The following is a 72,089-nucleotide window of genomic DNA, read 5'->3' as shown; positions in this document are numbered from 1 at the left end:
TATCCACGCAGCAACATTTTCTCGAAACTGCATCGCCAAAAGGATAAAGTTATTATATAAGTCACTAGTCATGGACTTCACCTTCTAGTTCATCATTTGTTTACTTAGCACAGGGATTCAAACCCTAAAATTATATAGAAAAGAGTATACAGGGGTACTGAACTACTGATACCTTCTCGTTAATCATGAGAATCATTGACATGACATGCTCAAATGATGAAGTCTCGGGATCGAAATTTGGCCATAGGTAATTCTCCAAGTACTGACTAACTTCAAGAATCATAACCCTCTGCAACGGCACCGTTCTCCTCATCCTCCCACTTTTGTCCTCCTTAACCAGCAACTCCGTCTCATAAATCTCCTTTACAAGCTCCGCACTAAACGGAGGTTTCTCGTTGTTTGATGCCGTTTTAGACCAGTTCGCATCGGCAATCTTAGTGAGCCGGTCCCGCTGGATTTCAACAAGGGTTATCGAGCTTGGCAGATTGGTACCTGGTTTTGATTCCGGCGGCCTTTCCGGAACTGCTTGGTCGGAACCACCGACGGTAACGGGGTACTCAGCAACGCGGTGGCGCCTGAAGTCGAACACTCCAGTTCCGTAGACTTTCGTCATTGTTCGGAATTTCTGGATCGACGAAGTGAGTGTCTGCTGTCAGTACCACGTAGAAATGTTCAAAAATCAATGTTAGTGTATGGAAGAACTTCAAACTGGACGATTCTGAATACGGGTTTGAATGGAGTTCTTTCTGAAATTACGTGAAACCCTACTCGCCAGTCGCCTCTGATAGAAGTAGTACAGTGGGTCGTTGAGAAGGCGGTCGTGAAGGCTCGAATCCAAGGGTGTTCGGATTTGAGTAATTTGGGTAAATAGCGGAAAAGTCATAGCAAGGGGCCAAGGACGTAACATTTCCTAAATGGTTAGAATTTAATCAAAGTACTTTTTGCCTAAATTTATTTTACTAAAATTGTTTTTGAGCTTTATACTAATAAAAATAAGTTTAGATAATATTTAAAAAGAAATAGCGTAATCTAACCATTTTTTAACGCTTTTTGAAAAAAAAAATATCAATAGAATTAATTTTGAAAATGATCATTTGTAATACTCATTTCGGATCTGTATTTTGAAACGGATAAACGGGTATAATGAGCTGATCTAATAACGTGGTCCCCTATAAATAACATTTCGAACCCACTTTCCTGAGATACTTCATTTCGGACAACATCAACTCAAACAATGTCTTCTTCTAGCAATGAAGAGATTCAGTTTTTTTGGCATGTTTCGATTATTTTTATAATTATGTGTTAAAAAGTAGATATTTTCGTTTATTTTGTATAACAGGGGTTTTAAACCCCGTGAGTTTAAGATATAATTAAATTGTAAATAAAAGTAACCTCATATGCATGAGTTTAATACATAATCAAATTGTAAATAAGAGTAACCTCATATTTGATCTTATCTGAATGGTTTGTAATACTTATTTACCATAAAAACAATTGGGAAATCTTCAAGTATACAATAATTACTTACCAATTAACTTGCGATTCATCCCTTTGTTATTTATGTACCTGGCAAGCTCTAGCATATACAAAATTATGGGTCGGGCACATTTTGTTCTTTCTAAATAACAAGTGTTTTTGGCAAGAACAAAACAAAATATGATCATTAAGAAAGTTCAGATTTAATAAAAATATAATAAAATAAAACAATGATAGAAAAAAATATAGTGAAACAAAATGCTACAAATTTTAAATGACCATTGTTCCTCATAAGAAGCAAAAGAAATATACGAAGTCCAGATATGGCAAAGCAGGTGCAAAATTTAATTGACGATTAATAATCATAAATGTCTATAAAAACATAACAATTATAAATGTCAAATAGAGCATATGTCTAATATGTGTAATATATTTTAGAATGCAATATGTCTAATATGTGTAATATATTTTAGAATGCAATACATAATATAAGTCCCAACAAATATGTTCTATTACAACATTATATCTAAATCATTAAATCCAAATTGAATGCTTTTATCCTCTCTCTCTCTCTCTCTCTATATATATATATATATATATATATATATATATATATATATATATATATATATATATATATATATGTGTGTGTGTGTGTGTATATATATATATATGTGTGTGTGTGTGTATGTATAGTGTGAATCCTAGTGAGTCCAAATTCCCTACATTCACAAACTTATTTAATAGCCTTAGCCTCGTACGATGGGATCATAACAATCTCGTAAAGTTTCACCTGACCAACTGATCCAAAGCTTAAAAACCAAATAGATGAACTGATCCAAATCTAAAGCGAAAAGCATACCAAGTAAATACTTGAAATATATAATTCATTTTTTATCATAAATCTCATTTGACTTTTGAGGGTTTTAACATGATGCGGGAAAAAACCAACATAAAAATAGTAGTCTACTTTGCTTTGTTGTCACTATTGAAAATTGTGATCATTTTATCACTTTGTATATGACATACTCTGATTGGATAAATTTGTTAAATCATTAACTTAGTGCAATGATAAAAAAGCCTTGGATTATTGGTCAAACTAACTTTCAATATACAATGTGTGGTGTAATTAGATATATTTTGTTAAATCATATTGATTTAGTAACAAAAAAATGTAATATTAATATAAAGAAATGAAAAATACAATGACTATAAGGCATACACGATGCATTGAACTTAATAAAGTTTAATGAATTGTCACATCATCTTTCTACAATCCATACAACCTTATCATTTTTTTTTACGTACAATGCATTGAACTCTACAAAGTTTAGTAGAATGTTATAAAATGTAATTTATAGTAAATATTTAAGAATTAAAAACTTTATTTTTTCCATTGAAGAGTTCAATGGTCATTGAACTCCAAGTCCATGGAATGCTAATGTGGCATTTCATAATGGTAGAGTTCCATACATCGAATGACCCATAGATTTGTCACCTTATTCGACTCTCCCATTAAACTCATCATTGAATGCATCGTGGATGCCCTAATACATAAATAAATAAAAGTGTATTGCTATATGTGAATTTTGTATAGTCCCAAATGCAAGAAATGTTAAATTACTCTTATATATTCTACTTTTAAATTTTTTTATATTACAACATTGTACTTTTGTATAATCTACCAAATTATAGCAATTTTTGTCTGATTTTACATGATGCAACTTATCTGGTATCCCATTATCTATTTGACTGGTCAACTTAAAGATTGATTATTTATATCTCTTGCTAAATGAAAAAAAAAGAACTTGGATGAAATCAAATTGATACCTTCAAATAGCAAGTAAATCATGTGTGGTTAAATTCTCACCAGTGAAGCTGCGAAAGGCATTCGTAGTAACCTGTTGTGCATCTTTTCCAGTCCTACCCATCCCAACACCCACTTGCCCACATGTCAACACCACATGCATCATTCACACGTGTTAATAAAAAATAACAAAAAGAATAATAAGAAACAAGTAAAACCTAGAAAAACACCTAATTTATAAACATAAAAGATATCAAAAGACAATATTAAAAAAAAAAAAAAAAAAAAAAACATGATGTCTTTCAACACACGACGCCTTAATAATAAACAGTGGGATTTTCAAAACAATGGTAAAAGTACTATTGTTTTTTCATAAAGCTAGACATTTTGTAAACCAACACGATACCTTTTACTCATCATCCAAAAGCATATATTTTATTTGTCGCATGGTTATCTGTTGCAACAAATAAAAATATTAAAGAATATATATTGCATTTGAGGATTACACCATAAAAAAAAATTAGAACTCTAAGCATTTCAAAAGGAACTCAATGATGATTGTAATAGGCCATGCGAATAAGTTTTGAATATCTATATGGAACATGAGAGATCGTCCCCTTACTAATCTTCCTAATTACCTGAAAATCTAGTTGAAATAAAATTCCCAAAGAAAAATAAATATCATTAGTGTCAACATAGATGTAGCATCCTAAAAATACCGAGTAAAAAATCATTTTAAATAACTCAAAATGATTCACTTATTGTTCATAAGACGATCAAAGTCGGAGTATTCTAAAAACATCAGAGTAATTCGTAAACATTTAGTGCGAAATAAATCTACAGGGGATGTAGTGCGATCAAACCGGGCCCTTCATTTTGAAACAGAAGTACCTAAAACATTTTAAACATAAACCGTAAGCACAAAGCTTAGTGAGCTTTCTAAAATACCATATATCATGCAAATCAGTGGGTCTAGCCCTATGGTATGTTTCAACATAATACATATCAATGGGCCCAACCCTGGGGTATATTTATGATGGGTTTTACATGCAATAATGCGGATAAATCCTTATACACTTAAGGATACACACAACCTATTAGATTTAGTCATAACACTATTGAAGTAACATTCTATTAAACACAATAAGAAACCTACAACCCTAGGTAATTTCGAAATTCACAGAAGATTACATACCTTTTGATTGTTGTAGTAAACAATCAAACAATCCTTCTTGAAAAGCTCTTGGAAGGTAGCACCAAAAATCTTGTGCCTCGGATAGTTCACACCCAAACCCTAACGACTAGGAAATTTGAAAAGAGAAGCAGGAAGAGACAAAATTTCGACTGGCTTCTTAGCTTGTAGGTTGGCCGAAATTTAGAGGGTGGAAGGCCCTTTTTATAGCTGACCAAGAAACCTTAGATAACCCTTACTTGATTAAAATAGCAATATCTTAAATCATCTAATTATTTGTTTTCTTAATTATCTCCAAGGCATGCTCTATAAGCCTTATATGACTCCTTAAAACCGTCCATCACTAGGAAGGTTTTGAAAGGCTTTCTGCTCAACTATTGAATAATTACAACTTAGGTCATTGCACTATTAATTAATCAAATTAATTCCAAATTTAATTTTAAATAATTTTTGATTAATTCTTAATTAAATAATACTAGTTCTAATTAATATATTATTCTTATAATATATTAACAAAACATTTATTGTTGTTTATTAATCATATAATAAATCAAAAAATCAATCTCTCTGTAAAAGTAATTGTAACACCATAAAATTCGAGCCAAATTAAAACATTTTAATTCATTCAAAAACCATTAAGTACATACATTTGTTTTTAAAATAGTTTAAACATCAGAGTATTCCCCATAACCATATCACATAAATCATAAAACATGAGGAGTGGTACGATCACGCCATCGCCTTGGCACGATCTCCCGAAGTACCTGAAACAAAACACCGAACTGTAAGCCCGAAAGCTTAGTGAGTTGCCCCCAAAATACCAACCACATACAACGGTAATCATATCATATCATATCACAAATACAGAACAACCATGTCTCTCAAGTCTGCAGCGTGACTGGTCCACCCTCAACAGGCCTTCAGTCTACCTAGTCCACGCTCTAAGTCTACAGTATAACTGGACCGCCCGCACCGGGCCCTCAATCTATCTGGATCTATCCCGCGCCTTCGGTATGACTGGACCACCATACGGGCCTACATTCTATCCGGACCGCTCGTAGGGTATGTTGGCCTTCAGCACAAAGTAGGACCGCATCAACCCAAACATCAAGCAAATAACCATGTGCACATATAACAAGTAATCACATAATAGTCTGTAGACAAAAAAATCGATCTGGCATATCATAAAGCATAGCAACATCCTAACCAGGATACCAACCTAATCGGTCACTAACATAGCATCATCCTATATACCAGGATACCGACCTAAACCAGGTCACTAACATAATACTATCCTAATTACCAGGACGTCGATCTAACAAATCAATAAGCACATCAACCAGTACACGTACAGATATTAGATATAACTATCTCACATATCATCGATCATAGTAATCTCTCATAACCAAAACACCAACCTAACCAGGTCACTAACATACCAATCCTAACGGATCATAAGAGCATGACAACATACTGTCTATCCGGATACCGATCTAATATATCATAACCACATGTAACATACTGTAACCATGATAACAACTAAAAGGGTCGACCTTGGTGCCTTAGACCCTATTGATATAGTGAGGATAACTCACATGCAATTGCCGACTGAAAATATAAGACCAAGTTGCTCCGCCCACCGACACGATCTTCACCACAGAACACTACCATAGAACCAATTCCATAAATACCAATATTACCAAAGTACCCTTGGAAGTCAAACTAGTCAAGTATTGGTCAAAGTCAAAGTCCTCAGTCAAAGTCAACCTTCCTGGTTGACTCTAATCGCCGAGTCAACCCGTCAACGCGCCGATTTCCCATACCCAGAAAACTCTCATAGCACATCTTAACTCGCCGAGTCGCCCCAAGACTCGCCAAGTCCAACGATCTGAGTCCCATCCTGTCCAACTCACTGAGTCGCCAACCGACTCACTTAATCCAAGGCTTTAACCAAAAGAGGTTGGGGTTATGCGACCTGACTCGTCAAGTCCAAGATCAAACTCGCCGAGTCCAAGGCAATCTTTAGCAGACTCACCGAGATGTTCTTCCAACTCGTCGAGTCCATGCACATGTTCATTCAACTCGTCGAGTACACTTATTTGACTCACCGAGTCTCTCCAGTTCTCAATCCATTCAGAGGCTTTTCGAGCCATGCAGGGGCTCTAATCCATAGATCCACTCTTCTACAATCTAACACTCACATAAAGTTGCAAACTTTACGTGAAACCAAGGAGATATAGGCCCAAAACATACTAGGGCTAGGGTTAAAGACTAAGGGGATTCACCAACAACTTTTAAACAAAAGCTTTATGACATTTTGGACCATCACAAGCCTAGATCTGGAGTAGCAACCTCATATCCAAACTCCAAACCTGAAATAGAAGGAACTCCAAATCAACCACCAAGGATGAACCAAAACGGAAATAGCTCAAGATTATGGCTTCTTACCTCTGAAATGTGCCCAAACTGATGTAGATCCCAAATCTACACAAGCCCCTTGATGCTAGCCTCTAATTCCTCAAGCTCCTTATGTAACGACGTAAATTTTCAAAACAATTTTTTCATTTTTAGAACGTAATTTCATTCAATACAGAACCATAAAATCCAATGTAACATGGTCATTTTACAAAAAATATCAAATCCCAAGATCAAAACATATCCAAATCCATCCGTGTGTGTACGGGTCACACAGACGCCTTCCCACGGTCTTCATTAGTACCTGAAACACATTACACATAAACACTGTAAGCAATAAGCTTAGTGAGTTCCCCATATACCACTTACACATATACGCCTTTCCAGGCCATACTCTACATGACCTTCCAGTCCATGTGTCTCAGGGGACTTCCGTCGCAGTCTCGGTAGACCTTTCGGTCCTACCCATACCGACCTTCCGGTCCATGACTCCCTGACCTTCCGGTCCATATTATAATGCCTTTCGGTCCATATCATACATAACATACATATCACATACATAACATGCAACACATAGCATACAATACATGCATCTCATAGCATACAAGACCTTCCGGTCACACATAGGTACCTTTCCGGGTACAGTATAGTGAGAAGACTCACCTCGGGTAAATCTCGGACTCTGTAAGATAAGATCTAGCCTCCGCCTAATCATAACAAACACTTCTCATTAATACATTTCCCTAAGGCTAGACTCTTTCCTTTCCTATCATTCTCATAAGGGTAAAAGACCATTTTACCCCTCTCATGGCTCAAATACCCAAAAGTTGACCAAACCTAAAAGTCAACAAAAGTCAACCTTCTGAGGTATGTGACGTGTGCCAGATCTGTACGTTGAGCGTACCCGGAGGCTTCACAGAATCGGGGTACGCGGCCCCTTACGTCGCGCGTACTGGGATTACGCACACCGTAACTCCCAGCTTTCTCCTCCTTTTCATTCAGGTCTCTAATATGACTTAATCCATAAAGTTCGTGACTTTAAGCCTTTGCATGGTTTTGGAAGTCTCCAACACTCAAAACACTTAATTTCCAACCTTAAAAGGTCCATATCTCATGCATGAACAACCTTTAACAACCAAGATTGGATTTTTATCACATTACAACACTAAATGAGCTACTATGGGACAGATCTCGGCTTCTATGAGCTCAACTACTCAAAAATCTATGAACTTGGGGACCAAAACCCCTAAAAATTCTCTCTACAAAGCATGAACAGAAAAGATGCAAAGCTTGAAGCTTTTTACCTCGAAATGAAGCTTCTTTCACTGCTAAACTCGGATCCAAAAGCTTGAGCTCCAACCCTTCCTCTTCCAAGGCTATCACTTTGCTCCAAATGGCCAAGAACACAATACAAAGCCCTCCTAAACACTCCCTTGCTATATGAACGAGATTTAGGGTTTTGAAATGGCAAAGCTCTGGAAAAGGTGGCCAACAAAAGGAACTTAAGGTTGCTTAAATAGGGAGGCTCAACATATTAGGGTTTCTCTTCTGGGTCGGGTACGCCCCGCGTACCTGGCGACCCTTCCCGCTCAAGACGCGGACGAGTAAGCTGAGCGTACACCCCAGTACGCCCCGCATACTCGCCAAACATGCATTTCCTTATCAAGGGCCAAATGTGCTAACTGCTCAAAGATGAAGGTTCATAAGGTATACTTGATTTTTGGGATGTTACACCTTACACCGAATTCCTCTTCCAAGCTCCAATTTCCTCAACAAATGAAGTCTCACACGAAATTAGGGTTGTCTGGAACTCTATGGGGGAATAGGAGGCTGGGAGAAGGACATAAAGTCCTTTAAATAGGGTGAAAACCCTAAGATTAGGGGTTTTCTCCTTCCAGCACCAACTCGTTGAGCCCAGCTTCGGACTCGGCGAGTTGGTCACTTAATTCGCGACCCAAACCCGCTCCGACTCAGCGACTAAGCATACTTACTCGTCGAGTCCCTTCTTCGAAATTACACTTTAAACCCTTAAGTCATACTTCTGAAATTCGGGATGTTACAGTAATCATATTCAATTACCATGCTTGAGGGCAACCCAAAAGGACTTTGTTAATAATTCAAGTATATACCAATTTAGTTATTGGCTTATACACCTAATCCAACAATTTCAACCCAATAAACATCAATAGGACCAACCATGGGGTATATTTCAACCCAATATATATCAATGGGCCTAGCACTGGGTATATTTCAACCCACACATACATACAAAGGTCACAATGACAATTAGCATTATACACAACATAATCTAGTGGGATGACATTGGTGCCTTCGAACCACGAGTACAACGAGAATACTCACCTCGATCGGTAAATGAAGATATCTGGCACACAAGTTGTCGGTGCTAAAGTCTCTCTCACTAAACCTATCCAAAACCAAACTCTAATTAGTAATTAAAGTAAATACTCCAACTTAGAAATTCCAAATACCAATATAAATCCTCATTTGGGCAAAAGAACATCCTGTCGTTCTATGTCCTTAACCCCTCACCGTTGACCAAAAGTCAACAGTCAACCTTTCGTTGACTTACGTGTGGCGTACATTTTACTCAACACAAGGCGTAGAGTCTTATCCAAAAAAACGGGCAAGAATCAGGTTACGCTGAGTGTAGCCCAAATTACGCCCCACGTACGATGTCCCCTGCCAAACTTTATTTTAAGCACTTAATACGTTAAGACATTTCACTCAAAGCTCATATATGGTTCTAATAGCTCCGTAATGGATAAAGTTTAAAACTTTATCCATTATGATAGACCAAACAACCAAGATCTAGTCTTTAAGTCTCAAAAGGACCAAAAATGCATCTTTCTCATCTTAATCCATTAAGTCTAAGTCTCCAACCTTCAAGTTGAATCAATATGATGTTTAGATGGATAAAGTTTCCAACTTTATCCATAACATGGTCACAAACTTTCAATATATAAACTTTATGCACTAAAATGACCAAAAATGCTAACAAAACTTGCATGACTTAATGAACAAGCACCAAAGCATAACTTTCCAGCTCCAATAAGTCCCAAGAGTGTTCCATATAGCTCAAAGGTACTAGAGTTCTTACAACTCTCAACACACAAGCTCAAGGGACCAAAAGTGGCAAACATGACAAATAACTAGATCTATGAAACCAATGAGCAAGTTTGAAGCTTTTTACTCATAATTGTCCAGGAATGAAGTAACCTTGTTGTATCCATACTTGAACCCTTCTTCTATACAATTTGCCACCACCTTGTTCAAGATTTCACCTTCCAATGGAGATATAAGCTCATAAAATGATGTCAAGGCTCAAAAAAAGTGAGAGTAGGCTAGGGTTTCTCAAGGAATGATCTTAAGTGATGGAGGATGGTCATGAGATGATTTCCCAAAAGTTAGAGCCCTTAAACAGGGCTAAAAACCAAATATTAGGGTTTTGATATGTCGTGATTATGCTCTGCGTAATCTAAGTTACGCCATGCATAGCCCATCATGTCACACCCCCAAACCAAGGATGGCGGAAACGTCCGGGGGTGGAGGACTTCATGTATAGTATCATAACCACAATTTCAATAGTAATTTAAGCAAACACAACCAACATATATATATATATATATATATATATATATATATATAATTGAAAAAGTTACATCACTTGTATGAATCACATGATTCGAAATCAATTACAATATGTTGACAAAATATGAAAAGTTTGACGCCTTAACGTCCCATCCTCAAAAGCACTTGATTACCTGGTTAGTGTTCTCCTGAGAATACAAGTTGTTTGAAAAGTGTCAACACAAAGGTTGGTGAGTTCATAAGCTTTTATTATAAAACTTAGTAGAAGTCTTTCACATATAAATGTCGCGTTTGTTTCAGAAAAATCCGATATTTTCCTTAAAATCCTTATAATGTAGCCTTATAACCAAAGACCAAAATGTATAAGAAATCATCCTTACTTAGTAGAAATGTCGTGAGTTTGAAATGATATGGAAAGTAAATTTTTAAATCAACCTAAAACCTACTTCGGTTTTATGAAATCCCGTAAACTTTATGAATTGTTATCTCCCTAGGTGAGTTGCTATAATCATACTGTGACTATGTGAACCTGCCACAACGTTTCTCAGGCGTCGTGAAAATGAAATGACATTTGTCACCCGTAGACCTGCAGGTCCCACTGTAGCTAGCAGCAAGGTGTGGGGTGTCAAAACCAATATAGATCTATATACAAGTATCACGTTCTCCCTCAAGGAGATTCTGATTATAACTACCAGGAATTATATCCCGCACTCGGACGTACGGGGAGAGAGAGAGTCTCACAACATAGGTTAACAAGTTTACGTGAAATGTGTGTGAATATAAATCTTTCTTGTATAAATGTACCCTTTTTGTACGAGTGTGTTGAGTGATGTATCATAGACTATACCTATTATAGTTTATCTAAAATGTATGTAATATGTATGAACTCTTTTATAGATATGTATTAGTGTTATGAATTTATCAAACTATACTTTTTATAGTTTAATATACGCGTTCTAAATGAATGAATAATATTTATTATGAATTACTTAGTTTCAGTTCATGACGACAAACTAACAAGGAAACACATTCAATAATTAGAACTCATGATTATACACTTTGCTCAACATAATACAAAGTGTTATGATATTTACATGTTGTTGGCTAACTTTAGCCATTCTGCCCTGTTTTGGAAAAATCATAGAAAAATCATACGAAGTCGAAAACTAGATCCGTAAATTCTGAGAGTTCACAAAATGTGTCTAGTTTACTCATATTTTTTATCACGAATTTTAATGACCTCCAACCTGGGTGAATAAGTCCAAAATCACAGACTGGTCCGGATTGTTGTTTGAAATGATAGGCAGTTTTGTAAAAATCACCATAAATTGTAGAAAAATCGTATGGAGATGTGCAAGTAGCCATTTTAAAGCTAAGAACTTGAACTATTTGCAACTTGTACAGTTTTGAAAACAAAAATGTTTAAGATGCCCAAAACAGTCCGTGAATGGAGTTGAACTTTTCTGATGAAGGCTGTTAGAAAATTTTAGTTATGTTCTTAGTGTTTTAGCTTGTATCCCCCCCCCCCCCCCATGAAAACTTGAGAAAACATGAAAATGTAGGGGTATGAACTCACCTTAAGTGATTTCAGTAGATGATTGTTGAAGAATGGAAGTGTTTAATCCAAGAACACTTGGAGATGCCTTGAAGATTTTCGAGAATCTAACATTATAGTTATGGAGTTTGTGTAAGAAATCAAAGATTTGAGTAGAATGAAGTGAAATAATAATAGGGAGGATGAATTTTTTACTTACTAAGAGTGGAAGAACACTTGAAACCAGCCTTGAATCTCGAAATTTGTGTAGAAAGAGTTTGAGAGAAAAATGGTGTTTGTTACTTAGTGGAATGAGAGCAATGAGAGAAAATGAGGAGAGTGGGTGTTTGTTCCAGCTCAAAAAAATGTGGGAGTGAGTGTAATTTGAGTGTAAGGGACATTGAAGTGACATAGGTAAGGTGGAGAGGTATGGCTGGTCATAGAGTGGGTATGGGGTGGTTGCTTGTGTCATAAGTTAAGGCAAAGTCAACACTCCACCTTAAATAAATCCCCCATTAGATCTTTATTATTTAGATAATGATTTTCATAAAAATATGTTTAAATTATGAATATTTAGAGTTTATTATGTTAAAATATAATTTCTGGAGAAAATCCCGCTTTAAAATCACGAAAAACGGGCTCAAAATGTTAAAAATATCAAAAATGGGCTAAAAGTGACAAATTTCCGAAATCTGGCCGAGGTTCGGCCTTCTGATGCTGAAACCGAGAGGAGGAAGGGTAGAAACCAAGAGGGGAGAAGAGAGAGGGTAGGAACCGAGAGGGGGAGGAGAAAACAGAGGGGCGCAAAGAGACAGAGAGGAGAGAAGGAGCAGAGACCGAGAGGAGGGAAGAGACAGAGAGGCGGAGCAGAGACCGAGCAACCAGAAGAGACCGAGAGAGGCAGAGACCGAGCGACCAGAAGAGACCGAGAGAGGTAGAGACCGAGCGACCAGATGAGACCGAGAGAGGCAGAGACCAAGCGACCAGAAGAGACCGAGAGAGGCAGAGCGTGAGAAGGCAGAGACCGAGCGACCAGAAGAGAGACCGAGAGAGGCAGAGACCGAGGCTCGGTCTCGCATGCCTCAGCCACCAGAGGCTCGGTTCTGGTCCTAAGAGGCCTCTCTTCCCGGTTTCGGTTCCTAAAGCCTATTTTTCTCGTTTTCGCCCCGTTTTAAGCCGTTTTTGACCCGGTTAAGGGTCGGTATGACCCGAATGATTCCAAAAAGTTACGGGAAACTTTTGAGAGAGATTTCACCTACTTGGAGAGATTTGGGAGAGATTTGACATTCTTGGAGAGATTTCTCATACAAAGAGATATTTGAGAGAGATTTCACATACTTAAAGAGATTTAGGAGAGATTTGACATTCTTGGAGAGATTTCTCATACAAAGAGATATTTGAGAGAGATTTCACATACTTGGAGGGATTTGGGAGAGATTTGACATTCTTGGAGAGATTTCTCATACAAAGGGATATTTGAGAGAGATTTCACATACTTGGAGGGACTTGGGAGAGATTTGACATTATTGGAGAGATTTCTCATACAAAGAGATATTTGAGAGAGATTTCACATACTTTGAGAGATTTGGGAGAGATTTGACATTCTTGGAGAGATTTCTCATACAAAGAGATATTTGAGAGGGATTTCACATACTTGGAGAGATTTGACATTTTTGGAGAGATTTCTCATACAAAAATATATTTTAGAGAGATTTCAAGTGTGGTATTTGTGAGTGTTTGGCTCCGCTATGCAAGTTTCTTGAGCCCCGTTAAGTCATGATTAAGGATCCCACACACTCCCCATGAGTATGCAACATGGTTTTTATCAGTTTAGTTCATTGATTAGCACTAGGGCTTAGGAAATTTTAACACAAGACTTTTCTCAAGTGATGTTTTCCCATTAATATAGCAAGTTATACAGTATGAACATAACACAAACCCTAATACACAAGGTTTAATCGAGTTGACCGGCTAGACTTGATGACTTGACTTGACTCAAGATTGACGATTGTCACACATCAAGAACACGATCCACACTTAGCAAGTTGCGCCCTGTATAACCTTGTTATGCCCTGCGTAGCAGTGACGCTTTGCATAACTCTCATACGACCTACGTATGACAACCCCATTGTTTCCACTTCAACTTCAAACAACCATAACTTATCTGTTTCAACTCCGTTTTCAACGTTCTTTATATGCACATAAAGGTATTAAAGAGCCTCACAGTTCTATCTAATTAGTTTTGAATTAAAACATACCAAACTAAAATCCTTAATTTACGAAAGAAGTCTGAAACAACACTTTTCCCATTTTACCCTTTGACTCCAAAGCACAAACCAAGGGCTTGGATCACATAACCAATATTATCAACATCCAGTAGGGTATAACCCATATTCCCTTAAATCCCAAGGCGTTTACTTGATCCATTTATTGTCCAAAATCCTGAAATAAGAACTTCTCAAAACATGATGTTACAATAAACATGAATAAGAGTATTGGATATATATATATATATATATATATATATATATATATATATATAATAATAATAATAATAATAATAATAATAATAATAAAGTAATAATATAATACCACATATATCAATCAATACCCATTTGTGCCTCCACTCACATCCTTACTTATCTTGATTACATTTGGTTTTATCAAATTATAGAAAGGCATCAAAAACCAAAAGCATGATTATAATAAATAACTTAAACTTAAAGAAGAATGGATCATACATGCATTTGCTACAAATATGCTCAATGTTTTTTTTGCAAAATAGAATCTATTATTCCGATATAGACATAAAGGATCTATCTCTTCATATATAACATATATTTGTTTCAGATCTGAAATATTTGAAAATCTTGTTATTATCACCAGGAACAACATTTTTTATCACATGTAACATGTAATTTAATAAAATGTAGGGAAAATATAGAAAAACATACATGAGCATACATGTATTGACCGTTGCACGCCTATTTGACCAAATGTTGACTATCGATATTTTGACCTTTAACCGTTGATTGTTGAGCTTCTGTCGTTTAGCTCAGGTGGGTTTTCTCACTATATGTCACACCCCCATACCGGATGGCGGAATCGTCAACGAGAGCATAGTATCACGATAATTAAATACGTTGAAAACAAGTACATAAACAACCATCATACATTATAATTAGATAAGTTACATGTTCCAAATGTTAATTGTTTCAAATCTAATTACTGTATGAAAACAAAATAAACAAGTGTGGCGTCTTCGCGTCACTTACCAAAAGCTTAGTGTCTTCTAACTAATGATTACCTGAGAATACAAGTGGTTTTGAAAGTGTCAACGTTATGTTGGTGAGTTCATAAGATTTTGTAGTGAGAAAATTGTGTATTTCCTTTGTAAATTCAGTAGTGTTCGTATCAAGAAAAACAATATTTTCTTAAATATAGATGTGGTTTTAAAACCATAAAACCATAATGCAATAGTAAATACTTACTTATACTGAGTATAAAAATGAAGTTTTATAATTGTGTAAGACTAAAGAGGGTATTATGAAAACAATAAATATTTGTTGTAGTTATTTGTGAGTGATTATAACCCTGCTATCGACTATGGCGTGCGCCTGCCCGACATTCTTCAAACGTCGTGATATGTTAAGACATTTGTCACCCAGACCCGTCGATCGTAGCTGTAGCGAACAATTATAGGTGGGGATTGTCAATCTCGTATAGATCTATACACAACTATCCCGCTCATTTAAGATTTGGTTACAATCGAGGACTCACTACGATACTTGTTTAATACTATGAAGAAAATGTCTCATATAACTATTCAACATGATCTTTTTCGTTGTTTGTAAATATTATGAAATCTCCTTTGCATTCATAATTATCAAAATGTCCATGATAATTATCGTATGTAATAATTATATTTTTATATAATTATTTTTCGTGTATTTGTCGTATCGTTGTTGTTCGTTTCATACATTATCGTATTTATGCTTAAAAGATGTTATGTGTATTTGAAGCATGTAGTTTTCTTACATCTAAGGCACTAGATATAACCAATTAAGCAAACAAAACAATTTTTGTAATAAATGATGACAACTAACTAGTTCTAGTCATTTTATGAAAGTGATGGCAACATTTAAAATCTTTTCTTTTTGCCAAAAATCATATGGTGCACTTTTTATAACTATTTTTACCAAGAAAGTAATATTATGCATTTTTTTTGTTGGTGATTCTAAAGTGTAAGAGTTTTATATGTTATTTACTCAAAATAAACATGAATCGTAGCTTATCATAACACATTTTTTCGTATAAAACACTTTTATAGCAAAATAACCAAACATATTCAACATACTATATTCATGGGTTAACCACACATGCTCCATTGATCTATGATTAACACCAAGATACCCTTTTCCGTGCACTGTCAGTCCCAGATTAGTGTGTCGGTTAACCACACACGCTCCATTATCGACTTAACAAGGTGCAAAGTGCAATTTCATGGGTTAGCACCATATTCACATTTTTCCTAAAGTAACTAAGATTGAGAATTTAATAAAAGTTTAGTTACTTTATATTTATCATTATACTTTTAATGAAGGTAGAATTAGTGTCATATCCTACTCGTTCGGCTAACGACCCTCCACCAGTCAAGGAAGCGGTGGGTGAGAGTGGTCACCCATTAAACTGTCATTTTATAGGCAGTAACCTTATACCCCCTTACAGACCGACTTTGTGAATGAGGCCTACTAACAGTAAGAATGACTTTGTTCTTATACACATATATAAATATTAAACCTATAATATTATAATAGTATAAGGGTAGAATTGTAAACTTTAAAATTTTAGGGTTTGGAATTAAATGTTTCAAAATATAGACTTTTACATTTACAAATTCCAAAACTTGAGGGCAAGTTTTGATCTTTTCAAAAACTTTTGGATTCCATAACTTATGAGATTAATAAGGTTTTTATTGAAAACTTTTAAAGTTCCATAACTTGAGGACAAGTTATGGAATACAGTAACACCATTAAAAATGAGACTCTTCCATTTTTCATAACCTATGAGTTTTAATAACTCTTTTAAAAGAATTTTTTTTTTCATTTTCCATAACTTGAGGACAAGTTATGGAGTTCATAAAAAAAACATTAAGATCAAATATTCTAATTAACACAATAATCAAGTAATTGTCTATGATCCAAGATTAAACTCATAAGTAAAGATAATTCACATCAATAATTTTCAAGAAATTAGCTAATCATATAAACTAATACAAATCTTGAAACTTTGACAATTATCTTGTTTTTGGACGAGGATAATCATTACAATAGCATCAAAATCAAATTTTATGAACCAAAACATTTTGTGGTAATGAACCTAATCCAAAACAGGCCAAAAAAATCGGAAATATGTTGTCATGTCAGGGGCACCAACTCGTCGAGTGCATGAACTGACCCGACGAGTTGGTTGAATTGTAAGGTGAACTCGACAAGTTCCCCAGTGGACTCGGCGAGTCTACTGTCCAGACAGCACAAAAAAAAAAGTTTTTTCACTTGAAAACCAATAATAACATCAAGTATAATATAAAACAACTCATGGCTCTGATACCACCATTGGGTTTTCGTATACTACAATATCCTATGGTGCACATACAAACCTAAATGCTTTGGATATATGTTTTCTCTAATTATACATGTAATATTAGTTCCAAATCATTAAGCTTGCAACTAGCATGCAATTGGCATAAACAATATAAAATACCAGTTATGAGTTTACCTCTTTATGTAGCTTGTAGAACTTGCTGTATTTGGCCTTTAAGAACTTAGCACCACTAGTATGAATGCATCAAATGAAATCACAACACATCTAGGACAAAGGATGACATTTGAGAGAGAATCCTAGCCACCAAAATCGTCCGTACTCTCCAAGAATACATATGTCATGATTTTGGCTATGGAGTAACATATTTATATGTGGGATTCCAAAGGTTACGTGTTAACCCTAACCCGTACCCATGGATTTATGATCCATGGTTTATGTGGCCCGACTATTTATGTATCCATACATAAACTTAGTCCAACATGGATCATAAGCCCAACATATAAATATAACTAATTTACACAATTAGTCCCCATTGATTTAATTAGTCTCTTTTGATCACTAAATTAATTTCAAACTAATTCTTGATCAATACTAATTAAATCATATGATTTCATATTAATATATTAGAACTTATAATATATTAATAAACCATAAATATCTTATTCTCAAAAGTCCATCCTAACAAATTGTCCTGATGATATGCAACCCAAATGGACCATCCTACCCTTGGGTCAATACCAATTATAGTTATGGGCTTAGACACCTAATTCAACAGGTTTCGTTTTCCTTAGGAAGGCAGTGGTATACTCGGGATTGTGGTCGTGTGGCTCAGGTTGTTTGGCGTGTTGGGAATGGCAAGGACTGATTTCGAGGACAAAATCTAATTTGAGTAGGGAAGAGTTGTAACGCCCTGTTTCGAATCGTTTCCCATTTTGGGTTGGTGATCAGGGATTGGGTATTAGCAAGCTTAGGACCCTAGAATAATCGAGATTTAGGCTCTTTTGGAGGTGGGTGATGTAATTTGGATGATCAAGGTCTTCGGCTTGTGTTTTGGAACCAAAGGGGCATTTTAGTAAAATGTTAGGTCGGGCCTTCATGGAAATTGGATTTTTGTTAAGGAAATATTAAAGCAAGTACGAGTTGATAGAAGTGTATAGCATCTCGTAACCTCTTCGTCGATATAAGGATCGTCGGAATCGGGTTTATAAAGATGGATTTATGGCCTTCGGAAGATTGAAAGGTTTAAGGCAAAAACCTGAATACACGGGGCATACATAGGGAGTATGCGGGGCATACTGATGTGAAGTTATATACGTTGGGCGTTCCTCGGTGTATGTTAGGCGTACGAAGGCGAAGGATCAGAACTTGAGAGGAATATGCTCTCGCGTACACCATATTCATACAAACCTTATTTTAGAGTTTTAGACCATATTTAAGCTCCTTATCTCATAACCTAACCCTAATAACTTCAGTCTCCATCCCTCTAAACCCTATAAATCGACCCTTAGTCCTATTTGAGTGATTCTTGACCTTGGTATGTGCTTGATGGGTGTCTTGAGAAGGAGAAGAATAAGAGAATCATATGACGCTGTGGTTTGAGCTTCTAGATGCAGGAGTATCTTTCCATTTGCAAGCTTCCAAAGGTAAAAAGCTTTTGACCTTGATGATCTTCGTGTTTAAATTCTTTGATGAAAATGTGAGCTTTTGATCTACTCTAGAGTAGTGGATGTTTGATCTAAATTCCACGAAGGTCCCATGTTCATAAAAATGGAAACTTTATGAAAGGTTTGGTCCATGCATGAATTAATCTCTTATTTAGTCTCTTCTTTAAGTGTTGAGTCCCATTAAGTTGTGTTTATGAGTAAAGTTGGAAACTTTACTGGTTAAGACCTTGGTTAGGGACCGGATCTAGGTGTTGGACATCTTGACTTAACCCATTAAGAGCAAAGTAAAGGTTTTTGGACTCCTGACTAGTACGATGAACGTACGGGAAGTACGCTTAGCATAATACGAGGTCTGTGAATAAGGTTGTTGTACATTGTGCTTTATGGTCTAGTACGCGGGGCGTACGTCTTTAGTACACTGGGCATACTCCCCAGAAGGGTGTTTTGGGCTTTTGAGGTTTGTGCCATTGTTGGGTTTTCATAGTTTGGGCCCTGTTGGGCCATTAGATTCTTTTTGGGCTTATGGCTAGAATATTTTGGCCTTCTTTGGATGTTAGGCCCATAAAGGGGTTTTGGGGGCCCAATTTGGAAAATTGGGCCATAATTGGGCCTTGGGTGTGTATATGGAAGTTGGGCCTTTTAGATTATTGGTTTAGGCTTGGGTCTTGGGCAAAGCATAGGGAAGGGTAAAAAGGTCTTTTACTCTAGTTTGGAATGTTAGGGTGATTCATGACCCAGTTATTAACTTCAAAGAGCACACAAAGCTCTCTAAAATCTTTAGAACTCACGAATGGTGGCTAGGGTTTCAAAGGAACGATATAAGGTGATGCAGGTTCGTCATGGGAATGATCCCAAGAAGTTAGAGCCCTTAAATACAGCTTAAAACCTTAGGATTATGGTTTTAGTCTGCAACGGCTATGCCTAATGCAACATTACCTGCGCCCAACCTAGGTCATTAAACTTGCGTCGAGAATTCAACACATACGCCCAACATAGGGGCTTTCCTGTGCTCTGCGTAGGGAAAATTCCCAATTTCCAATTCAACTTTAAACAACCATATTTTTTTTTTCGTTTTAACTCCGTTTTCGGTGTTCTTTATATGTACAAAAGGTATTGACGAGTTGCACAATTCTATTTAGGTTTTTTGACTAAATAATATCGAACTAAAATCCTTAATTTATGCAAGAAGCCCGATGTACCACCTTTCCAATTTTACCCTTTTGCTTCAAGGCACAAATTGAGGGCTTTAATCACTTAATCCAAGATTATCAACATCTGAAAAGGTTTAAACTCTATTCCTTTGAATCTTAAGACCTCCACCTGATCAAATTCCGACCCGATGTCCCGAAGAACATTACTCAAACTAGGTGTTACATTTTTGGGATTTTCCTTGATCCATGCCTAACCCAACTTTTACGGTGGTCTTAAACGTTCATGAGACATTGACCGCATGTGATTTGACGTAGTCCATTCCTTTTGAGTCAAACTCTTAATTCCTGTACAATCTAATACAAGAGACACGATGATAGTACAAGATATTGACTAAATCCAACATCTTATGCTTGCTTGAGATGTTAGTACATATTCAAGATAAAATTAACAAGTAAAAAATTCTACTTTACAATTGACCCTATAAATCATCAATCCAAGATCCTAGGTGTTTTGATTGAAAATTAACAAACTAATTTCGTAACCAAATTAGTAAGTGTTGTGTTATTTTTAAAATAAGGTAAGTGAAAACAAAGTGCTTAAGATCTTGAAACGTGTCGAAGATCTTGGTTGTGCCTAAGATCCCGGGTAGGAAATGATTAAGTTCAGATAACAGTTTAATAAAAGTTTGTTACTTCATAATGAAATTAAGTGTATATAGGACAAAAATAGTGTTAAAGTGATTCAACAAGTGAATTTATGTAATAAAACTTAAGACATTAAAAAAGATACCAAGATACTACAGAGTACCTTGATAATTTCGATAATTAAAAGAAATTAACAATCAAATAGATAGTGGAATAATTTGATAAGTAAATCAAAGTAAATGCAATAACACAACGAATTACGAGAAAACCCCTTAATTATTTTGGATCTCCGACATAAAACCTCAGGAAGTGATGAAATCCCATGCTATAGAACTTATATCAAATTGAAATAAAATTACAAGTGTCGATTAATCTTAGAAATGATGTAAATGTGTTCAAGTGTCGAGAGAATTAGAGAGAATGTGGCAATCAGAGTGTATGTGTGAACAATGATCACTTAGACTTTATATACGTAACAATAATAACTAAAATCCCGACATTTTTGTTTTTTTCCTTGATCTATGCTTGACCCAATTTTTATGATGGTTTTGGTTGTGCTCAACCTTCAAATATAACCTTCTATTGCAATCGAAAATAAACAAACGATAAATGCAATATTTTTTTTGTCTTAGAATGTATTTTTTTTCATTTCATTATAAAGTAACTTTTGTTTTTTATTTCATTATAAAGTAACTTTTGGGCATATATTCTCAATAAAAGAACCTATTTCATGATCTTCATCATAATATTAATATATCACATTTGTCGTTTTTTACAATCGGTTACAGCACACAAAATATCATATCTTTAAAAATTAATTAAACTATTTTTTAGTTCGTTGACAATATATGTTTATAAAACTTAGTGATAATGATATGAAAAATGACATAAAAACGTAGGCAAATTGCAATCATTCGTAACGTGCAAGGATTTGTTTAAGTTGCTGGGAGTGGTGACACACTTGCCACAATTAGATTTGCTACACTCCTTCAAATTTTTACCATTTACATGGCATGAGTTGATACACTCGTCATTGTATTTTTTTTTAAATAAATTAATTTAAAAAACAAACATTTCAAACACACAATATTTTTTAGAACTAAAATTTCATTGACTTAAAAAAAAAAGCACACACTTTATACTTTAAAAACAAAATACATTTGAAATTAAAATAATACACACTTAAACTTAAAAAACCTTACACACTTGAAATTAAATTAATACACACTTAAACTTAAAAAACATAACACACTAGAATTGAAAAAACTTAAATTAAAAGACAATGAGTTTAAATTTGAGTAAATTTTGGGGATTGCCTCACAAGTTGCCAAAACTCAACAAACCGAAAATCTTTATTAGCTTCAACATGGTAAGCCTCAAGAACATTCTTTAGCAAAGTATTTTCATTTTCACCATTTCCAGTTTCATGCATCACCCTATGAAACATACAGTTAAACTGCGTTGTAAGTGCGTTTGCGTGCCTCCATTTGGAGTAGATTTATTCTTTACCTCGAGGGATTGGGGCTTTGGGTTGTATTTTTCGGTGATTTTCCTTCAATAGGTTGTTGTAGGGAGGTTAATGTGCATTGAGTATTCTGTAACATCAACCTATGAACGAGCAAACAACATCTCTTCTTCAAACGACCAAACACGAACCACACAAGCCATTAACGATGAAGTTTTGAAGAAAATGAAAAATAAGAAAGTTAGGAGAATTGAATTAAGAAAATTTGAATGAGGTTGAGAATGAATAAGGATGATGATATTTATAGTTGAAGATTGAGGGTTTAAAATTTGAAATTTCGAAAAAAAAAAAGCAGTTATAAGAATTTGAGTTAAGGAGTAAAAGAAAAACAACGAAAAAAACGTCATTGGGTTGCTGAGACCTTGCCCCGCCAAAGTTGCCGAATACGATGTCGAATACACGCTGACGAGCCTTAGTTAAAATTAAACTCCAAACAACAAAAAAATCCTCTATGATAAAAAGATTGTTATAATTAAAAATAAAACGGAAAAACTCTTCAAAAAATTAAAATGACCGGTTAGTAATACACAATTAATGCTTAAGATTCTAATTAAAATACACAATTAATGCTTAAGATTCTAATTAAAAGCATGATCTTCAAGCAGTTGGAGCCGGTTCACAAACGGTTCGTCTGCCAAGAGAGGGCACCTGAACTCTTCATATTCTTCTTCCTTTTCGTATCTACTTTTCTAATGTGGTTACTCGGAGTACTTGTTTTCTTGAAATTACCAGGGTTTTCCTCTGGTCTTCGTTCTCCTTCTTATTCATCCTTTTTCCTCCTCTTGATCCAAAATACATTCTATAAACCCATTTTTCTTCATGTATTTGTTGTCCATTCTATAAACCCACATTATACCTACTTACAGGTTACAATTTCCATCGGATGAATAATACATCTCACGCCACCTACCCTTCTTTTCTACCATCTTCTTTTCCCTTCTTGATGAAACGCTTCACTTAACTTCTCCTCTACCGCCTTTCTTTCTTGAAACGGAAGCCTCTCATCCCCAATAACAACTTATACACCCTAACGCATCTGAAGAGAACACTTGAAATATTCTTTTGTTTGATCTCAGCAAATCAAACCTCCGGTATATTGAAGCAAATCAGAAAAATCAAGATCGATGTTCGCCATGGTTTTCCCAGATCTCTGAATTCACCCAAATCGTCACCTTTCATTGGCTCCTGCGCCGGCGATGGCCACCATTGACAGAGGGTTTCTTATGCCGGTCTGATTCTACCACTTGTTTCCCTTTTTCAGAATCATGAGTTATTTTTGAATTCTTTTGGGTTTAAGTACGGTATGCTGCGTTAATTTATTATTATTATTATTATTTTATTTTTTTATTATATTAGGAATTCGATCATGGAATATAATTATAGTTTGTTTGCGTCTTTTTATTTTTCAAGAACACAAAGTATTTGACAACGTAGTTATTTTTTTTTACAGGAATATGGATGTTGCCACCTGAAACCATGGTGCCCCCTTCAAAGCCAACCTCATGAGAAACCAACATCTTCAAAGGTTATTTTCTTGAAACATTCATGGTGTTTAAAATATTTACCCAAATAGAATGCACGATTGATATAATTTCATGGGTTTATATGCAAGAAAAGCGATTGCACTTTCTGTTATTTCTTGTTATTAGATTACATTTTCATTTAAAAAGTTTACCAATTTTAAAGATTGTATTGATTATGTATGACTTATGTTTTGTGCTATGTGTTTCTAGGATCCGACACAAGTTATGGGAAAAGACAGATTTTTTTTTCTTTAACCAATTATATTCAGTGATGGGTATGTCATGTTGCTGTTATTCTTTTTATATTTGAATTTTCTCATTTACAATGTAAGATACAGTTTTCTAATTATATTGAGTGATATTTAACATCTGTATAATTCCACTTTTCTTGTCACTTATAGTGGGGATGCTGAATCTTGTTATACTGCAAGTGTATTGAGAAATAGCAAAATACTTTCATTGCTTAATCCAGGTATGTTCCACTAAACAACTCTATCTTTTTCTGTGTGTCCTAAATTCTTGTTGTATGTATTAGTTTAACATTGATTAGTATTTTAAACCAAAACAACTTCAATATGCATAGGGCTAAATCCAAGAGATAGCACAATACTTTAAGTTCTGCTTATGAACTGAGTAACGAAACGATATTCAAAACAAAAACGAATAGCAAAGAACAAAATAATTTTAAACCAAGAATGAAGAACAAAACCTTTTCTCATTTTTTTTTCTTTTACAACATTGTAACATCAAACTATGAAATATGTTCCTATTATTAGCACATTGCATTTTTAGAAATCATCCCATTTTTAATACTGTGTTTTAACTTTCTTTTACAACATTGAAACATCAATCTTTTTTTTCTCATCTAATTATCACATTATAACATTCTACTTTTCGTTTTCATACTATTTATACATTTCATCTACAAAAAGCATCCTAATTTTAGCATTACACTCTCACTTTCCCATCTGCTACAACATTGACACATTAAACTTTTTTTTTCTCATCTATGTAGTTTACTTTGAAAAATCATCCATTTAGAGCATTCTACTTTCAGTTTTTTTATTATTTACACATTACATTTTCAAAAATTAGTCTATTTTTCTCATTATACTCTTAGTTTTCTTTCTGTTACAATATTAAAACATCAAACCTTTTTACTCATCTATGCATTTTACTATAAAACATCATCCAGTTATAACATTGTACTTTTATTTTTCTTATTATTAACATTCCATTTTTAAATATCATCCAATTTTTAGCATTGGACTCTCACATTCCTTTCTGTTACAACATTGAAGCATCAAACTTTTTTTTCTCCCATCTATCAATTGTACTTTGAATAACCTTCTAATTATAGCATGCCACTTTCGGTTTTCTTATTATTATCACATTGAATTTGAAAGAGTATCCCATTTTTAGGATTGTACTATCAGTTTTCTTTTTGTTACAATATTGAAACATTAAACTTTTTTTATTCATCCATGCATTTAACTTTGAAAAATCATCAAATTATAGCATTTTATGTTTTGTTTTTTTATTATTAACACATTGCATTTTGAAATTATCCAATTTTTAGCATTTTACTCTCAATTTTCTTCTTGTCACTACATTGAAACTTCAAACTTTTTTTTTACTCATCCATGCATTTTACTTTGAAAAATCATCTATTTACAACAATTTTCTTTTAAATATCTTATTATTTAAACATTGCATTTTCAAAAATCATCTCATTTTTTGACATTGTACTACTTTATATTCTGTTACAACATTACAACTTTGAAACATAAAACCTGTTTTAGTCATCTCTGCATTTTACTTTGTAAAATCATCTATTTATAACAATCTACTTTTAAATATCTTATTATTTAAACATTGCACACTCAAAAATCATCCCATTTTTGGCATTGTACTGTCAAATATTTTTTTTCTCACAACTCACAACATTGAAACATCAGTCTTTTTTTTTACTCATCTCTGCATTTTACTTTGAAAAATCATCATGTTTTTAGCATTGTACTCAATTTTTTTCCCTTCTAATAACATTTAAACATCAATTTTATTTTAATCATCCATGCATTTTTCTTAGTTTTATCAAACTCCTTTTTCAAAAATCATCCAATTTTTGACATTTTACCCTTATTTTTCTTTTCTGTGTTTTGGTACAACATTGAAACATTATATATTTATTTTTTATCATCCATTTATTTTTCTTAGTATTGTCAAATTTCCTTTTCAAAAATCATCCCACTTTTATCATTTTACTAACTTTTCTTTCTGTTACAATATTGAAAAATCATTTTTTTTACCAATCCATGCTTTATTTGAATTTTTTTATTCCAATTATAACATTTTACTTTTAGTTTTCTTATTATTAAGACATTCCAATTATAACATTTTACTTTCAGTTTTCTTATTATTAATATGATACATTTTCAAAAATCATCATCTCATCATTTTTTCTTACTTTTCTTTATGTTACAACATTGAAACATCTTACTTTTTTGTACTCATCCATGTGTTTTACTTTGAATTTTGAAAATCATCCAACTATAATATTTCTACTTCAAGTTTTCTTAATATTAACATATTGCCATTCAAAAAATCCTCCCATTTTTAGCATTGTAGTTTCACTTTTTCTTATGTTACAAGATTGAAACAACAAACATTTTTTACCCATCCAAGCATTTTACTTTAAAAAGCATCTAATTGTGGCATGAGTAATATTCTGTTAGAATATTGTAACTTTTTTTGCTAGAATATTGAATGAGTTTCCATGCTGACATGGATTTGTTTACATATGATATTTTTCAATTTTTTATGGAAATAAAAAATGCCGAAAAGCAAAAACATATTCTTTTTATTTTTTTTGTTGAAACCTAAGATGAGTGGCTAGGATCGCGTCCCTATGGCATCTACCCATCATTGGAACCATTAGTAACCACAAAGTTTCAGACTTGATCATGGAGTTTATCAAACTCCCATGAAAATGACTCATATAAGCTTAAAACAACAACATTAGAAAGAAAGAAACATAAAGCTCAATCCTTGAGGACTTACATTATCTTTTTTCTTTTTAAAAAACTACAAGCTGATGCTTCCACTTGCAAGAAACCATGATCATGGAAAAGACTTATAATTTGTTTTGTCATGTCATGTGTAACAAATGGGGCATACGAGTCATTGCAAGAACTCACCCGATTCAAGGAAATCCTGCAATTCCTTCTATTACAAACCAACTAAAAAATCCATGTTCAAAGAAATAGTTAACAAAAACCAAAAGGTAGCAGTTGTACTTCATACAGATTCAAGTATTACACTATCTACTTTCCTGTACAGCTGCTACCTTTTGAAGCAAATCAAACCTCAAGAATCTTGAAGCAAAACAGAGAAATCAAGAACGATATTCTGCATGGGTGTCCTGTATTGTAGTTTTTTCATTGACATCTTTACTTTCACCCAAATCGGAGAATGCCACAGTGGACAGAAGGTTTATCTTGAGGTACTTTTTTTTAATCCTATTGATTTTAATTTAACCTTTACATGAGGTGTTAAGTACCTTTGTAGCATTCATTAAACTTACAGTGTTATTGGGGTTTGCATATTTTTTTGATTATATTAGGAATCTGGTTATGGAATATTATTATGGGTTGTTTGTGTTTTTTTAGTGTTTGACAGAATGCCCCAATGAAAACTTGAGTCAATAATCTCTTTTTATTTCCATCTTGCTAACAATTGGGTAGCTATTTCTGAAATATAAATGCAATTTACTTTTGTATAATTTTCAATGTTTAAATGCAAGAAAAAAGAATGCAGTTTATGTTATTTTCTTATTATTACATTACATTTTCATTTTTCCCTTATTAACGTGATGCTTTCAAACTTATATTTATCACATCATTTTAATTTAAAATGTTTACACATTATAATGATTGCATTAGTTATATATATGACACTATGACTTATGTTTTGTGCTGTGTTTCTAGGATCTGTCACATGTTATGGTGAAGCTACAAAAAGTTTAGTATCATACTTGTCAACTCGTGACTTGAAAATGAAAATTTTCTTTAGCTGTTGATATTCTTTCCATTGTAGTAGTTCTTTTAGGGTTTAATTGGTTTTTCTCTTGATTTTATAAAACACCCACCAATTATTTTGAAGATGATAATGAAAGCATTTGACACTTAAGTTAAGATGTGGGCATTCTTTTTGGATTTTAGAGCAAGAGCTTTTCTTTATATGTTGCTTGCAACTACTTATATTCATTGCTGGGTATGTTCTGCTGTTATTATTTTTTTTTTGTTGACAATTGAGTGATAGTAGACATCTATTAATTTCCTCTTTTTCTTGTCATTTACAGTGGGGATACCGAATCTAGTTATACTCCAAGTGTATGGAGAAATAGCAAAATACTTTCATTTCTTACTCCAGGTATGTTCCAAAAAATGTCTGTATATTTTTGTTGTATGTTCTAAAAGGGCTAAATGCAAGAATTAGCAAAATACTTTAAGTTCTGCTATGAAGTAAGTAACAAAATGATATTTAAAACAACAACAAAGAGCAAAGAACAAAGAACAAAGAACAAAAGCTTTCCTGTTTTTGAATAGTTCACCTAAAACGCCAGAAATAAAGAAGAAAACACTTATTCTCTTTAGTTACAACATTTAGATATTAAACATATTTTCCTTATCAATGGCATTTTACATTGAAAAATCTACAAATTAAAACCTTTTTTCCTTATCAATTGCATATTGCATTGTACTTCTAGTTCTTAATTCTTTTAAAGCATATTTTCCAAAAAAAAATTATGAATGCATTTTACTTTGAAAAATCTTCTAATTGTAGCAATCTACTTTCAGTTTTCTTATTTATGCAATTTGTTTTAAAAAATATTCCAATTAAGCCATTCTACTCTTAGTTTTTTTATTAGCAGCACATTGATTCTTTAAAAATTAACCCATTTTTAGCATTTAACTTTTAAGTATAAAAAATCATCCTTTTTTTAGCATTATACTTTTACTTGTCTTTTTGTTATACCATTGAAACATTAAACTTTTCTTTTTCATCATCATTGCATTATACTTCAAAAATTAACCCTTTTTTAGTAATCTACTTTCGGTTTTTTTAACTTATAATTATAAAAAATTAACCCATTTTTAGCATTTAACTTTTAAGTTTCTTATTAGAAGCATATATCATTTTCAAAATCCATTCCATTTTTAGCATTTTACATATAATTTAAAATTCATTCCTGTTTTAGCATTTTCCTTTCACTTTTCTCTGTTGTTACAACGTTGGAACATGAAACTTTTTTTTTTTTTTTTCTAATTTATGCATTTACTTTGAAAAATCTTCTAGTTATAGCATTTTACTAGTAGCACATTACATTTTCATAAATCTTCTCATGTTTAGCATTGCAAATATAATTTAAAAAATATATTCTATTTTTAGCATTGCATATATTGATTTAAAAAATCATCCCATTTTTTGCATTGTACTGTAAGTTTTCTTTCTGTTACAACATTGGAACATCAAACTTTTTTTTCTCATCGATGCATTTTACTTTGGAAGATCTTCCGTTTTTAGGATTCTACTTTCAGTTTTCCACATTGTAGCAGATTTCCTTTTATTGAATTACCCCATTTTGAGCATTATATTATGACTTATTTTAATGTTAAAACATTGAAACATCAAACTCTTTTTTACTAATATATTCATTTTATTTCGAAAAATCTTCCAATTAAAACATTCTAGTTTATGTTTTCTATTTAATAGCATATTGCATTTTTAAAAAACATCATATTTTCGACATTATACTTTTACTTTTCTTTAAGTTACAACATTGAAGCATTAAACTTTTTTTTACCTCATATATGCATTTTACTTTGAAAAATCTTCCATGTATAACTTTCTACTTTTAATTTTATTATTAGTAGCTCCTTACATTTCAAAATACATCATATTTCTAGCATTTCACGTATCTTTTTTAAAATTCATCTCATTTTTAGCATTATATTTTCACTTTCCTATTTGTTATAACATTGACTTATCAAACTTTTTTCCCTCATCATTGCAATATACATTAAAAGATCATCAACATTATAGCATTTTACTTTCAGTTGCCTTACCCATTGCATTTTAAAAAAATATTCCTTTTATAGAATTACACATTTTTAAAAAAAAATCCTCCCATATTTAGCATTGTACTTTAGTTATTCTTTCTGTTACAACCTTGAAACATCAAACATATTTTTTCTTATTTATGCATTTTACTTGAATAATCTTCCAATTAAGACATTCTTTTCCAGTCTTTTTATTAGTAGCACATTGCATTTTTAAAAATCAACCTATTTTTAGCATTTCACATAGAATTATAAAAAAGTATCCCATTTTTAGCAATGTACTTACACTTTTTTTATATAACATTGAAGCATCAAACTGTATTTTACCTCATCTAAGCATTATTTTGAAATTTTTTCCAATAATAGAATTCTACATTTAGTTTTCTTAATAGTAGAACAATGCATTTTCAAATCATCTGTGCATTTTACTTTACTTCTTGTATTCTTAATAGTAGCACATTTCATTTTAAAAAATCATCTCATTTTTAGCATTGTATTGTCACTTTTCTTTCTGTTACAACATTGAAACATTAACTCTTTTTTTTTTCTCAACTATGCAATTTACTTTGAAAGATCATCAAGTTCTAGCATTTTATTTTTATTTTTCTTATTAGTAACACATTTCATATTAAAAATACATCCACTTTTTAGCATTTAATTTTTATTTTTTTTTTAAAATCATCTTATGTTTAGCATTACAAGTACTTTTCTTTTTGTTTTAACATTGAAGAATCCATTTGAAATCATCTTATTTTTTTTAAAATCATCTCATTTGAAAAGTCCATCCTATTTTTATCAATTCATATACTATTTTCTAAAATCATCCTATTTTTACCGTTCTATTTTTACTTTTCTTTATGTTATTGAAACATTAAACTCTTTTTTCTCATCAATGCATTTTACATCGAAAAATCTTCCAATTATAGTATTCTACTTTATATTTTCTCTTTATTAGCACATTGCATTTTCAAAATACATCCTATTTCTGGCATTGTACTTTCACTTTTCTTTTTGTTATAACATTGAACATTGTCCTTTATGTTTTTTTTTAGAAGTTATCACATTTTTAGCATACATAATTTTATAAAACCATCCCATCTTTAGCATTTCACATATTATGTTTAAAAATCATCTTATTTTAAGCGTTGTACTCTTAATTTACAACATTGAAACATTAGTTTTTTTTTTTTCTCATCTATGCATTTTTCTTTGAAAGATCTTTTAAATATAGCACTCTACTTTAGTTTTCTTATTAGTAGCACACTTCATTTTTAAAATTTATCCTATTAGTAGCTTTTCGCATATATTTTTTAAATATTATCGCATTTTTAGCATACATTATTTTAAAAAACCATCCTATTTTTAACATTTCATATATCATTTTCAAAAATCATATTATTTTTAGTGTTCTACTCTTACTTTACAAAATTGGAACATTAAACTTCTATGCATTGCTTTGAAAAATCTTCTAATTTTAGCTATCTACTTCCCGTGTTCTTAATAGTAGCACATTGCATTTTCAAAAATCATCTCATTTTTAGCATTGCGCTTTCACTTGTTTTTTTTTTGTTGCAACTTTGAGACATCAAACTTTTAATTCCTCATCTATGCATTTTAATTTGAAAATTTTCCAAGTATAGTATTCTATTTTTCGTTTTTCTTATTAGCAGCACATATCATTTTCATTAATCATCCCATTTTGCTTTGAAAAATCTACAAATTTCAGGGTTCTATATTTAGTTTTCTACTTAGTAGCACACTGCATTTTCAAAAATAATATCTTTATAGCATTTTACTGTCACTTTTCTTTATGTTACAACATTGAAACATTAAACTCTTTTTTTCTCATGTATCCTTGTTAATATTAAAAGTCTTCAAATATTCTATTTTTATTTTTCTTATTAGTAACACATTTCATATTCAAAATACATCCTACTGTTAGCTTTTCACATAACTTTTTTATAAATCATCCCATTTTTTGCATTATAATTTTACTTTTCTTTTGTTATAACTTTGAAACATCAAATTTTTTCTTATCATCATTGCATTATACTTCGAAATATCTTCCTTTTATAGAATATTCTACTTTCAGATATCTTATTAGAAGCAAATATCATTTTAAAAAACCATTGAAACAGTAAACTTTTTTTTCTCATAAATGCATTTTACTTTAAAAAATCTTCCGAATATAGCACATTCTACTTTACGTTTTCTCATTAGTAGCATATTGCATTTTCAAAATACAACCTTATTTTGGCATTGTACTTTCACTTTTCTTTTTGTTAACATTGAAGCATCAAACTTTTTTTCCTCATCATCGCATCATATTTTGAAAATCTTCCAATTACAACATTCTACTTTCAGTTTTTTTAATAGCATCAAGTATCATTTTAAAGAACCTTCTCATATAGCATTCTTTTAAATATGCTAAATTAATGAAAAAAACTAATATAGATGGTATCTAAATGATTGTAGTTATCATTTATAAGTTCAGAGAACTTTGTTGATTTGTGATATGAAGTGTCGAATATTGAGGTCTTGGGTGTAAAAAAGAAGTGACTTAGGTGTAAAAATGGCAATGGAAGGAGTTTCTACTTTTTTTTAGAATTGATCAAATTAAGGTCAAGTTGTTTTAGAACAAATAACTTAAATCCTAACATGGTTAAATAGTTACAAAAAACGTTATACAAGTTACAATAGTTAAGGGTACATGCAAACTAATTGGATATATATCTTTTCTCAATTAATAGCACATACATTTACTTGAATCAAATCAAACTATACCTTTATTGTTGAATTTTTGGGTCATGTGTGAAAAAAATAGCGACCTAGGTGTAAAGAGTGGAAATGAAGAGAGTTTCAATTTTTTTATAAGTGACCAAATTAAGTTCAAGTTGTTCTACAAAACATAACTTAAATTTCAACTTGCTTAAATAAATGCGAAGAATGTTATAAAAGCTATAATACTTATAAAAACACATGCTAAAAATGATATATAGTTATGATATTTATTGAAGAAATCACAAAAAAAACCCCAAAATGATATATAAATTATCATTATCCTGTTTTTTTTTTTTTTTTTAAAATGGTCATTAGCTGGGAACAATGTTTCTTTTTTTTTTTTGCAAGTGTTTACCGGTTTTAGGGGCTAAATTGAAAAAAAAAAAGACGAAGGACTTTTGGGTTAATTGAGCCAAAATTCATGGACTCTATTGCAGATTTCCCATTATAAAAGTAATGAATATCTCCATTGCTAGAAGATATTGTTTGAGTTGGTTTGGTGTCCAAAATGTTGTGTGGAATGAATGTGAGTTTGAACTAGGTTCAAAATGTTATTTATAGGGAGCCACATTACCCTTCCTCCTTTTCTGAAACACTTGCGGTTTGTATAGTGTTTTTATGCGTATCTAGGTACACTTGAATTTTGTGATATAAACAATCTCACTTCTAAAATAAATTGATTTCAAGAATTGTTCTCCTTCTCATGCGCTTTGTTTTTTCTTCAGGCATTGTAACTTCTCCTTTACTGCCTTTATTTCTTGAAACCGTAGCCTCTCACCCCCAATATCAACTTTTACCCCAACCTCTCTGAAGGGAAAACTTGAAATATTCATTCGTTTGATTTCAGAAAATCAAACCTCCGGAATCTTGAAGCAAAACAGAGAAATCAGGAACGATATTCTGCATGGGTGCCATGTATTGTAATTTTTTCATTGACATCTTTACTTTCACCCAAATCGGAGAATGCCACAGTGGACAGAAGGTTTATCTTGAGGTACTTTTTTTTAATCCTATTGATTTTAATTTAACCTTTACATGAGGTGTTAAGTACCTTTGTAGCATTCATTAAACTTACAGTTTTATTGGGGTTTGCATATTTAAATATATTAGGAATCTGGTTATGGAATATTATTATGGGTTGTTTGTGTTTTTTTAGTGTTTGACAAAATGCCCCAATGAAAAATTGAGTCAATAATCTCTTTTTATTTCCATCTTGGTAATGTCTATTATGACCCTCTTCTTTCTGATGCGATACCCCAGATGCCACTTTAGGCTAAAATTTCATCTCTGCAACTTTTTAGTTAGTTGTGGTATCTTGATATCTGGTTGTTTTTTGGTAATTGAAAAGTTTATCTGAGTAAGACAGGATGATTGGCTTTAAAATCATGATTTATTATTTTTTCCATATAACGAAATCCTCTGGTTTATGGTCCTCACATGTTAGGCCTTGAGTAAAAACAAATTTAATGTCATCTTCATGCTGCATCTATGTATTTATATGCTTACTCTTTTTATGTCTTCCAGTTGGCTGTGCTGTAATATTTTAGGGCATGTTTGTAAAAAAAATAGTGACCTAGGTATAAAGAATGGAAATGAAGAGAGTTTCCATTTTTTTATAAGTGACCAAATTAAGTTCAAGTTGTTCTACAACACGTAACTTAAATAATTGCAAAATATGTTATAAGAGCTATAATACTTATAAAAACACATGCTAAAATTGATATATAGTTATGATATTTATGGAAGAAAACACAAAAAACCCCAAACTGATAAATAATATATCATTTTCCTGTTTTTTAATAAATAAAAATGAGTTTTTCTAGTGAAAATGATGTGGATGATATCTTTATTGTGAGTTTTTTTAATAAATAGATGAGTTTTTTTTTTCATTAGTTTCGTAGATATAAAAGGAAATATTTTCAGCAAAATCTTTAAACTCAAACCCTATTAACAAGAAAGCCATTTATGATTTGTTCATTTTCAGAAAAATTCTTAAAGTTTTCAGAAAAACCTGAAAATTGGCATTAGTGGGGAACAATGGTTTTTTTGCAAGTGTTTACCGGTTTTATGGGCTAAATTGCAAAAAAAAAAAAAGAGGAAGGACTTTTGTGTTAATAGAGCCAAAATTCAGAGACTTTGGTGCAGATTTTGTGTTAATATGGTTCAAAATGTTATTTTATAGGGAGCCACATTACCAGGGTTGTGATCACTATATCCGGTTATCCTATTGAAATACGGGTCATTCGGGACCTAATGATCATTTTTCAAAATTACTTTTATTGTGGTTAAAAAAGCATTACAAAGTGGTTGGATTACTCAATTTTCAAAAAATAAATGATTATTGATAAATAAAAAGATTTCACCCAAATAAATGATTATTGAACATACATTCTCAAAATACATCTTTCTTAAGCCTTGTACTTTCACTTTTTTTTTTTTTATAACATTGAAACATCATACTACTATTTTTTTTCCTCATCCATGCATTGAACTTTAAAAAATCTTTTACTTATAGCTTTCTACTTATGTTTTTTTTATTAGTAACACATCATTTAAAAAAACTATCCCATTTTTAGCATATCACATCCCATTTTTAAAATCATCCAATTTTTAGATTGTACTTTTACTTTTCTTTCTGTTCAGACATCAATTTTTTTTTCTCATCTATGAAATTTACTCTGAAAACTCTTCCACTTATAGCACTCTACTTTCAGTTTTCATATTAGTGGCACATTGCATTTTCATAAACCATCCCATTTTTAGTATACTTTGAAAAATCTTCCATTCATAGCATCCTAATTTCATCATTGCATTGTTTTTTCAATTTCTTTTTGTTACAACATTACTACAATTATTTTTCTAGTTTCTGCATTTTACGTTGAAAAATCATCCAGTTTTAGCATTCTACTTTTAGTTTTCATAGTAATAGCACATTACGTTTTCATAAATCTTCTCATTTTTAGCATTGCACATTTTTTTAAAAAATATTCTATTTTTAGCATTGCAGATATTAATTTTAAAAATCAGCCAAATTTTGCATTGTACTCTAAGTCTTCTTTCTGTTACAACATTGAAACATCATTTTTTTTTTCTCATTTATGCATTTTACTTTGAAAAATCTTCCATTATAACATCCTAGTTTTTGTTTTCTAATTAATAGCACATTGCATTTTCAAAAATCATCCCATTTTAAGCATTGAAACATTGAAACATCAAACTTTTGTTTTTCTTATCTATGCATTTTACTTAAATTTTTTTTTTTCCAATTTAACTTTAAACTTTCAGTTTTATTATTACTACACATTGCATTTTAAAAAATTATCCCTTTTTTAACATATCATTTTTAAAAATCTTCCCATTTTTAGCATTGTACTTTAGTTATTCTTTATGTTACAACTTACAACCTTGAAACATTAAACATGAGACATTTTTTTTTCTCATTTATGCAATTTACTTTGAAAAATCTTCCGATTAAGGCATTCAACTTTCAGATTTCATATTCAGTAGTAGTGTAGTACCTTACGTTTTCAAAATCATCCTATTTTTAGCACTGTTTTTCACTTTTCCTTCTTTTATAACATTAAAACATCAATTTTTTTCTCATCTATTCATTTTACTTTGAAAAACCTTACAATTAAAACAGTCTACTTTATGTTTTCTAATTAGCAGTCCATTGCATTTTTAAAAATATTCTATTTTTAGCATTATACTTTTACTTTTCTTTATGTTACAACATTAACATCGAAGCATTAAACTCTTTTTTACCTTATCTATGCATTTTCCTTTGGAATTTTTTCCAATTACAACATTCTACTTTTTATTTTCGTATTGGTAGCACATTTCATTTCCAAAATACATGAGTACTTCACATATCTTTTGTTAGAAAATCATCCCATTTTTGGCTTTTATTGTTTCACTTTTCTTTTTGTTATAATATTGAAACATCAAAACTTTTTTCCCTATCATTGCATTAATCATTGAAAAACCTTCCAATTAAAACAGTCTACTTTATGTTTTCTAATTAGTCATTGCATTTTTAAAAATTATTCTATTTTTAGTATTATACTTTTACTTTTCTTTATGTTACAACATTAACATCGAAGCATTAAACTTTTTAACCGCGATAAGGCCTCATGTATCAACATTAACATACACATTTAAAGTTTAAAACAGCATTCATTAAAGAATAATACAATGCTTTCCAAATCATTAAAACAATAAAAAGGGGCTGTGAATACTCACAGTGATTTGAAATTGTGATAACAATGCCTTGAATTAAAATTCCACACTTCCTACTGCAGATGCTCTACGATAATATTACACAGTAGTGAGTTTCTAGTTTAATTTCTAACATTAAATATACTTAACTTCCTACTTGTAGAAAAATTGTCAAATTTTGTTTTTATATAGGTTGTAATTACTTTTCTGTAATATTCTGATTTTTATAAACCATTTAACTTACTAACATTTTCAGGTGTTAAATCCCTTTTTTTGTGGTATGATTACCAATATATTTTAATACTTTTGGAGGTGCTTTAAGTGTTAAAAATTCAAAAATGCAACCAAAACAAAACTATAAATTACCAAACCTTTTATTTTTGTTATAATAGTAATCAAGAACCTTCTGATAAATTTTCATGATTTTTAGATAAGTCTAGCTATTTTTCCACCATTTAATCCATGTAATATTCAGTAAAAGTTATTTTTTAAAAAGCAGAACCTGATTTTATAACTTATGTTTAATAACAAGAAAATCAGAACAAATTAATAAACAATACTAAAAAGAGTTCAAACTTCATGTTTATAAATCTCTTTATATACATATTTGCAAATTTTTTTAACGAACTTTGAGCATCAAGCATTCAAGCTAAGAAGTTCACCACACGTATTATGATTTGTAGACATTGCATAGGTGATGATCATCAAAAGCTTGTAGAAAAGTCTATTTCTTTGGTTTTGACATATGTTAGGTCATGGATCTTCACCATCTTGTAACATGCAAGATGTTTTTGTCTTTTTGATGAAGATCTACCACCATCATCATCAAATCCGGAATGTGTGATGAGCATGCACATGAAGAAGAAATGCAAAGAAAAACATGTAAACTTGAATGAAATGTTGGGGAAAGGTAAAAATGAGTGTGGTCTTTGGGAAAGAGAGGTTTTGGTAGGAGAGTCTCTCTCTTAATATTTTACCACACATTTATAAAAAATTTCCTCTTTCTATAAGATGTGCATAAGGCCTACTTTTATCTATAAATTGAAATTTACTTTCATTGTTTATATTCCTTAATTTTATTTATTTTTAATTAATATTATAAGATTCATAGTAATTTTTATTGAATTCTAGATGCTAAATTTTATAAGTTTTAAGTTCTTAAGGCTTTTAGGATTTTAAGAACCAGTTAGTCTTTTGGAAATCATAAATAGGGTTTCATTTCATTTTTTCATTTTAAAAATGATTGTAATTCATTATCAAATAATTCACATTCTATATAGTAGTTAAACGATTCACGTGAGATGTAAGAGTATATTAGCTCTTTTTTGTAATTGGATCTAAGTTCCTACAAGTCTCTGACCTAATTTCTATTATTAGGTCAAGGATAGTATGTGTCTACATGTTTCATACAAAAATGTTCTAGTCAAGGATAGTAAGTTGTTTTCTTTTGCTCTAGTGTAGTTTTAGTCAGTTGATATCTTTATAAAACTGACCTTAATTTGTTTACACAGTTGATATCTTTTGCTCTAACTAACTAATCAGTGATTGTTCTTTTCCTATTTATTATTTGGCACACAACCCTATTATTAAGGGTGTTAACTAAAACATACAAAGCATTGTGTATGGATTAATGGTGTATGACTTTATATATAAACTGTGTTTTAAGCAGATTAGAATGGAGAAATTAGGAGATAGAATTGCATCGTTTCAACAGATAGGAACCATGAGGATATCATGACTGTAAAATGCCCAAAGGCCAAAAGGAAGAGCAATAACAGAGATGTAAAATGCCCAAAGGCCAACAGATAGTCATTCAATTTCCTTCTTTATTCCACTCCTCTTTCCATTTTGTTAAAGCCACCAATTCCATAAAAAAGTATCAAAATGACCAAATACCCCCACCTTAAACATAAAAAACACTGATACTTTGTTAGGTAAGTACTAATTTCATGATCTTTCATTTAATCCCTTCACACCAGAAAGACATGATTCATTTAGCCCTTGATTTTAAATATTAGTTTAGAAAAAGGACATTGAAAAGTAGGATGCTATTTTGTGACATGGCTTTGTGAAACTTTGTACACAGGTGATGACTGAAAGGACAAATGTCCTTGGAATGAAGAACTTTTGTGGGAGACGTTTCAATGCTTACAAGGACTGCAGGGGATTTAGGAGGCCATATGTTGACTATGACCAACGGCCTGACATGTTCAGGTCAAATTAAAATCACCAGTTTCTTGAAGCAAACTGTTTGTATTGTCTTACTTAATGTCCATTTGGATTCATATTCAATAGCCATGTGATTGCAGGGGAACAGTTAGATATGCTAGTGTGCATGCACACTTGGGTAGGACTGCAAGTAGAAGAGATGATCTGGAATCTCTTGCATATACACTCATATTTCTTCATCGAGGCAGGCTTCCTTGGCAAGGGTATCAGGTATTAATTATTACATCATGATTCACCAGATTCTTTTATTGCCATATATATATATATATATATATATATATATATATATATATATATATATGAGATTGTGCTTTGGTAATCTTATGTTGTTTTTCTAGGGTGACAATAAATCATTTCTAGTGTGCAAGAAGAAAATGGCGACATCTCCTGAAATGTTGTGTGTGTTTTGCCCTGCACCTGTAAGGCAGTTTCTGGAGATAGGACCCAATCCTGCTATAAACACAGATGGTGCTCAAAAGGTGATTCATTTTGTTGCTACTTAACTTACTAGTGTGTATCATATGATCTGTTGTTAAATTAAAGAGTTGATCACTTTTGTTTTTTTAAAACTTCAGATCATCTGTCAAGTTGGTCAAAAGCGGGGAAGATTGAATCTTGATGAGGATGATGATGGACAGCCTTCAAAGAAAATCCGAATGGGAGTCCCTGCAACACAGTGGATTTCAATTTACAATGCCAGGCTAGCAATGAAACAAAGGTTGGTGCTACCTTTGATTTATTTTATATTCTCTGGGCCTCTTGTATCTAAAATGGGGTTGTGGTGCATTAGGTATCATTACAATGTTGCAGATGCAAGATTAAGCCAACATGTTGAGAGAGGAAATGCTGATGGCTTACTTATAAGCTGTGTGTCATCTTGTTCCAACTTATGGGCTTTGATAATGGATGCTGGGACAGGGTTTTCAAGCCAAGTTTATGAACTTTCTCCTTTCTTCTTACACAAGGTACAGACTATTGAGTGATAAATGCTGTGTTTGGAAAAAAGAAAGTTATTTATTTGATAATATTGATGGATGTTGCAGGAATGGATTATGGAACAATGGGAGAAGAAGTATTACATCAGCTCTATTGCTGGTGCTAACAATGGAAGCTCTCTGGTGGTTATGTCAAAAGGTATGTTGAGCTTTTCTTTTAAGATTAGTATGCATAATGCATGTATTGTGTATTCTTATTTTATGAAGTTTTAGGGACACAGTACTCTCAACAGTCTTACAAAGTTAGCGACTCGTTCCCTTTCAAGTGGATAAACAAGAAATGGAGAGAAGGGTTTCATGTGACATCCATGGCAAAATCGAAACATTCTAAAATATGGTTAATGTGGAAGGAGATAAATGTCATTGATGAGCAACAATCGTTGCTTGGGCTGGACTTTCGGCATTATGGAAGGAGAAGAACACCGTTTGTCTGTGAAATTGCAATGATCTCGACCGTGGTGATCATAGAGAACGAGGGAAATACAGATCAACCGGTAAAGAAACTGAAGACGAAGAGGGGTTTATTGTTGACGACTTTTAGCGGCAAAGTCTGCTCATTTGCGGAGGAAGACAACACGGAGTGTCCTACTTTTGTAAGCTTATTACACCTTTGAAACTTGATCCCAAACACCCCTATATTTTGCTATGATTAAAACCTTAATCGGTTTCCGATTAGGGCTTTGAGTTTAGGCGCTTCCAGTTTCACTTCTGCATAAACCAGGCTAATGTACAATTCGTCTTTCTCTTTTTAGTTTATTAGTATTTCAAACGCTCTGCGTTATAACACTTTTCTTCTTGAAATGGATTTGCGTGTCTGCATAATTGTAAGTGAAAAAGATCTGAGTTCCAAGAACTTTATAACAAATATGCAGATCGTTTGATTTAAAGTAAACGATTACATTTCCTTGTTAATTTTAGTAAATGTGTTTTCAAATCCAAGTATCCATTATTCTTTCTTGGATTGTCTACATTTAATTCAATCTTACTATTCATCTTTGCAGGTGAGAGCTGAACCCTAATTGAAGAAAAAAAATGAGTTCGAGATTCTGAAGAGATTCTTTCACATATACTCTCTTTAATGCCTACAAGTTTTGCTGTGCGAACCAGCATTTTATCCAAAAGATGGAAATACTGTTGGAGGTTGATCACAAACCTTGACTTGAACGATTATTACCTTGGCTATAAGCGTGCAAAAGTCAGATGTTGCAAAGTGGATTAACGAGGCAATTAGGTTAAATGTTTGTGAGCTTGACATACATGTTAGTCCAATTGGCTTTTTAATTAAGAGCATGCAATGTTTGACTTTTAATTTGCTGTTTTTGTTGAAGGAATTTGTACATTCACATTTGCCCAAGTTTCTCATTTTGAAGCATTTGGAATTGAAGGATTCTTTCAAATCTCCATGGATCTTTGTTACTCAAATTCTTGAAAGCTCTCCTGAGTTGGAGCATTTATGTTTTGAAGAGGTAATTGGACTGTTTCTAAGCTTTGGCGTGTCTTATTTTCCTAAGTTATTATTCCACACAAAACATAACATGTGGTTGTGTATCTGGTTATGTGATGAAATTAAAGCCGGTAGACATTAGCTGGATTGAGCCTGAGTCAGTTCCCACTTGTATGGTTTCGAACCTTAGAACCTTGAAAATTACAAAGTGCTAGGAGCGAAAGTGTGATATACAGTTCCTTGAATACATATTGGGGAATTCAGAGGTTTTGAAGACAATAACAATCATATGTGGAAGTATGCGCATGAAGGATGAAATGGAAATGTGTGCACGCTTATTAAAGTTTCCAAGAGCTTCTAGGTTTTGTGAGATTCATTTTTTTGGGAAATGGCTTAATTCTTCTACGGGGTAACTAGAAGAATATATATATATATATATATATATATATATATATATATATATATATATATATATATATATATATATATATATATATATATATAAGGTTGGTGCATTAAAAATTAAGGAAAGTGGGATGAGATGGATGCCTGTGGAATAAAGGGGTGATTTTTGTGGAATTAAGGATGGTTTTTCTGGAATTTTACCGCTCAAAGAGGTTGTGTGTATCTCACTTAGGGGTTTTTTTTTGGTGTGTAAGGCACTCTTCCTCCACTCTCACCACCTCCATTTGTTTCTTCACCCCAGGTTTGCCAATGGTTTTCTCCCTCCGGTTTCCATCTTCCATTTAGACTGGTGAGTCATGCATGTAGCCTTGCCACCGTCTCATTCTAGCTGGCCACGTGCATCGATACCAACTGGCCACTTCTCTTTTTTCCTTTCCAAATATACCGCCATACACGACATTCTTTTCTCTCGATCGTTTCATTCTCTCATTTCTCACTGCTTACCCGTTTTCTTTCCTCTACTTCAAAGAAGACACCGATCTGCCATCCGTTTTTTTCCGCAATTGGTCATCTTTTGCATCTCTACTTTAATTTTAGGTTTTTGGTCTCTTGGCTAAAGTTTTAATCATAGAGGTAAAGTAATTTTGTGATTTCGTTTGATGGCGTTTTAGACTACACCCTGAAGCTTCTCCAGTTTTTACTACTTCTGTTTCATCCTTGTCTCCATTAGTTTTTTATTTAGATTTCAAACAATTAAATGGTTCAGTCAAGAGGTGATACAAGAAAATATGATACCAATTACAGTTTGATCGACACTGTATTTCTACATTCACTTTCTACTTTTATTTTTAACATTTGATGTTTCTTTTTGGTTTCTCACAAGCTGGAAAGTTCCCAAGAAGCTTCATGGTGTGTATCGCAGAAGAAGAGCCATCTTTCTCTCTTAGAGAATGGGCATCCCTTTCCGGGCGATATTGACACAATTTTCTAATTTACTTTTCTTACTGTTCATCGTGTTGTTATTAGGGATAATTGTCGTGTGTAATTTGTGTTTGTTACTAATTCACATTTGGCATTTGTTTTGGACAGAATTTTTCGCATCCCCCTTATCATATTGTGCTTTGGTGAAGTAAATTGGCGCATGAAAGAATCTTCTTCTATTAACTCCTTACAACCACTCCTCTGTCATCAATGCCGAAAGCTGATCGATTGTGTATTAAAACATCCCTAGCCCTTCCAACGTCTATATGCCCATCGACTTTTTATCTTCATCTCTTATGCGTTAACAATTTTAACTGGCAAGTCAATTAGGATTTACTTGAATTGTCGATTGTCTCTCTACATCCGTTTCAATTCATAGGTTGTTTCGTTTTAAATTTTAACTGATTTTGATCTAATATATTTGATATTTTTGCATTTTCATTCTCGGTGGTGGTGAAGGAATTTGACGCAAGCTTCGAAATGCAGGGCCTGGTATGTTCTTTCGTCACTAATCTGTCATTTTTAGTTATATTTCTCTTCCTTTTTTGTCTCTATCTAGAGAAGATAGAACGCAGTGAGTTTTTCCACTTCTCTATTCCACACAAAAGCCCAATTTGATTGCATATATGAAATATAGATGCGAGAAATAACATTGTTAGCTATAAGTTCTAGGATTTGTTGTTCCATAATTGTAGTTCCGTTCTTCAGTGGATTATGGTGCTGACTTTTTTTGTTGAAATTATGTGATTTAAAAAAAGTTTTTTGTAGTGTTAAATGGCGCTAGAAAGCTTGTATCATTTTTAAGTTTGACATATTTTGCACCATTTAGTCTTCGCCGTTTAGGTTCTTGTTGGATGCATCCTTTCTATTGAACATATAAGTTATTTAAACATGTTTTGTAAAGTAAAATGATTATCAGTCTATAATATAATCTGGATGGAAAGTTCAAGGTTGGTTGCGTGCGTGGCTTTTCAATTGTTTATTTTTAAGTTTGAGTCATGCAAATATGGTTTCATGATTATGTTCTAAAACCAACTTGTTTTGTATAGCGGCTTTCCTATGTTTCTTCTGGTATATCAAACATATCACATAGATTCATATAATGTTTTGGGAAAATTGCAAGAATAGGAACGTACTTTAATCCTACCGACATAGGCTATGTGCTTTATAACAAAAATGTTTTATGATTTTGCTATTAGTTCTGTTTTTTATTTCAGATGACATGGAAATGATGAGGAGTTTTTTTTTTTTTTTGTTGCAACGTTAATTAGCTATTGATCCCACGGCTAACGAGTTGTCTATAAAGTATGACTTTAAGTTTTTTTATATTAATTAGAATTATAAGGCATGGACGAAGGTAATTTTTTCCGTACAATTGTAATAAAGTTGTAAATGCTTTTATTTGATTAAATATTTATTTGAGATGTTTTTTTTATTCTAATACTAGGTCATTGGGTTGCTGATGAAATATGGACATCTTATGTTGAAACCTTGGTGGCATGTTTCTTCTATGATTTCCTAATATCTAAAAACTAAATTCACCAATTTACCTGTCATCATCGTTGCAACTATTAATATGTTGGTTTTGGTCGTATGGTATTTTTCCATTCAACAACTATAACTGTATTGTGTGTCTGACACTTAAATGCTATACACCAATAATTACCGTGTTGAAAGATTTGCAGAATTTTACAAAGAACCCTCCGTGGGTCGTGCTTAGCACGGTCTTAGACGTCCCTGGTATATATATATATCCTGCTTTTGTACTTTGCATTCCAGTTTTACCTGGTTACTTTTTCCCTTGATTTCTTACAACTGTTTGTGTTTTTGCTTTGAGGAATGGGCTAAATGCAAAAAATTGCAATGTACTTTTCTTACAACTGTTTATGTTTTTGTTTGTGTTTTGTGCTGGTATTATTTGTTTTTCATACAAATACATCATAATAGTGAAATCTACTAAATTACAAAATTGTACTTTGAATTTTTCTTATAGCAATGAAAAGTTATATCTAGATGACATTAATTGTTATAAAATGAGGTCATTTTTCAAAAATGTAATATTGAAATCTGACAAAATAAAAATAAAATTGGAATGTTGTAATTAACACATATGAAAGCACTCAATTATAGCAAAGCACTTTGATTATTTATTTTTGACAAAATTGCAAATTTGGTCCCTATGGTTTGTCAAAATTTGGGACTTTGGTTCAAAATGTTTTGGCGTTGCACCACTGGTCCAAAAGGTTTTGACTTTAAGCTATTTTCAAATAACAATTGTACCTTTATCTTTTCATTTTTTTGCTTTTTCTTTTTAATTTCTATATTTATAAGAAAATAAAAAATAAAAATCCTATCTGCATTACATACACTCAAACCCAAACCTGCAAACACAAATATTCGTCATCACCGGACCTCCGGCTCTCTGACAAAGGTCACTGCCACCACTCGTCGGAACTTATGAACGCCACCGCCACCATTGCCGGTCTATACCACCACTACATGTCAAAACCACCACCACCATCGATTTCCCGACAAAGATAAATCGAAGGGTAAACAGTAGTGGATGATCTCCGACAACAACCAGCTGGTGGGCGGTGCTCTATTGATTTTCATAGATTTTAAAACCGACGGCAACCATGTAGATATGAAAACCGAAGATGTCAACTTCGCCTTTGCCACCAGAGTTGTTCATCACCGACGATAAAGGTTTGGCTAGGACCGTTGTAGCGGCGCTGAAGTCTGTGATCGAGTTTCCAACATCTTCGTCAAGGTTTCAGTGTCGCCATATGTCGAGGTTTTGCAGACCCGAGCTAGGGTTTGTAGAGGTGTTTGGATTTGAGGATTCGAAACGACCAACTTGTCTGTGGCTCGAGTTTTCATCGTTATCGCCTCTGTAGAACTTTGGTAGTGGACGAAGAACTCTGATCTCCGTCTGTGGATGGACGGAGAAGTCGCTCATGTCTCTCTTCGTTTTTGTAGTTCCGAGTGTATCTCTTCGTCTCCCTCCTACTGACGACGACTTCAGGTGGTGCTGGTTGTGCAACCAATGACGGCTTCTTGTAGTTAGGGGTATGTATGGGGCGATGTGGTTCGGTTTTTGGTTAAAATCGAATCATAACTATTATGATTGGTTAATGCATTTTTGTAGCCATTGGTTATGATTAATGGTTTTTATCGGTTAACAGTTTTGGTTAATGGTTAATATTGGTTAACCATAATGTTCAAAATAATATAAATGGTGAAAGTATATATTGGCATAAAAAATGAAAATGTATTACCAAAAATTCCTCGACGCCAATGTTTGTAACCTAGCTTATAGTAACGGAATAAAATTTGTACCTTTAATACTTAGAGCGAGATAACACATAGTCACATTCAAAATATAAAACATTCAATAAAAATATAAAACATTAAAAAATTTGACATTAATAATTTCATATATTGATAAATGATATTAATATTAAAATAAAGCTAAACATTCATACATGTTTAATACGATTAAATCAAAAATTATAAAATAAAATAACTAAACATTCATATTATGTGTTATTGGATAAAAAAAAGTCAATCACTCATATATATTCAATGTGATAAAGTAAAAAACAGTAAATAAAAAAAGTTAAAAAAATTAAAAAAAAAAAAATACATTCTTAATATATCACAATATCAAGAAGAACCAAAAACTTAACTTACCTAAAAGTTTTGATTATAAAGTCAAAAAATACTTCGAATAAGACTATAAAGTCAAAATAATCTTTGATTAGGATTAACAGTGTGAGAAGTTTTCAATTAAGATTATGAGTGCGAAGATTAAACTAATTGTGAATAATGTTGACAAATTGTAGAGTTAGTCGATTAGGAATTACAACATTAATAAATAATCTAACTCAGTGCATGATTCGAAGATTATGTGTGTCTGCGTAATCAACCTTTGATGGTTTGATTGCTCGTTCGTTTCCTAATAAATGAGGATTAATGGATTATATTTTCAAAATTTTAATGGATTTTAAATAAGTTTGACGATATTATTTTATATATAATCTATAATTTTTATAAATTAAAATATAAAGTTAGCGGTTCGGTTAATATTGGTTCGGTTAACCTATAAAACCATAACTGGATTGTTAGTTCTCGGTTAACAAAAATTAGAAACCGAGCCAACGGTTTTTAAAATGGTTCGGTTATATCGGTTAATTTGGTTTTGGTTCAGTTTTTCGGTTATTATGCTCACCCCTACTTGTAGTTGTGCTTGTGTTGTTGACCGGTGATGTTGATAGAGGGGGGGGGGGGGGGGGGTTTACATTTTCTCTCTCTCTTTTTTTTTTATAGTTATTGTAAAATAGAAAAAAAAAAAGGAAAAACTGTCATTTAAAATAAAAACAAAGTAGACCAAACTCGCAACAAAAAAAATATTTTGGATCGGTGGTGCAACTCCAAAACGTTTTGGACCAAAATTGCAATTTTTGTTATACCACGGGGACTAGGGATGATATTCAGAACCGGAAAACCGAACCAAAATCAGAACCGTTAGAACTGAAATATGTAAAACCGGTCTGTGTACCAGGTTTAAAGAATGGTTCTATCCAGGTTTTGGGTAAGGGGGGGGGGGGTTACATTTTCTCTCTCTCTCTTTTTTTTTTTATAGTTATTGTAAAATACAAAAAAAAAAAAAAGGAAAAGCTGTCATTTAAAATAAAAACAAAGTAGACCAAACTCGCAACAAAAAAATTATTTTGGATCGGTGGTGCAACTCCAAAACGTTTTGGACCAAAATTGCAATTTTTGACATACCACGGGGACTAGGGATGATATTCAGAACCGGAAAACCGGACCAAAATCGGAACCGTTAGAACCGAAATATGTAAAACCGGTCCGTGTACCAGGTTTAAAGAATGGTTCTATCCAGGTTTTGGGTTTTTGGGTCCTTCGGTTCCAGGTAAACCGGGTTTAAGAATCGGAACCGGTTTTTATGAAAAGTTTAAAATATGCATATCCCATCCGTTTGAAGTCGGATTAGACTATAATTTGTACATGATTTTAAACTATAATTTTGTCATTTTTGGGTTTATATTCATTGAGTTACAGTCTCTCAAAGTCGGGATATCAAAGCTAGAAATTTTATGTTTTTCAGCTTTTTTGTATTATGTGATAGTTTAAAACATGCATATCTCGGCCGTTTGAAGTCGTATTGGCATGAGGTTTTTTCCAGAGTTCAGTTTATAGTTTGTACATGATTTTAGACTATATTTTTGTTATTTTTGGGTTTATATTCATTGACTTATAGTCTCTCAAAGTCGGGATATCAAAGCTGGAAATTTTATGTTTTTCATCTTTCTTTGTATTCTATAATAGTTTTAAAACATGCATATCTAATTCGTTTGAAGTCGAAATAACATGCGGTTTTTTCCAAAGTGTAGTATAGATTTTGTACATGATTTTAGACTATAATTTTGTAATTTGTGATTTCATATTTATTGATTTATAGTCTCCCAAACTAGGGCTATCAAAGCTGTGATTTTTTTTTTCAGCTTTATTTTTGTATTCTGCGAAATTATAAAATATATATATTCAATTCGTTTGAAGTCGAATTATCATGAGGTTTTTTTCAACTTGTATTTTAGAGTTTATACATGATTTTAGACTATAATTTGTCATTTTTAGTTTAATATTTAATGAATTACAGTCCTCCGAAGTTGGGATATCAAAGTTGAAAATTTTCAAAGTTTAACAACTAAGTAATTACCAAAAAATTCTAGTTTTCTCGGGTTTTCTAAACCCACTTTACCCGGTTCCATTCGACCCACTTTGATATTTTCGGGTTTTCTGGTTCTAGACCCACTTTACCCAGAACCGAACCGGAACCGGTTCCTATATACCAGTTTGGTTTCCGGTCCTATAAAATCTCGTTAACCGGTTCCTAGGTTTTCCGGGTCCGGGTCTACCGGTCCGGGTTTGGAACTACTTTCATCCCTAATAGGGACCATTTTTGCAATTTTGTATTTATTTTTTTCTCATCCGTTATAGCTTTTATTCATATCAATTTGTAAGCATAAAATCTTACTTCGAAGTTTCAAGTAATTTACCAAAATTAGGGTTTGATTCACCAAATTTCAAATCTTCACAATAAGATTTACATGCTTTATTTTGAAGGTTTTAAGCAACCAAACATGTAATAAACATGGTCGGCCTTACATTATAAAAAATTAAGCAAGGGCTTAGGGCCCCCGCCCCGATTTTCAAAAATCGGTGGAACCGAAGACACTTCAATTTCCACAAAACGCGATCGATTTCCACAAAACACAACTTTTTCTAGTGTTCTTCTTCCTTCAATCCCTTCTTGATTCTACCTTCTCCATTCTTTCATTCTAGATTTCGATTGTCTGATTCGATCAATGCCCAGGTGGTAGACTAAGTACTGAAACGCAACCAACGCTTGGTAGCCTTCTACGGTTTTGCCTTCTTGCCCTTCTATGATTCTTGATTTCGATCATCATCACCATCTCTATTGGTATCGCTTAACCCTTCATAAATTTAGGTTTATTTTTATGAAATAATTATTTTTCTGATTGTAGATTCTACTTTTTTAATCATTTTTTGTTATTAGAACTTTTTTTAGTGTACTCTAGATTGGTCATTGGTGTAGGATGACCATCAACACACTCCTTCTCCTCCCTCCTATTTAGCGGTTGTTCTTGTCATCATTCTGATAGAGGATTTAAGGTACTAAGTAGTCACTATCTTGTACTAATTTTTTTTCCGAATATAGCAGCTATTTGCTTGTCCTGAGCTCACCAATCACCATTACAGGTGTGTATAATCTATGTTAATTGCCAATATGTGTGTTGAATCTATATATATGTGTGTCATTGTGTGCTCGGTTGGCTTTGAAGCATCAACCAAGAAGAGGGAAACCAACCAAGTTGAAAATTTGTTAAGGATTTTGATTCATAAGAAACCTAATTTAGATTTTTATTTTGATTTGTAGGTTAATTCTCATGTCCTCTTTTATCTTTTTTGATTACTGAATATATACTATAGAATCAAGGAGTCGAGGTTAGGCCTTCATGGTTGGAACATGCCAGTAACAAACTTGAGTTTTCACTTTTGAGTTTTCAATTATCTTGTATTCTTAGGTATTCCATTAATCCATAATCTGATAATCCATTACTTCCGGTTTAACTTTAGAAACTTTTTGGTTTATTATTACGGGTCTCAAGCCTACATAAAAGAGTTGGGTTTATAACATTAATATGGTAAAGACCCAAGGGCCCCAATTTTTAGCTCGCTTAGAGCCCCGAAACTGGTTGAGGGCCCCAATTTTTAGCTCGCTTAGAGCCCCAAAACTGGTTGAGCCGCCCCTGGGCCTAATAAACTCTCTTATTGTTCTTGTCTAATATAATTCTCATCATTCAAGAACACATAAAAACTCGGTTTCACATCCCCCTTTCAATTTAACCACCAAAGCAGGGAATCATCTTAACCACCAAAGCAAGGAATCATCAAGAGTAGAAGGAATTTACCTTTGTCCTTTGATTCAAGTCAGGAAGATCAATCCTTGTATTTGTCTTTTAATTCACTTCATTTGATCTCAAGCCTTTATAAGTTGTTATCCCTTGTCTCCATAGCATTACGGGGTTTTTTTTAGAAGCATATGGCTGACGTATCCTTTTATCAAGTTCTAGGAAGTTCGGCAACATTACAGGGTCGTTTCTCTCAAAAACATTTGAAACATTTAATGTATTTCTAAGCAAACAAACAAAAGTAAAACATGAAGCAATACTAAATATGCAAAACTTTCAAAATGGAAATATATACACATGGTTCAAATGTACAACAAAATAGATACATACCCAATACATTTAAAGTGAATATAAAAAAATACAACAAGATACAAACATATAAAATATATTGGAAGCAAATCTATAAACCTAATGACTAAACAAAATGAAAATGAGAACTCAATTTCTCAATGTCCAAAATGACAAACACGTTCAATGTTTTTTAACCACATTCGAGCATGAGTAAGCAAAAAGAACTTTTCAGTAAACACAAAATGTATGGAACTAAGAAAAAAAAATACTTTATTCGGCCGATTTATTTCTTGAGCCATTTTTCTTAGGTTATACGGTATGAGTCCAAAACTCCATTACCCTGGATATGATTTAAAATGCTTCTCAAAATATGTGGATCGAGTAATGGAGCACTGCAAAACATCACAACTTAATTTGTTCCGGTTAGGTATTTCTCGTCTTTTAGTGTAAGGTCAGACGTGTCAAAGTGGATTAATGAAGCAATTAAGTTAAATGTTTGTTAGCTTGACATACATGTTTGTCCAATTGAGTTGCCTCTTAGCATGTTTACTTGCAAGACACTTACAAAATTAAGATTGGTTGTTAGTTTGGATGATTTGGATGTTTTTAATGTTCAGTCTCCAGTGGTGATGCTTCCTTGTTTGAAAACTCTTGACCTTGGTGTTTCTAGGAAATCTTCATCTTCTTTTAACTTATTCAGATTCACCCATGGCTGCCCAATACTTGAAAGTTTATCTCTGGAGATGATGTTGCGTGATAATATAAAAGTCTCCAATATTAACATCCCTAGTTTGAAGCGATTGGAATTAAGAACACGTGGTTTATATACCAACAAAGTTGTTTTGAATGTCCCTAATCTTTAATACCTTGTTTTGTGATGGAAGATTTGTCATCTTTGGTTGAGGCAACTGTTTTTTTTTAATGGTGGTTTAACGGATTATCGTCAGAAGGTTGAGCTTCTTAAAGGATTAAGTGGAGTTAAATCACTTTCTTTGTTCACTTCAACTCTTAATGTAAGATTCCCATTCCCTTAAAAAAAAACTTCAGTGTATATTACTTTTCTTCATTCCTATGAGGCTTTTTAATTAAGAGCATGTGATGTTCAACTTTTAATTTGCTATCTTTCTTGAAGGTCTATATGCATTCACCTTTACCCAAACAGTTTAGGATTATCATGTGTCTATCTTTACTTGTAAAAAAAAACATACTCCATTGCACTAATCAATTCAATTCATCTAATCTAATGCTTAACAAAGAAAATGTACATCATTATATGAAGTAGCAGTAAATAGAATCTTTTAGTTTAACTTATACATGAAAATAAACAAAATCCTTTTTCTGACTACTTTTTTCGCATCTTGAATCTGGATACTGGTTTGGATGCAGGAGCAGGTGGTTGACCTGTTTGACTTTTCTCCGTGTTATGAGTGTGCTCCACAATAGAACCCGTAAATGCCTGCAAACCATACATTTTCATAATTATCATTAAACAAACTAAATATGTTTGAATTTCCACAAAACTTACCTTGCTACTATCATTTCGAGTGCTCAAAACCTGCAAAACATATCATATGCCAGTTGTCATCATATTTAATAACATCATCATCATCATGAAAACAAATCAAATATTCTTTACTATACCTCGTTTTTGGACACAGGTGTATCGGGCAAACTCTCCAATTTCTTTTGCTCTACAGCTCTTGGAAGAGTGTTGTTGGATGCACTGGATGCTGGAGCTTTTATATTTGAAGATAAATTTAAATCTGAATCTGAACAAACAACTTTTGAGCACAATGATGTTGAAAAATAATGAAATTCAAACAGACAAATGGATCAAAATATACAATACAACGATAAATCTTAAAGAAAGCAGACTCACTTTTGGATATAGGAAGAACCGATGACTCTTTGGGCTGCAGTTTTCAAGCAAACAGACTAATTAATAACTAGCTGACTTTTGTGACCCATATCAAGAAAATACAAACCGAATTGACCTTTTTCTTTTTCATATAAATAGACTGGAATTGCCACTTGTAATAAAAATGGAATTAAAATCATTCAAACATAATAGGAAAGATTAGCTACTCAACTTTACTTATTATTTAATAACTCAAGATCTAACCTCTGAATGTATAACCTCAGGTTCAATATGTGTATGACTTAAAAGGTGACTTAAATCAACTTTATCTTCATCTTCAGCTTCTTCAGCCATTTCTGATTCCATTTCTTCTTTTTCAAGTTCATCAATCCGGGATAAGATACGAGCAAAATCATCTTCACCTGGTGTTGGTGTGTCCTTTTCTTCTTCATCAGAAACTTCATCAACATAGTCTTCTCTTATTTCTACAACACCCTCCTGTTTATATAATGAAATACATTAACAACTGTGTATCAAGATTTATATTAGAAAATTAAATATAGACTTACTGCAGCCTCAGTAGCTGTTTCATCAAAAAAGGAGGCCTCATACTTGAGATCCTTTATCACAGCATTAAGGTTTTCAATTTGTGACTCTAGATCCTTTCCTCTTCTTTTCAGAATCTCAATTGTTTGTTTTGATGTTCTATCAGCATAGTAACCTTCTCCTAATAGAACCTGTATATGACTTATAATTATGAATTCTAAACAGAAAGAATTGATGAGCACCCAAATTACAAAATTACCAGGAATTCATTAGTATGTATCAATTTTCCAGGAAAGAATGCTGCCTTCCCAAAAGGAACCTGAAAAGTATGACTTAAATAATCACATTTGCCAAAAACTGAAATTACTATGAATGAAATGAGAAAAAGATTATAGGTTTAGAAGACTTGCCATTATATCATGGTGCAATTGATCAGGGAGCTTCTTAACAAGATTGACAAGGTTTGTGTTGTCATTGAGGAAGCTTTGGAGCTGTTGAACCTGTTTTTCATATTCAGATATTTGTTCTTGGACACGTACTGATGCTTTTTGAGCATCCTCAGGTGAGTATATTGAAGATAATGATGTCACTGTTCCCTTCACAGGTTCTTCCATGGCCCACCACCCTCTTCCCTCTGAATGTTGTGTCCAATCTTGTAAAAGAATCAATAAAAGGGTAATATGGTCATTTTTTAAACAAATATTAAAAATCAGTTATGGAATCAATAAAAGGGTAATGTACAACATTTGAACAAGCTCCATCTTCAATTTGTAAAAGAATCAACAAAAGGGTAATGTAATGTACTTGTTTGTTTCTTTCTTTCTCATACCTATTTATAACAACTCTTGAAACCATTAATGCTTCCAAAACCATATTCTTTTCACTAAGTACACATCTATAAAAATACATTTGAATCCTAACTTATTCCATATATATACTACTATGAACAGCCATATCCATTTTGCATTTGAAATGTAATAGCTGTAGAAGTTTCAGATGCAAACAGACTTCATGGCTTAATATTCATAATACGTAAGGGGGGTGCAATTATAATCTGGAATTCCTTCAAGCCACAACAAATTCAATTCAATAGAAATCAGTGCAAGCACACAATCATGTTTCCCTGTCAATTCGCCCAAAAATTTAAACAGAGCTCGTTTGATTTCACTTTTCTTGACTCCATATCTCCCAAGACTTCAATAAAAACCAGAGATTATAGACTATAAAATAAAAATGGATAAACCCTAATGAAAAAAAAATGCAGTGGCGCCGATGATGGAGGTTCTAAACAAGCAAAAAAAAATCCAAATCGATAACAGAATCGCTGAGAGATTTACCGGAGGTGTCGTTCTCTGTCGGAGAGGAGGCGCTCCACCGGCAGGGTGTCGCTGGAAAGCGCTGGACGGCGGGGCGGGGCGGGGCTGGACGGTGGGAGGAGGTGGGAGGAGCCGGCGCCAAGAGAAACGTCGGAAGTGGGAGAAGCTGTCGACGTCGAGAACTGAGAAGAAGAGAAAGGGGCTGTCGAAGTGAGAATAAGAAAGGGAAATTGCTGTATTTTTGAAGTTATATTTTCTTTGGAAATTACTTAAATCGTTTTTATGGTTTGATTAAAATGATCTTTAATTTTTTTTTTTTATACTTGGATCATTCTTATGGTTTGATTTTGTTGTGTTTTTCATCACTTACATAAATAAAATTAGGGACCAAAAGTGTAATTTTAACCAAACCATAAGAACGAAAAAACACAACAAAATCATACCATAATGATGATTCGAATGCAAAATAAAAATTAGGAACCAAACGTACAATTTTAATCAAACCATAGAGACGATTTCAGTAATTTACTCGAGTTTGGGAGTGCATTTTAAAATGTTTTCCATATTATAACTTTATAGGTAAAAAGAATGGTTTTTCCAACAAAATTTTTGATTTATCTAAAATGCTAATGAGCATTTTGAGAAGCAATCTCAAACATGCCCTAATTCTATTATAACCAAAAGATGGAGAGTCGAGACACGAAGATGGAGTAGGGTTAGGGTTTCTAGGTTTTTGCTTTTTATAGTAACCAAACATTACAACTAAAATTATTAATTAACTAGCCAGTAGCCAATTGTATCATATGTATTGCCCTTCAAGTCCGATGTAGAAGACACGTGGATTTAAAAGAATAGTTTAAAAGTAGAATATATTTGTTGTTCCAAAAAAACAAACAAACTAGTGAATTCCCATATGTTGCACATGAATTTCATTAATTAAATAAGATGTTGTAAGTTATATATTTTTTAAAATAAGTTAGGATGCTTGGTCTGCGGGGAGGGGGTCATATGTAAGTCTGATGTCCATATTTCTTTCGTAATTGAATAGAGGTCGATCGATTACATATTTGATAACTATCAAGTGTAGAGGAGAAGATTATATAGTGCATAAGAGAATATGATAAATTTTATAGGAAATTACCTCAATGATAATCATTAATTTAGGGGTGAACAGAACAGAAACCGAGAAACTAAAAAAAAACGATGAAATCAAAACCAAGCAGAATCCATCAGGTTTGGGTACTGAAATCAAAAACCGCAAATTTTGGTTTCGGTTTTAGGTTGGGTTATATTTAAACCTATCGAGAAACCGAACCGACCCATTATGTGTAAAACCATTCTTTTTTTACATACTTTTGGCATCTCTTTAACTAGAGAGTTCATTCTTGTCATTTCACAAAATGACCTTTCTCTCTTTCTTTGCATTCTAGACCCAAACCCTCTTGGTTAGTCAATCTACTAAACTCATATGCTTCAGGTTATTTATCTTCACATATCTTCATCCGCATACCTTACATCTCTTAGCATGGTTTATCATAAAACCAACTCATGGTCTTTGTTTCTCATCTATCTTCCATAGTTTAAAATTAGGAATAGACATACCAAACCTAATTCACTTAAACTATGGCTCTAATATCAATTGTAACGACCCCAATTTTCTATACATAAATCTAAAGGAATTATCATATTTTTATCAAACGATGCAGAATTATGCTAAAATTACGATTTAACAAAAAAAAACCCTACTACATATAATGAACAATAAGGAAACAGAAAATAATATCCTACTATCTATTTCTTGTCCTTGTGCTCCTGCCTTCTCTTCTTGTACCACGATCGCTACCTGAACCTATAAAACATAAATCTCTACTACATCAGACAAACATGTCTGGTGAGTTATTCTTTCTAATTTGTTTCATATACTCTTTCTTGCTTTTCTCTTCTTTCTATTGCTCTACAATTTAATCTATTTTTCAAAGCATACATTGTTTGTAACATCTTAATATCGAGTTATTTCCATTTTTAACCCTAAGTATGAAAATCTATTGTACTTTTGCCCTTTGTGTGAAAGGTTGTTGCAAAATGACCCATAGTGGCATTTTTGTAATTTTTGGGCGTGGGGCACGTACGCTGAGCGTACATTACAGGATCTCAAACCCTAATTTTTAGTGTTTCTACCCTATTTAAACATCTTAATGTCCCAAGTCTCCTTCCCTTCATCAGCTTCCAGCCCCATTTTGACCCTCTATGTAACACCTCGTCTAGTAAATAAATAAATAAATAAAATTAATATGAATTATGGCCCTAAAATCCATAATTATATAGCAAGGTATTGGTCTCGAGGATCTAACTGTCACAATTTTAGAGATTGGGGGTTAAAAGTGTAAAATCCATATTTAGGTTGTAAATATTTATGAATACAGGGGATCTATGGTAATTATTGGAACTTAAATTGAGAAGAATGAGTGGATGAGGGACTAAAAATGTTAACATGGTTGAAGTTTGATCAATGGACCTAAATTTTAGGAATTTAGAATGCTGAGGGCTAAAGGGTAAATTTTGGACCTAAGTTGAAAAGGTTTTATCGAGGGGGGGGGGGGGGTTGTTTGGTAAAATGTTGGACTTAATTTGAAGGGATTTTAGATGGTTGGGTTAAAAAGGTAAAATATGGATTTGTTTTGAAAGAAATGGGTGAAGGAGGGACCATTTTGTTCATTATGGAAACAAGTTGTGGGGATCGGGGTATTTAAACCTGTCACCCCCGGCACAAACCCTAACCCTAAAGGGGGATGCACCAGCTGCCACCCTTCCAGCGTTGCACCACCCTTGTACCTCCAAGCTTCTGGCCGCCACCTTCTAGCCACCGTTGAGGCGTCATTGTATTTGGGATTTTCGCTGTTCGCGTTGTCACCGTTGGCTGTAGGTGCAACTATTGTGACATCCCTAAAATCTCGGCCAGAAAAGACCGATTTTCATTTATGCTTTTTAAAATAATTTCAGAGTAAATCCTTTCGATTTGAAAGAGTTGCGGAATTTGTTTCCAAAAACAAAACATGATAAGACAATGTTTACCAAAGCATTTCATAAAAGAAATGTATTTTCATTATATAATCAAAACTCGGGGTGTCATGTTCCGATACAGACCAATAAGCATAAACGATAACATTACAAGTCATTCAACAAATATATACATATGCAGACTTGTAAACAAAACAACTTGATGGTTCATCCACCTTACGCCCTTGTGCCACTTCCTGTAATACAAATAAAACTGAGTGGGTCAGGCTTAGAAGCCTGGTGAGCATATAGGGTTTTCAACCCACAATAAATAAATTATATTTAATTTCACCAACCAATCACTATCCCGATTACCCATTCCCGTTATCCTCACTTTACGTCTCTAAAACAACATCTATCTCAAGGGACCTAATCTAGGATTTTCATCGGGACGAACATTACTGTTAAGGGGTTTCCTCAACAACAGATATCCTAAAGGCAACCATGAAGGGGATAGAGTACACCGGTGAACACATCGTTCACAACACCTACAGGTTATGAACCTGCTAGCGTTCCACGAGAGTGTCTAGAAGGAGTCTGTGGTCGTTATCCATACTCCGCTGAATAAATAGGTCAACAACAACAACATCGAGGCCTCTCATCTGTTTATTACACACCAACTATCTACCCATGTTCTACCCAACATATTAGTAGATAAAAATATATATTTTTATACATACTTTAAAACCTGTATAGCATTTTCATCCAATACATATTTCACATAACAGATGAGGCATACCCACATAACACGTATTTCATAGAAAACAAATCAGATCTATGAGATTAAAGAGAGTGAATATACTTTCACGTACATAACAACAAAACTAACACATAACACGTATTTCGTATAAAATACTTCATAATTATGCGTTAGAAGAAAGTAACTACACACTCACTTGATCAGAAGATGATCGGACAACACTACGGCTTGTAGAAGTAGTATTCTTCGGTAGATCTGGAAGATCTTCACAAAAACCGGACTCCTCGCGGGCAGAGCTTCGGATCGGGATTTGCACTTCTCGGGATCTTCGGGGCCTCGGGACTTGCTTCGGGGCTCGGGAATGATACCAGGGCTTCGGGATATTTCTTGCACGAAAAACGATGCAAAAACGCGAGAAAACGGGAAGAAATGAGCAACTGAATCGGCTGCACTCGACTTCCTTTTATAGGGGTTGGATCTGCGATTTACGCGGGGCGTAATTTTAGGTTACGCGGGGCGTAACGACGATAAGGTCGCTGACTCCCCCCATGGATAATATCGGCCAATATATATTTAAATTAAATATCGAAAATATTTAATAAACTTCAAAAATTCATATCTTCCTCATACGAACTCCGTTTTTTACGTTCTTTATATCCACGCGTAGGTGAGACTACGATCTACAACTTTCATTTAGACTCCGTCGGCTAATTTTGAATTTATTTTTATTATTTATTTTTAGTAGGTCGGGACAAGAAAACTCCGTTATAAAATCATAACTTCTTTATCCGACGTCCGTTTTCGCCTATCTTTTTATCGTTTTACTAAAATTAATGAGATATTCAATTCTCATTTAGATTGTTTTGGCTAAAAACCGCTCGGTCTCAAATCGAGCATTCGGGCTGCATACTGCTAAGTCGAAACTTCGAAAAATCATAACTTCCTCATACGAAGTCAGATTTGGGCGTTCTTTTTATGCATGCTCATGGTTTAACGTATTCTACGACTTTCATTTAGATTGCTAAGGCTAAATATCGCTCTAACGTAAATTCACTTTTTACGTCGCGCTGTGTCGTGCCGGTTCTGTCGCGAAACTTCGACAGGTCATAACTTCTTCGTTATAACTCGGATTTCTGCATTCTTTATATCCTCAGAAACCTTGTTTCAACTACTAAAACATTATCTAAAGATATCAAGTTTATTTTACACTTAAATTTTGACACTTGTTTTTATTCTTAATTAATCAAACCACATAATTAAGCAATTAAGCACAAAACACATAATACTCAAATAATACACTCATATTATTTCAAAACATGTTACAAAGGTTAACCTAGACTATTACATTGCTAAAAATGTCAAGCCCAGAAACACAGACGTTACAACTATGGCTGTCGTTCACTGCCGCCATTCTTTTTCCTTATTCCTTTCGTTCTGCTGCTGATGGCCACCGCTTTATCGTCACCATCAGCCGTCATGGTAGTAGGTGACCAGAGGGGACTTGTTTATGGGTTGTCATCGTTGCCGCAGTTTCCAGTGGGAGTTACCCACCCTCTTCTCTCCTTCTTCTACCCCATTCGTCGCTACTATCGTCGGTTGTCCCATTACCGCTGTTAACGCAGCTTCTGCCGCCTTCTCGTGATGCTACTATCTCCGTACGCCACCGGGTGGGTGGTGGGGTTCTTTTGCGAATGAAAATAGTTTGTTTGTGTGATGTATGTAGTGATGTTTGGCCAGAATTCACGAGGACAACGACCACTACCACCGTGAGGTGGTGGCTGCCACCATTTGCCAACGTTGGCCACCACAAGGGTTGGTGTGTGTGTTTAATTAGTTTTTTTGTGTTGTATGTTGTAATTGGTAAAGGAATAATGAAAAGAAACTTATAATCACCACCAGCCGTCGTGTTGGGTGGCGGTGTGCTTAGTTGTGTTTGGATTGCTTTTGGAGTGCTTGGACACAATTAGACTAGAACCATAACCACCACCGTGAGCTGCCATTGACCACCACTACCCGAGGTGGTAGTGGGTGGTGCCCAACTAATGAAACCCTAGTGGGCCTAATGAAACCCTAATGGGCCTAATGAAACCCTAATGGGCCCAATGAAGCCCAAAGTGATCTAAAAGCTTAACCATGTAACTAATGGGCTAGTATTTGGGTTGGAAACCCTAATTAGGGTTTGGAAAACCCTAATGTCATGAAACCCTAATTTCAGGGATTGATCGGGATCCACACTGAAATTATATGCTAAACCTAAAATAATTAATTAATAATCATTTGCAATTAATCTAAGGCAATATTGGACTTAATGGATTAAGTCCTTAAGGGGTTAAGTAAGAAACACTTAACCTTAATCGTCATTTTATGTAAAAACCCTAATCTTGCTTGGGCCTTAAGTTGGGCCTTTCCATTGGGTTTTGGTGATTGGGCTAATAATGGGCCATTCAAGAACAAATTTATGGACTAAGAATATATGAATGAGCTTTAGGGTAAGGCCCATATGAGGGTTTGGGCCCAATTTTCCAAATTAGGCCATATGTGGGCCATAATTAGGCCTTCATGATTATGAGGGATTGGGCCATTAGAAATGCCAAATGTTGGACTGGACTAAATGGTTGGGCCTTAGAATAAGACTGGACCTTGAGTCGAATCAAGCTAAGATAGGGGTAAAGCAGTCTTTTACCCCAAACATGGACTTATGATTTTTATGTTGGACCCCAATTATTATTTGGGTGTTGTTTTGATATTGACAGTTTGGGAAGCTGTCATCCAGTAGCTAGAGTTTTGTCTACGGGACTTCGGCAGTGTGAGGTGAGTTACCTTCCAGTAGAAGTGGGTCAAAGGCACCAATGTCAGCCCACTAGTAGTTGATTATAGTTGAGATGATTGTCTTTGTGATAATTGTCTGGTATGCCGCTATCTGTTATATGTTATGTACTAGTATGCTATGTTGTTATGTGATAGTGGTAGTAGGAGGGCAGTAATCCTTGTGTTACGGTCGTTAGGACTGAATAATAGGTTGGGCACCCTAGATATGCCTGACAATATGTTTTTTTTATGGTGTTATGTGGTAGGGGTAGGGGTGAAATAGTTCCCGTAGCCGGTTGAGATAAACCGGAGGGTAGGTCAGGCACCCCAGAATGGGCTGACCGGGTGGGTCGAGCACCCCATAAATGCTTGACATGGGTAGGTCGGGCACCCCAGAATGGCTTGACAAGGTAGGTCGAGCACCCTAGAAATGCTTGACATGGGTAGGTCGGGCACCCTATAATTGCTAGGCCAGGTAGGTTGGGCACCCCAGAATTGCCTGGCAGTATGTGTTTGGTATAGTATTTGGTATGATGGGGGAACTCACTAAGTTTCGTACTTACGGTTTTAAGTTTTGGTTTCAGGTACTTCCTTTTCAAAGGAAAGGAGCTGGCTCGATCGCAACGCATCACACTATGTTTTTCCGCACATGAGATCTTTGGGTTTGCACTCTGATATTATTTTATGATAACACGTTTGATTATTGACACTTTCGTTTTGACATGAGATGTTATTATGGATGTTTTTATACTTATGGTTCTATAAGAACTTATTTACAAATGAAAATTCTGGCCTTGAATTTTGGGATGTTACAAGTTGGTATCAGAGCCTTGGTTTGAGGGATTCAGGCACACTCTCGGGTGTGTCTCTGGACTCAAACTGTGACATCCCCATTTTCACGGCCAAAAAAGACCGATTTTGTTTATGCTTTATAAAAATCAGAATACTTCTTTTAATAAAAATGTTGCGGAATTTGTTCCCAGAAAAACATGATAAATACGTTATTAAAACATTTTCGAAGAAACGTATTTTATTCATTTCAAAACGTTTGGGATGCATCGTTAATACAAAAACATAAGCATAAACAGAACTTACATTTATTTACACTAGTGATCTACATTTCTTTAAATCTCTCAGTGTAAAGTGACTTCGTATCAACACCTGTGATATAAATAAACTGAGTGGGTCAGGTTGGGAAACCTAGTGAGTACATAGGGTTTTCAACCCACAATAATATAATTATTATGTCTAAACAATCAAGTAATCAAACCCAATACCCATTTCCATTATCTTCTTTACTCTTAAGGATCTACCCTAAGAATCAACTATTTCTCGTTCATTCATTCCTAAGGATTATCCTAAGGAATCGGCACAAAGTCCATCATTGCCACGGTTTACACAACGGGCACTGAGTCTGCATAGTCTCCAGGGTTTAGGCATCAAGTCTGCATGATCACCAAGGTTTAGGCATCAAGTCTGCATGATCACCAGGGTTTAGGCATCAAGTCTGCATGATCACCAAGGTTTAGAGTACACCGGGTGAACACGTCGTTCACAACACCTACAGATTGCGAGCCTGGTAGTGTTCCATTGGACTGTCTAGAATAGTCCGTGGTTGTCATCCATACTCTGCTGAATGACGGGGCCATCATTTGGGAAAAAGGCTTCTCACATCGTCCACCTCTCACCCTCACCTCGTGGTCTATAACACTTCTCAACTCATCATTCAACTCATATTTCATCTATTATATCTACCCATGTTTACCCCAACATTATTGTAGATATAAAATACATATACAGTTTAAATCATTTAAAACATGTATAAAGTCGTTCATTTAGCATAGACAACAAGTACTCAAATAATATACACACATAGCACGTAATTTATATAAAATACTTCATATCTATGTGTAAGATGAAAGTAACTATGCACTCACCTGAAAGGTGGTGACTCAACACTCAGACAGCGCTTCGATACTCTTAAAACAATTTCCTTCGATAAAACCTAGTACCAATACTACTAGGGTTTAGTCTAACGATAACCGCGACAAATTAATTAGTCTGACTATTATTATTATTATTATATAAGCGTTAATAACACTCAATATAACTCATAATAATAGCCCAAATAATTATTTTAAGTACCTAATAACATTCCTATAATTATTCGAAAGCTATATTAAAAATTGCGTAAGCGTAGCTCACTTACAACGAATTTTATCGAAAACCGGAACTTTATTTGGAGCAGCATTTCGAAACCAAAAGACTCCTTTTTCTCGGGACTCCGGGAGCCTCGGGGCTTCCTTAGGGTGCTAGGGGTTCACCTAGACTTTAGGGAGGGTTAAAACCCTTAGAGAGAGAAAGATTTTAGAGAGAGAATGAGAAATGGTGTGAAAAATCCGGAAGAGTTCGCATCAATTTATAGGGGGGCGAAGCCTCTCGAACGCTGGGCGTACCGAGGCTATGCTGGGCGTAGTCTCGGGTATGGATGCCAGCTCGCAGCCAGCTGTCTCGCACTTCGGTTGGATAAGACCCAAAGGTACGTTGGGCGTACCGGACCTCGTACGCGAGGCGTAATGCGAAGGCTTCGTGGCATGATCCGAAGCGAGGTCTGATCAGCGATGGAGGGTCCAGATGTTGCCACGTCATCTCAGTTTCGTAATTTTCCTCTCGACTTCTAAAAATCCTAACTTTTGCATATGAGCTCCGTTTTTGACGTTCTTTATATCCACGCGAAGGTGGGAACATACTCTACAACTTTAGTTTAGACTTCATTGGCTAATTTTGACTTGATTTTAAATTTTATATTTTTAACAGACCGGGACAGGATTGGTCCGTTAAATCCTCATAACTTCTTCATCCGAAGTCTGTTTTCACCCATCTTTTTCTCATTACGCTACTCTTAACGAGATCTTTGATTCTCGTTTAGGTTGTGTCGGCTAAAAATCACTCGATCTAATATTCGAATTTCGGGCTGTACACTGTTAATCCGAATCTTCGAAAAATCATAACTTCTTCATACGAAGTCAGATTTGGGCGTTCTTTTTATTGATATTCTTAGTTTAACATATTCTACCACTTTCGTTTAGATCGCTAAGACTAAATCTCGCTCTATCGTAAATTCACTATTTATGCTTCCCGGTATCGTGCTGGTTCCGTCGCGAAACTTCAACGGGTCATAACTTCCTCGTTATAACTCGGATTTAGGCGTTCTTTATATGTATGGAAACCTTGTAACATATTCTAAAACTTGGTTAAGATTATTTATTCTAAATAATATTTTGTCGAAAAGTCGTTTTCGACCCCTATTACCTCTAAATTGACTAGCTCGGATCTACGGGCGTTACAATTATCTCCCCCTTAGGATGATTACTTCCCGAAATCATCAACGAAACAGGGCTCACATGATGACTCCATTCGTTATCTTTTCATTCTAAGTCATAACTTCGATGTTTCTTCGAACGTGTATCTAACTCTTAGACTCCTTGACTACAGGCGGTGCTCGATCCTACATCCGCCCTCTATCTCACATTAGACTCCAAATTATGACCTTCAAGTCACAATCATCAATCCTCGGTTGATACGAATTTAATGGAACGATGCATCATATTCTAATGACCTATCATCGTGTGATGCATTGCTTGGACTTAGGTTGTTTAGAGTCAAATTTCGGAAGAGTCTATACCTTCTTTCATGTTCTAATTTACATCTTAAAAGGTAGAATTTTTAGCAACTGTCGCGATACTTCTACTGATCGCTTTGATTAATTCTTCTGGCTTAAGTCAGTGCTACATCGAACTTGGTTCTCTAAACCACGTAACATACTTATCGTAGTCGGACTCAATTCGATATGACCACTCGGGTCGGAATATCAACAATCTTCTTGGTCATTACCGAAATGATGGTATCGACATGCTTGAATAAAACGAAATCATTTACTAGCTTCTTGGTAACCTTGTGACTTTCCCTGATCCAAGCGTGAGTCTTGTGCTTCCGGTAGTATATGCATCTACTACCTTTCACACCTACTCATACTCATCCCAAGTATTGTCTCGCAGTCCCCAAGTCACCATACAAGAAAATCACATAACAGTTTAACACATCAGATAACAAAAAAAAGGTTTTATTATTTCTTGAAACTATTACATAGGTGTTCAAGTTCACCCTAGACTATGCCTCTAATAGGCTACATCATACGATACTATGGCTACTGCATAACTCGATCTTCTGATATGAAGTCCTCATCCTTGATTCCTTGCATGGTTTTCTGCTTCGTCGAGGATCATGTGAAATGCCCTTGGCCTTGGTGGCGTTTTTGGTCTTGCTGCTTTATTTTTCCCTCGGGCAATCCCTAGAAATATGCCCTTCCTTGTTACATCCATAACATACCTTCTTGTTGGACGCACACTTGCTGGCGTAATGCCCTGTCTTTCCACATTTGTAGCAAGTCACCTCCTCGCTACATTTCCCGAAGTGCTTCTTTTTACACTTTTCGCACCACTTGGCTTCACCTCCTCCTGTTTCGTCAATCTTTGAGAATTTCCTTTCTTTGTTGGATTTTGAAGATCCTTCATGCTTCCTTTTCTCACCAACTTCAGCTTTCTCCATACCCTTCTCTCGTATCTGGGTCTCCACATTCTTAGCAGCCCAGATGATAGCTTTCAAAGTGGTAGTTTGCTTGACCATTGGACCGAAGTTCGCTGGTAATCCAAGGGCAAATTTGTTAACCTTGGAGAGTTCAGTTGGGATGAGGTAAGGAACAAGCTTCATTTTCTCCGTAAAACTTGCAGCATACTCGATGACACTCATCCTTCCCTTCTTTAGATTCTGGAACTCATTGTTGATCTCTAGAAGATCCTGCTCAGAGCAGTACTGCATTTTTAACTGCACTAAAAAATCCTCCCATGACATCTTGCTCGCTTCTCCTTTGGGCATCAAATCGGCTAGTAGCTTCCACCAGCTTAGTACTCCAGATTTCAACAAAGGAACCGCGAGAGCGGTCTTCTGCCTGTTTCTACACTCGTAACTCTCAAACATCGTCTCCATCTCAGAGATCCAGTTCATGACTTCCACCGGCATCGGGCTTCCAGATAGACTCGGTGGTTTGGACGCCATGAAATCCTTGTATTTGCATCCACGTCCATCATTTCCTCCATCCTGGTGGTTTTGCCTAACTATTGGTGGGTTGGCTTGACCAACAGTCCCACTGTAGTTTCCCTCCTCAGTCTGCCCTTCGTTCAACTCGGGTTGTTCGATCTGTATGGTCGCTTCCTCTCGATTTTGCTGGAGCAAATGTTTGGTTTCCTCCATTTGACGATCCAACATCGCCTGGATCATCGCTTGCACTCCGGCCATTGTTATTGGCTCAGCAGCGGCTACCACAACCGGTATTTTCTCAATCACTGGGGGTTGGTTTCGGTTCCCATTTGCATTCCCGTTTCCGCTACGGTTCCTTGCCATCTTGATCTATACACCGAATAAGGTGAATCTAGATCTTTATTTAGGATTGACGTTTAAATCATCCTTATCACTCCGAAACGTTTATATGCTAGTTCTAATATCGTATTAGTACGTTTAGAATCCTAAACACATAAGGTTTCTAGATCCGGTCGGCAACAGACCATAGATCCGATCAAACTATAGCATCATTTAGCACGTAAAAGCAATTTAGGCATCATTCCTAAAATAAGCTTGTGCTTGTGTCTATTCAGGTGTATTACCTAAATCTATTTGACACACTCCTCACAATCATCACTTAGCATTCTAAGTTTAAGTCTAGAAATAAATCCATATTCCTAGTTCGCTTAAACTAATGCTCTGATACCAACTGTGACATCCCCATTTTCACGGCCAGAAAAGACCGATTTTGTTTATGCTTTATAAAAATCAGAGTACTTCTTTTAATAAAAATGTTGCGGAATTTGTTCCCAGAAAAACATGATAAATACGTTATTAAAACATTTTCGAAGAAACATATTTTATTCATTTCAAAACGTCTGGGATGTCATCGTTAATATAGAAACATAAGCATAAACAGAACTTACATTTAGTTACACTAGTGATCTACATCTCTTTAAATCTCTCAGTGTAAAGTGACTTCGTATCAACACCTGTGATATAAATAAACTGAGTGGGTCAGGTTGGAAAACCTGGTGAGTACATAGGGTTTTCAACCCACAATAATATAATTATTATGTTTAAACAATCAAGCAATCAAACCCAATTACCCATTCCCATTATCTTCTTTACTCTTAAGGATCTACCTTAAGAATCAGTTATTTCTCGTTCATTCATTCCTAAGGATTATCCTAAGGAATCAGAACAAAGTCCATCATTGCCACGGTTTACACAACGGGTACTGAGTCTGCATAGTCGCCAGGGTTTAGGCATCAAGTCTGCATGATCACCAGGGTTTAGGCATCAAGTCTGCATAATCACCAAGGTTTAGAGTACATCGGGTGAACACGTCGTTCACAACACCTACAGATTGCGAGCCTGCTAGTGTTCCACTGGACTATCTAGAATAGTCCATGGTTGTCATTCATACTCTGCTGAATGACGAGGCCATCATTTGGGAAAAATGCTTCTCACATCGTCCACCTTTCACCCTCACCTCGTGGTCTATAACACTTCTCAACTCATCATTCAACTCATATTCCATCTATTATATCTACCCATGTTTACCCCAACATTATCGTAGATATAAAATACATATACAGTTTAAATCATTTAAAACATGTATAAAGTCGTTCATTTAGCATAGACAACAAGTACTAAGATAATATGCACACATAGCACGTAATTTATATAAAATACTTCATATCTATGTGTAAGATGAAAGTAACTATGCACTCACTGAAAGGTGGTGACTCAGCACTCGGACAGCACTTCGATACTCTCAAAACAATTTCATTCGATAAAACCCAGTACCAATACCACTAGGGTTTAGTCTAACGATAACCGCGACAAATTAATTAGTCTGACTATTATTATTATTATTATATAAGCGTTAATAACACTCAATATAACTCATAATAATAGCCCAAATAATTATTTTAAGGACCTAATAACATTCCTATAATTATTCGAAAGCTATATTAAAAATTGCGTAAGCGTAGCTCACTTACAGCGAATTTTATCGAAAACCGGAACTTTATTTGGAGCAGCGTTTCGAAACCGAAAGACTCTTTTTTCTCGGGACTCCGGGAGCCTCGGGGCTTCCTTAGGGTGCTAGGGGTTCACCTAGACTTTAGGGAGGGTTAAAACCCTTAGAGGGAGAAAGATTTTAGAGAGAGAATGAGAAATGGTGTGAAAAATTCGGAAGAGTTCGCATCAATTTATAGGGGGGTGAAGCCTCTCGAATGCTGGGCGTACCGAGGCTACGCTGGGCGTAGTCTCCGGTATGGATGCCAGCTCGCAACCAGCTGTCTCGCACTCCGGTTGGATAAGACCCGAAGGTACGCTGGGCGTACCGGACCTCGTACGCGGGGCGTAATGCGAAGGCTTCGTGGCATGATCCGAAGCGAGGTCTGATCAGCGATGGAGGGTCCAGATGTTGCCACGTCATCTCAGTTTCGCAATTTTCCTTCTCGACTTCTAAAAATCATAACTTTCGCATACGAGCTCCGTTTTCGACGTTCTTTATATCCACGCGGAGGTGGGAACATACTCTACAACTTTTTTTAGACTTCGTTGGCTAATTTTAACTTGATTTTAAATTTTATATTTTTAACAGACCGGGACAAGATTGGTCCGTTAAATCCTCATAACTTCTTCATCCGACGTCCGTTTTCACCCATCTTTTTCTCGTTACACTACTCTTAACGAGATATTCGATTCTCGTTTAGGATGTGTTGGCTAAAAATCACTCGATCTAATATTCGAATTTCGGGCTGTACACTGTTAATCCGAATCTTCGAAAAATCATAACTTCTTCATACGAAGTCAGATTTGGGCGTTCTTTTTATTGATATTCTTAGTTTAACATATTCTACCACTTTCGTTTAGATCTCTAAGGCTAAATCTCGCTCTATCGTAAATTCACTATTTACGCTTCCCGGTATCGTGCTGGTTTCGTCGCGAAACTTCAACGGGTTATAATACTTCTTCGTTATAACTCGGATTTTGGCGTTCTTTATATGTACGGAAACCTTGTAACATATTCTACAACTTGGTTAAGATTATTTATTCTAAATAATATTTTGTCGAAAAGTCGTTTTTGACCCCTATTACCTCTAAATTGACTAGCCCGGATCTACGGGCGTTACACAAGCCGAGGACTTGGTATGAAAATTTTGAAAAGTAAAATCATTTTATAAAAAGAAGTTTGAAAAGAGAAAAACACTTTGAAAAGAACAGGGATAAGGATCTTGGAAGATGCCTTATATGCATGTTGTATGAGCTTGATGAGCTGCATGATAGTACTTACCAGTCGGTGATAGGATAACCTGTTTAGGTTATGCCTGATTGTATGAGCCTTAGAATCTCATTCCAGTATAGATTCCTGATAAGAGGATAGAATGGTTTGATTGGAATATGTTAGTTAAATTTTCCATTGTATGAATGTTGCTTGCTTTGTGCTTTTTGGGACTCTTAGTAATGTGAGCGAACTATTAAGTGAATCTGATTAGTCGCACGTGGCACATGGTGGATAATCTTAGAGTGATAGATTTGACCCTATTACGCAGCTCTTGTTTGAGTCTAACCGTTCTAGGGATGGGTATTTTACTCAAAGGATTATCTGATCTCGATTGCATGTGGCTATATTTATGAGGTAGCTGGTTGACATTATCGGGAATCTTTCAACAGCTAAGGACTGGGTGGGTTTGGGAACCTAGGAAAGCCTAGGACATATTTCAGTGGGTTAGTAGCGAGGATTAGTGAGACTTGGGTGCATCAACTTGAGGAAGTGACTTGGAGGATTCAGGAGGATTGTTGAGGAAAGTATGGATAGGTGTGGAAGGTAGTATTGGGCCCGTACTACTGAAAGCATAGGATCCATACTCGAATCAGTGAGATCCTTGGAGAATATGAGAAGCTTCAGGGAGGAGTTTGTGACCCGGTTTGGGGACAAAGGATGTTCCAGTTGTTGCAACTTAGTTGTTGGCAAGTGAGCTAGTAAGCGTGACAGGGTGTTAGAGCTTGAAGGACATGATTTCCAAGAGTTTGCATATGTGAGATCGATTTGGTGCCTTGGGAAGAGAGGGTCATGCTAGGTGCGTATAGTAGAGGGTCCCGGGAAGAGGACCATGACTTCTGATCATCGGGTGAAAGACCAGCAGGGTCGGAGTCAATGCAACACGTACGAGAAAGTGCACAAGGGAGTTTGTCGCTCCAATGGTTTAGGCTTCTACAGGTGTGGCAGGGTTGATTATGTCAGCAGAAGGTGATCAGTATTCCTCCAGATGTTGTGGGTATGTCATCTTCGACTGCTACTAGATGGATGTTGGGAATATGTATCGCTTTGGAATTGTGAGTGGGTTTGGATAAGTCGGATCTCGGGTCGGTTTTCTGCTAGTGTCTGGGTTATCAAGGATTATATATGCCATCCTGCACACTGAAAAGTCCTTGATGAACCCATAGAGGGATGCATCTTACAAAGTGGGTTCCGCGTGTACCGTTATCATTCCAAATCTTTGTCGGGATTTGTGCAGGAGTATTATTTAGAGGATATTCGGTTAGGGTTAGAGAGATAGTTCTTCAGTGAAGTCAGCGTTCAGTGGCTCGGTCATTGGATGTCTAAGAGAATTGTACTTACGCATGGGTATTGTCCGGTTTGAGTTCAGTGGTGCTGCAAGATTGGAAGTGGGAACGAGAATTCATCAGCCAAGGGGAAGATTAAGGCCTCTAGTTGTCAGCATGAGAGGTGGACCGAGGTGTCAGACTGGACCATATTTCAAGAGTACTATTCAAGATTTCAAAGGATGGGAGATCTTAAGGTCTGACTGATAATTGATCATCAACATTGGTAGGCTTACATTGTTGGCAGTGGACTATTAGGAAGTAAGAAGGATTGAGAATCATTTAATTCTCACGTGCCATGAAGACTTAGTCGAATCTAAGTGTGGGAGAATCGATCAGGTACTCAAGAACATAAATCAGTGTGAAACTAGGATGAGTTTCGCATCCCAGACAGGGGGAAAGGCGGTCGAGTGGCCATCTAGGTTGAGGATTGGGTGAGTTGGAGTTCAGAAAACGTTCCAACGTTTGGTTCATGCTTTTCTTTGGCATCAGACAATAGGTTTCAGGAACCATGTTAGGGATCCAATTAAGACTCAAGTTCAGTTGAGTGTTAGGTTGATTACGTGTTCGACCTAGTATAGAAAGTGTTGTAAGACTACGGGGGTAGCCGTAGCATTCACTAACAGTTAGATAGTATGGAAAGTGTTGTAAGACTACAAGGGTAGCCATAACATTCACTAGTGGTCAGATAGTGCTAGAATGTTGTAAGTCTGCCAGTGTAGCTGTTGAATTCATGAGCTTGTCAGATAGTGACAGAGTGGTGTAATTATACGGGTGTAGCCATAACATGAGCGCGTTGATAGGATGCAAAAGGAATAGTAGTACCCACCAGTTCAGGTGTAGCAGTGAGGGCATGGCAAATCCACAGATTGGTTTATGGATTTCCGCAGAGGCATTAACCCTGGTTGAGCCAGTGATAAGACTGTAGGAAC

At 34.3% G+C, this 72,089-nt stretch overlaps 3 protein-coding genes across 17 annotated transcripts in view; 1 reads left to right on the top strand and 2 right to left on the bottom strand.

Annotated features, from left to right (window-relative positions):
• EMB2765 (P-loop containing nucleoside triphosphate hydrolases superfamily protein) overlaps positions 1-850 on the bottom strand; it is a 5,884-nt gene extending 5,034 nt beyond the window's left edge. The window contains exons 1-2 of the mRNA XM_078989720.1: positions 173-850; positions 1-27 (exon numbers count right to left, since the gene is read on the bottom strand). The exon at positions 1-27 is cut by the window's left edge and continues 63 nt beyond it. Of these exons, the coding sequence (XP_078845846.1) occupies positions 1-27; positions 173-613 (468 nt within the window). The 5' untranslated portion in view covers positions 614-850. The remainder of the gene's footprint in view (positions 28-172) is intronic.
• A 22,406-nt stretch (positions 851-23,256) lies between these two features.
• On the top strand, positions 23,257-44,996 carry LOC145041581 (casein kinase 1-like protein HD16). Of its 15 annotated transcripts, none has more exons than XM_078989713.1 (19): positions 23,257-23,923; positions 24,073-24,147; positions 24,356-24,420; positions 24,547-24,617; positions 27,485-27,647; positions 28,506-28,576; positions 33,774-34,042; positions 39,353-39,480; positions 39,576-39,705; positions 39,834-39,974; positions 40,071-40,213; positions 40,286-40,460; positions 40,539-40,629; positions 40,704-41,083; positions 41,492-41,721; positions 41,819-41,956; positions 43,429-43,637; positions 43,780-43,812; positions 44,768-44,996. In XM_078989713.1, exons 7-15 carry the CDS (start codon positions 33,953-33,955, stop codon positions 41,507-41,509), a joined length of 1,296 nt encoding a protein of 431 aa, XP_078845839.1. In that variant the 5' UTR covers positions 23,257-23,923; positions 24,073-24,147; positions 24,356-24,420; positions 24,547-24,617; positions 27,485-27,647; positions 28,506-28,576; positions 33,774-33,952; the 3' UTR covers positions 41,510-41,721; positions 41,819-41,956; positions 43,429-43,637; positions 43,780-43,812; positions 44,768-44,996. The 15 variants fall into 15 exon arrangements, with proteins under 15 accessions (XP_078845839.1, XP_078845838.1, XP_078845842.1 ...); XM_078989712.1 differs by lacking the exon at positions 44,768-44,996 and adding an exon at positions 44,538-44,755; XM_078989716.1 differs by lacking the exon at positions 43,429-43,637.
• A 7,347-nt stretch (positions 44,997-52,343) lies between these two features.
• Positions 52,344-55,075, bottom strand: LOC145041580 (Prefoldin chaperone subunit family protein). Its single transcript, XM_078989704.1, has 9 exons — positions 54,873-55,075; positions 53,946-54,187; positions 53,795-53,854; positions 53,559-53,726; positions 53,254-53,487; positions 53,011-53,044; positions 52,773-52,900; positions 52,657-52,686; positions 52,344-52,587 (listed from the first exon to the last, which is right to left on the bottom strand). Exons 2-9 carry the CDS (start codon positions 54,147-54,149, stop codon positions 52,474-52,476), a joined length of 972 nt encoding a protein of 323 aa, XP_078845830.1. The 5' UTR covers positions 54,150-54,187; positions 54,873-55,075; the 3' UTR covers positions 52,344-52,473.
• Positions 55,076-72,089: the final 17,014 nt, after the last annotated feature.

This window comes from Lactuca saligna, chromosome 4 (assembly GCF_052625555.1).
Source record: "Lactuca saligna cultivar CGN05327 chromosome 4, ASM5262555v1, whole genome shotgun sequence".
In the NCBI taxonomy this organism is placed as follows: domain Eukaryota; kingdom Viridiplantae; phylum Streptophyta; class Magnoliopsida; order Asterales; family Asteraceae; genus Lactuca; species Lactuca saligna.
This window is presented reverse-complemented; position numbering and strand designations above follow the sequence as displayed.

Coding starts and splice junctions, on each gene's coding strand:
- LOC145041580 (XM_078989704.1), bottom strand. CDS start 54,149: ATGGAAGAACCTGTGAAGGGAACAGTGACATCATTATCTTCAATATAC. Junction 53,727..53,794: donor TACATACTAATGAATTCCTG/GTAATTTTGTAA, acceptor AGTCATATACAG/GTTCTATTAGGAGAAGGTTA. Junction 53,045..53,253: donor CTGAGGTTATACATTCAGAG/GTTAGATCTTGA, acceptor TGAAAACTGCAG/CCCAAAGAGTCATCGGTTCT.
- LOC145041581 (XM_078989717.1), top strand. CDS start 33,953: ATGGGTGCCATGTATTGTAATTTTTTCATTGACATCTTTACTTTCACC. Junction 34,043..39,352: donor GACAGAAGGTTTATCTTGAG/GTACTTTTTTTT, acceptor CTTTGTACACAG/GTGATGACTGAAAGGACAAA. Junction 40,461..40,538: donor CTCCTTTCTTCTTACACAAG/GTACAGACTATT, acceptor TGGATGTTGCAG/GAATGGATTATGGAACAATG.